We start from the raw sequence: 68,458 nt of genomic DNA, 5'->3' as shown, positions 1-68,458 counted from the left end.
GGGAGTGTGTGTGTGTGTGTGTGTGTGTGTGTGTGTGCGCGTGCGTGTAAATGGAGACAGAGATAGAATTAGGAAAAAATACAAGAAATTACATTTCAAAAACATGAACATGTGTATCATATATAAAGCACATACATATGTTACAGATTTTATGATTTTGTTTATAAGATTATACTTTAAATATGGATACACTTTTTCCACTTTAACCTAAATTAATCAGACATTTTTTGTGATCTGCATTCCTGTTGAGATCCAAGAGAACATAATTGTTTAAAAATTGGTTTTCAGCTTTTGATGATTGTAAAATTATAATATATGAGTCAGAAAACATTAAGGAATACAGCCTAATATAACTCTGTGAAACAGGCATGGAATTCAGAAGGCTAAAGTTCAATTCCTGACTTTGGTGGCCTTGAACACTGTCTCACCAGGCCTCCTTTTTCTCGTCTAAAATAACTGTTCTGGGCTAGATGAAATTCTAGCTCTATCAATCTCAGATTCAAGATATATATATATAGATAGATAGATAGATACATACATACATACATACATACATACATAGATATAGATATATCATCATGGCTACCACCAGCTTCCTTGGCCACCTGCAGCTGTGTCTGCACCCACTGATACCAGTGGTTATTTGGAAGAAAAACTTCAGGAAAAACTTCAGGCATCATAGTGAGTCCTGTATGTATATTTCTTCAGTTTACTTTCACCTGAGGGGGTTGGTAATGGAAAAGAAGGAATGAGCAGGAAGGTGGAGCAGGTTATTGGGGTCACACCCCAGAAGGCTTTCTGACATGGAAAAATCCATTCATCCATCTCTGAGAGTTGCTCAGGCCCCAGTCTTGGGGCCAAGGGGGTTTCTTCTAATTCTGGTTCAACCACTTGCTGGCTTTGTGAGCTTAGGTGATTCTTTGTCTTCTACAATCTCTGTTTCCTCATCCATAAAAAATTAGCCATGATCAAACCCACCTGGATGGCTTACTTCAGTAGCAGGATCGAATAGGGTAGTGCTCTGAGCACACACTGAACACTGACAGATGTCACATACATACACAGGTGTGAGGTAACTGATGATGTGACCTCAGGCCTCAACTGATCAACTGAATTCTTCAGATCGTTCTGTTTTTTTTGTTTTGTTTTTTGTACTGGGTGAGAACTCGGGTCCTTGTGCTTGTGCTTGTAAAGCAGGTGGTAGAACCACTGAGCTAAATCCCCAGCCCCTAGACCATTTTGAGTATCTTATAAAATGTTCAGTTAAAAACAAAACAAAACATATTTTATCTATATGATATCAAATACCTGGATTTTATTTTATAAAATAAATGAATAAAAGCCTTGTGCATTGTAACATACATAATCAATGCTCTTAACTGATTTATAACCCTTCAGCCCTCAATAACTAACTATTTCTTTTCACTTCCCAGATGAAGTGACCGGGGTTCTTAGAGCTTAAATAACTTCTCAATTATTATGAGGTGAAGCCAGCACTTTTACTCTGGGGCCTGTTATATGACATTCCAGCCAGATTTCTCAAAAGATTTGAAGGCAAGTTGACCTCAGATGCACAGACACATGCTCTGAGAAGGTAGTCTCATTGGGATGATGGTCAAAAGTCTTCACAAGATCAAAGCAGAAAATCTGGAGGATCAATTGTTAACTGGGGCGCTTCAAGAGATCTTTTGGTTTCTCTCTTTTGCTTGCTCCCAAGCTCATGAGACTAGCAGGTGGTTCTTGGAGACATCAGCAGCTGAATTTATGGTATGAACATGAGAATTTGCAGTATGGGTAGGTCTGGCAGAGAGAGGCATCGTGGTGCTCTGCGATCATAGCCTATTGGCCATGGTGCACCAATCACGTAAAATAATCTCTCCTCTTCTTATCAACTCTCCTTCTCCCTCCTCTGCTAACCTCATCTTGCCAATTACCTTTATACACTTGAATAGTTCTTCATTCAGAGTGATGAATGGATATACTTGTGTCAACTCGAACTTTTGCATTCAAAGGTACATCTAAATCACAAGAATATGGAAATTCCAGCCTTCGAAGCTTAGGTAATTAGATGCATGGTTAAACCAAAAGTCAATAAAACTAAGGGTTCAAGAAGTAGATAAATAATTGTATCTTGGGTTTTCCATAGTCTATTTTTATAGTTGCATGTGAGTGGCAGTCAGTTCATATTTTATGGTGTCTTGATCAAGTGAAAGCACTGTGCTAGATATAAGTTAAGGACTTTACCTTCTCAGGAGATATGGTCACCATCATTAAGGAGTGGTCCATCTCCACTTCTAGGACAGAGGTAAGATTAAAGGTTTTGACACGGTGATAAATTTGGAGAAGTACATATAGCTCTGAAAGTCCTGGAGTGAGAGTCAGAGTCTTGACTTCCAAAGTCCTTCAGAGAACAGCTGGTTCTAATTCCAGCTGCTCAGAGAGAAAAGCCCGAGAAATACTGGAATGCCTCAGCAGTTGGAGAAGAAGCCTGAGAAATGGCCCCTGACTCCAGTAATGTACAATGGAAATAAGATCGTGTAGTGAAATAGGACAAGAACAAAAGGGCAAGAGGTTAACAGAGTGCTGTGGGCCAGGAATTAGAAAGAGGGGCTCGGCCGCAAGTGGTTTGGGAAATTACTATAATTGATTGGTGAGTAAATGAGAAATCATTACATGCTTTCTGTTTGGCAGATATACTTTAACTTCCTTTACGAAATTTTAGGAAAGAAAGGTGAGACTGAGCACATGAGAAGAGAGTGAAGAAACGGACAGAAGAAGAACAATGAATGTATAAGAGGAAATAGCAATAACGGCTGGTACATCTCGGAAGGAAGTGAGCATGGAAACAAAAGATATTGGGAGGGGGTGAAGGGAGGGCAGGGACAAGGAGGAAAAATGAGAACCACGACCTGTCATGTAGAGGTACAGGATCCCAGTGATGAGTGTAACTGTACTGTATCCCTAAAATGGACCAATAAACTCAATAGAAGAAAAAAAAAAGGAAAGCAAAAGGATATTGGGGAACTAATTGTTCTAACTCCAGAGGCAATTGTAGTAGACAAAGAAAAATAAAATGTGGGTTAAAGAGGAAGGAGTGAAATAAAAACATTATAAGGCTGAAAAATGGGGCAGGCAAAATGGTCTTGAGCTTTCACGTCAACAAAGAGAGAGGAGAGATTATAACTTGCAGGACAGGAGGTTGAGGGCCAATGAAAAGTGTTGGAGGGGCCGGGCATTTAGCTCAGTGGTGCCTCCGCCTGCCTCACAAGTGCAAGGTCCTGAGTTTAATGCCCGGTACCAAAAAAAGGGGCGGGGGCTTGGAACATTGGTCATGGGATGCAGTAGAGGAGACAGAACTGCTGAGTGGAGGGGCTTCTCGTGGAGACAGCAGCACAGATGTGCAGCAGGCTCCCACCCTAAGAGTCTGAAAGCAGGCAGAAACAGCAAGATGGGTGATACAGGATCCCTTCCAGTCCCAGAGCCTTCTGTAGTCCCCAGGTCGGCAGTGACTTCCCAAAAACAGAAGTTTGGTAGAGCAAGTAGCAGGTGTCTGAATCACCCCAAGGAGAAAAGTAAGAAAGCAAAGGGAATTTGTCCATTTGACCACAAATAAACACACTGATAAATGGATATAACATCACTCTGCAGACTAAGGACAGTCAGAACGACTTGGAAGATTGTAAGAAACACATGATGGAAGATCTCACTGCAAACTTCTAAACCACAATCTTCATTTTAACAAGATGGAAAGTGATGGGTATGTTAGTCACCTCTCAGTCACTACCACTGAGACAGTCAAACTAATGAGAGGAAAGGCTTTATCTCACAAAACCTTTCTTACAGTCTAGAGGCTTCCTTCAGCCCTGCTGCCTTTGGCCCGTGGCAGGGCAGCACACTGTGGCAGGAGCAGGTGGTGGAGCAAAGCCACCCACCGCACAGGCAGGGTGTGAAGAAAGAGAGACGAAGGGGCGTGACATATGAGTAATCAGAGCAATGCCGCTCTCCATCAAAACCTCCTGAGCCTCTCTATCTTACGCCCCATGCTCTACTGGGTACTACGAAGACCACCATGACCGTCCCCCTTCTTTCTGCACTCGCTGGCTGTGTTCACAGAATGACTGCTGGGTGGAATATTTTGGCAATTATAGCTCAGTCCTAAAAGTCTATAAGAAGAAAATTTTCTCAACTTTTATTCTGTGAATGAGAGCTAATTCTTCTATTTCTTTTTCTCTTTTTCTTTTTTTTTTCAATTTCTTTTTTTCAGTTTTTTATTAGAACATGCTTCCATTGTGCAATGATCACATTTTCATGGGTACATGTACATAACACATCTAAGTTCTTCTTTTTCTTTTTTCCGCCCATTAAGTTTATTGGTACATTTAAAGCAAACAATACAGTTACATTCATCATTGGGATCTTGTACCTTTACATGACAGGTCTTGGTTCTCACTTTTTCCCCTTACCCCTGCCCTCCCTTCACCCCCTTCATCCTTCCCTATTTACAAAGACTGTTTCCATGTTTTCATTTTTTCACAGTTTTTCCTTTCCCTTATTTTCTATCCCCTTCCCTTCCCACTTCCCCTTTAGCCCTTTGCTTCCTATTTCACACTCTCAATTATACCATTTGAACCTTATTTACATTTTTAGTTTTTCACACCAGGGGAATTATTCGGTATTTACTCAAGTGTGTACTATTTATTTCACTTAAGGGTATAGCCTCAATGTGCATCCATTTAGCTATAAATGTTTCTAGTTTCTCAATCTTTATGGCTGAGTAGTATTCCATTTTACAGAAAACCCACATCTTCTTTATCCAGTCTCCAACTGATGGGCAAATGGGCTGTTTCCAAGTTTTAGCTATTACAGACTGTGCCACTACAAACCTGGCTGGGCGTATATCGTTGTGGTATGATTCTTTTAATTATTTTGGAAAGATACCCGGCAGAGGGATAGCTGGGTCAAATGAAACCTCTAATCCCAGCTCTTTGAGGTATCTCCATATTGATTTCCATAGTGGCTGCACCAGTCTGCACTCCCACCAACAGTGGAGAAGGGATCCTTTCTCCCCACAGCCCTGTCAGCATTTGTTATTGTGTGATTTCTTGATAGCAGCCATTCTTTGTGGGGTGAGGTGAAATCTCAGCGTTGTTTTCATCTGCATCTCTCGAATGACCAGTGATGTGGAGCATTTTTTCATATATTCATTTGCTGCTTTTACTTCTTTGTCTGAGAAATGTCTGTTCATTTCAGATGCCCATTTTTGAATCAGGTCTTCATATTTGGGAGTCTCAGTTCTTCTTTTCATCCCCTTGCCAAACTCTCCTTCTCCCACCTCCATCTCTTGTTTCCCCATTTGCAAAAGATCTATTTCCCTATTTCCTGTTACATAACTTCTATTTTGAACTTTATTTATACTTTGGTTTCTTGTATAAAAACTCATGTGATATTTAAGTTTGTATACTTGATTTATTTCACTTAATATTATGGTCTCAAGGTGCATCCATTTTCCTACAAATGACTCACTTATCTTTTTTTATGGCAAGGCATATTATGTATAAATGCATTTTCTTTAACCACTCATCTTTTGACATATGGGCTATTTCCAAGATTTAGCTATGATGAGTTGTGCTGCTGGAAATGTGGGTATACATACATTGCTGTGGTTTGATGTCTTTAACTGCTTTAGGAAGATACCTAGAAGGGAAATAGCTGGGTCAAATTGAAATTCCAGTTTTAGATTTTTGAGGGATCTCCACACTGATTTCCAGAGTAGTTATAATAGTTGACATTCTTACCAACAAAGTAAAAAGTTCCTTTTTTCGCCACAGCCTCACCAGCATCTGTTATTTGATTTCTTGTGGATGGCCCTTCTCTCTGAAATAAGATGCAATCTCAGTATTGTTTTAAACTGCATTTCTGTAATAGTCAGCAATATTGAGCATTTATTTACATATTCAGTAGCCATTTGTACTTTTTCTTCTGTGAAATGTCTACTCATTTCAATAGCCCATTTTTTGATTCAGTTTTTTATTTGGGGATGGTTTTTGATTTTGTTTTCATTTTTGTGGTTTTTAGTGCTTTATTCATTCTAGATATTAGTCTTTGTCTCAGAAATAGCTGGCAATTTTTTTCCTATTCCATAGATTCTCTTTTTACTCTGTTGGTTGCTTCTTTTGCTGTGCAGAAGCTTTTTAATTTGATGTGATCTTATTTGATATGATTTCCAGTACTATTTTCTGGGAAATTGGGATTCTGTTCAGAAAGTCCTTGCCTGAATCTCAGTATATCAACTTTTGAAAGACACATTCTAACCATAGCAATAAGTAGTAAGTATGTTATACATTATTAATATCTATTCTCCTTTTCTCGTAAGTTCCATCCATGTAACATGTCTCTCCAGTACCTAACATAAGGCAGTCAATAAATATGCTAAAAGAATAAGTGTATGAAATGTAAAATTGTCCCTGGCAACAGTTAATTGAATAAACAGTTAAACAATACTTTAAACAATTATTCACTTTTTTGTTTGTTTGTTTTGTTTTGTTTTTGAGACCAGCTACTCACTATGTACTTCAGGTTGGCCTTGAGCTCATCATATAGCCTAGGCTGGCCTTGAACTCCCAGCCGTCCTCCTACCTCAGCCTCCAGAGCACTGGGATTACAGGCATGCACCACCAGATCCAGCCGAAACCAGTTACTTCTGATTTCACTTGCTGTTTTCCCTGAGTTTTCTTTTAATGTCTGTGAATTTTTTTAAAAAGCAAAGCAGATAATTTAACAAATAATTGGGAAATATGTATACAAAGGCACAGACCAAAAGAATAATACATAATTACATGAAGTCAGAGTCATGGACATTAAAAAATGCAATGTTAGGCCCAGGATTTATCTCAGTTGTTCTGCTGCCTGCCTCGTAAGCCCAAGGTCCTGAGTTTGATCCCCAGTGCCAAAAAAAAAAAAAAAAAAAAAAAACGCAATGTTAAAATTTCTCTGCTTTAGCTGAGTGCATGCTTGTAATCCCAGTTCTGGGAGACTCAGGTAAGAAGACCATTTGAGACCACAATTTTGAGACCAGCCTGGAAAACATAGTAAGACCCTCTGAGACATGAGGAAAGTGCCTGCTGCTCTCCAGGAGGCAATTTTTTTCTTTTCTCCATAGCTGCACCAAGTAAGTGCCTGGTGTCCAGCCACCAGTACATCAGATACCCCGCAGCCACTCTGGGAGACATTTGCTTTGGCCAAGGGTCCATTCCACACGGTCTACCTGCAGCCTTTCTGGATGACTGAAGCCATCCTCAACCATCCTCATCCCTCCTCTAACTGTGCCTGATCAGAAAATCTGCCACCACACATGTCCAAGCCCATCTTTTATTTTTTAAAATCCTACACAAGCAACCTCCCCATAACCTTGTTAGGCTCAGTCTGTGCATTTTACCCCTTTAGCTGTAGCATAAGTCCTAATAAAACCAGGCTCAGAAGACATACTATTGTCTCTTCTTGATTTCTATCTCAAGATGAGCTAGTAACACCAAAGACCACTGGCACCAAAGTAGCCTGAAAGCAGGACTGATGGAGAGCAGTGGGGAATTGCCAAGAGCCACCCTTGGGAGAGCTGCCAGGACAGTGGCTGATGAGGGTCACTAACACTGAGAGCACACAGTCTCTAGCATTCAAAGCTCAGGCCCATTAACACTAAAAAAATTTACAGTTGGCAAGCATGGTGGTGCACACTTATAATCTCGGCTATTTGAGAGGGCAAGTTTAAGGTCGACCTGAACAACTTAGCAAAACCCTATCTCAGAAACTAAAATGGGCCAGGGATGTGGTAGAGGAGTTGTATATTTGCCTAGCATATTTAAAGCTATGAGTTTAATCTCTAGTATTGCTAGAAGAAAAAAAAAGAGTTACCTTTTACTTGCTTGTGATTACTATACAAACTGAACAAAAGAACCCTCAGCCAATTGGTGATATCTTGTTTGAAAAGAATAAAAATTTTTGTGCATGAAAAGAGTCAGTGAGGGAGAGACACAAAGGAGTAGAGAGCCTGTATGGAAAGCTGTGTATTTTAAACTTGTAATATGAATTTCTACACTTAAGTATCCTTGATAACTCTTGTGTATATTTAATATTAAAAAGAAGGTGAGGAGACTCAGTGATGCTTTACTTTATAGAGCACTGAGAGGGAGTGAGTTCCTGTTGAGATTTAACTTTTTACCTATAAGCACGGCAACATAGGAGAATGCCAAAACAAATCGATAGTAGGGCAGATCACTCGGACAGACATCAGTCACTGCTCACGCCTCTCCTAGAGGTCACAGCTCTGCCCTTTTGTGCTGAGAAGTGTGTTGGAGAAGTTCACACAGGACCCCTTTGAGCCAAGCGGTAGCCCTAGACTTGCATTTGTGTGTTAGATTTGAAATCAAATTGGAGACACTGACTTTTAGGCATAAATCATACCTGCTAGTTCCTTGAGTCCAAATGCTGTGTCCACTGGCACAAAATGGAAGCAATTACCCAGATAACTCAGCCTGTGGATGAAAATGTCTTTGAGTTGAACCTAAATCATGCAACCCTCTCTATGTTGATCAGACAGTAGGTACCAGTTTAGCGGGGGTTGAAGCACTGTACTGTGGTGGCTAAAACAGTAATATTTGCAGCCGGGCTCCCTTAGTTCAAATCCTCCTTTACTCTTGTGGTGAATTAAAGATGGTCTCGAATTCTCTGATGCTATTCTCATGGAGAGGTGAGATCTACGTCCCCTCCCTTCACATCTGAGATGACTCTGCGCCTACTTTGGCAAACAGAATAGGGTGAAAGCAGCCTGCTCTGGTATCCAATGCAGGCCTTAGGAAAATGGGAGCTTCCGCTTATCTCTAAAAGCCTTGGGCCACCATGGAAAAGTCCAACTATACTGCTGAAGAGGCCATGTGGAGAGCTCTGACACCACAGGGAGAGAAAAGGGCATCCAGCTGATCCAGTCTTATAGCCATCCTATCCGGGCATCCAGCACATGAGCGACACCATCTTAGACCCAGAAATGAAGGCAGCCCTTAGCTGAACGAGAGCAAATAATCCCAATCTATCTCACCTGGTGCAGAAAAATCTCCAATGGATCACTACCCATATTCCTGACCCACAAAATAATGAGATATAATAAAATGGTTACTGGATTTTTTCCCCCTTTGGGGTTTTGGCAGTATTGGAAATTGAGACCAGGGCCTTCATACTGAGCTACATTCCTAGAGCATTTTTATTTTTCATTTTGAGACAGGGTATTGCAAAGTCGCTACCCAGAGCAACACTTAGCAGTTGTTTTGATTTCCTCGTCCCTAAAATATAGGTAATAATTAACTTACCTGCCTTATAGAATTGTTCTGAAGATTAAATGAGTTATAACATGGAGCTATTAGGCAAGTGCCCAACATTCAGGAAAAGTTATGTAAACGTTGGCTCCTACCGTGAAATGGTAGATGAAAACTAGATTCTGAGAGATAGTCTAAGGGGGCTGTGTCCTCTAGCTCCTCAGGCCTGTTGATCCTTTTGGCGTCCAGCCTAACCCAGGATAGTGGCTCCTTTGGAGATTTTCATTTTGATATTTGCTGGGCACAGGGGAGTGAGTCATGCCAATGACAGTTTACTATTCCACTTAAAGAATAGCCAGTGCCTTCTCCCAGTCCAGGTATTTCCCAACCTTCTGGTTAGTGAGTTCCACCTAAGTATACGGCAGGTCCTGAGCAGGTGCTCCTGCTCCTGGGCTGTGTCACTGAACTTCCCTCCTGAACTCCCACATAAACAGACAATAGGCAACAGACCACCAAGCAGAGCACCCCAAGGAAGATTCCCAGACTCTCATACCACTTTAGTACCTCCAGTGGTCTTGGTGACCTCACTACTTCCTGAGTCCGAATATCACCAAGCCTCCCTTCCTTCCCCCATCTTCCTCTTCTGATTAGGTGTCCTACTTCCTGCTGAGGGTCTGAAGGCACAATTACTAGTTGAACAAATAACGAGTTAGTCACTATCCAAATATTTAGAATCTCAAGTGACCAGGACATTCCAGAGAAATGACTGGCATTCAGGGTTTCCCCTCCCTACACAGGACAGAAAATGCTCAGGCTTTCCATCAGCTACTCGGGTACCACATATTCAAGAGAAACCTGAGGTTGACCCACAGTATCCTTCTCTTTCTTCTGCTCATTTGGATTATACAGACAGACAACTCCAGGAGCTGGTCTGAAAAGTCTAGGACATCTGTGCAGGGTTGTGTCAACCAAATGCCATGATGGTAGTAACTTCTAGGAGAAAAATACACAGTCTCTTGATAAAGAAAAAACACTACCTGGTTCCCAAAGAGGAACTGCCTACCTCCAAGGTGGCATTTTTTGTTTAATCTTTTATATCCCTAGTGCCTTGGTTGTCTTTAATAAGATTACACCCAAGGCTCCCTGTCAAAGGCTGGTGGGTTATGAATCAGGACCATGCACCTGTAGGTTGTCAGAAAATAACCGAAAGCAAAGTGATAACAGTCCTTATCTGCTGGTAGTGGAACCCAGCTGGACCTCCCTTTTCTTCTTCCTGCTTGTTCTCATATCTGACTTTTCTACCAAAAGAAAATCACATAATATTTTGTAATAAGAACTAGGCATACTTTTACTGTTGCTCAGAAGGAAATATCTCCTATTTCTGACACAGTGTCACTCTACTGTTTATATTAAAAAGGTTATTGTTTGTTTGTTTGTTTCTACAAAGGGAAAATCTATTCGAGAGATCATAGTGTGGATATCGACAATACAGTACTGGTTTACACTGTTCGCTTATGTCCTCATATCCCTCACTGGGATGACCTCACAACACTCATCTCGCCGGGTTGGCCAGTGTCTTTGTCCGGAGAAGAGCCACGACACCTTCCACCTGCCAGCGAGTTTCACCTCTGTGCTTGGCATATTGTGTGTGCTCAACGAACACTTCTGGTTCTTTTTTCCTCTTCCGCTCTGGAGACAGCTAAGTGGATTCATAGGGCAAACAGCACACATCTCACAGACGCTTGTGAGGAACCTGTGTCCATCTGGCCTGACTCCTGAGTCCTTCCCAGCTCCTCTGTCCAACGGTCCCAGAGGCTTCAGGGCTCTGCTTCCCTGAGACAGGTCTCACCCTAATTGTATGTCACTTGCTTTTTATTTTGCAAACATTTGCTTCCCTAAAAAACTCCTACCATACATACCCCACTCCCCACAATAAATATATTCATTATGTATTGCAGACATAAACTAATAAAAAAATTTTTTTTAACTTTTTCTGTTATCTTAATTCAGACCTCTAGACTCTCTGATGGAGCTTGCGAGGCTCTGTGCTCTGCCCCTCGCCCTGCAGCTGTGGCATCACAGTCACCGCGGTACCAGGCAGGGTCTAGGCGTGGCAGAGACTTCCCTCAGTGCCACACGGCAAGTTAACAACTGAATCATGCTCCTGCCGGTTGGCAAATTTCCCAGTCAGGGTGCATTTTACTGCCTTTCACGACCTCGAACTGCTCTTCAGCTTTGTCCCCTGTGCCACCAGTGGAAACTCAGTGTCTTCCCTCTCCTCCTGTACCTGACTCTCCCCGTATTCTCTATCGACGCAGAAGATTTTACTTCTACGTGGAAGACAAAGCTGAACAAGTTGATTAGGAAAACTGTTTCTGCTAATTCCATGACATCATGTAAGGAAGAACATAGAACTCGAGTAATTGAGTAGCAAGTAAAGAAATACAGCTACCAGGCAATAAAATGAATATTTATTCTGATTTTTTTTAATCTGTAGGTCTGAGTTCAGTGTTATCCAATTAGGCCATCAAATTATTTTCATATTGAGGAAGGCAGAAGCTCCTTTTGATAATCCTGCATTCCTGGCTTTCAGCGGAAAAGAGCAAAGACGACACACGCGATAGACCATTAAGTCCTTGGAGACATGATTTAGCCAGTATGTAATCCAATTATGCAAGTGATTCATAAGGAGCCCATCGGAATATTTCTTTATTTAGACAGAGGCATTGTCAGATTAAAGGTGCAGTGGTTCCAAACTGTTTTTTCCAGCCCTCTCTTCGATCGCAACAGTGTGTCTTGTCTGGGCTGGTGGATTATTAACAGAGGTCATTGGTCTCCATGGCAAAAAGATTGAGCGATTGCACTGAATGTAATCTCATTTATGGGGGTGCAAAAAATATAAATATCCATTGCCATCAAGGGCCGCTGTAGTTGAAAGGCTAAAGCAGCTCCAAGGATACAGTTCACAGAGATCTGGATCTCAGTCCCCAAGTACTGACTGAATCAGGGACAACCACCAGCCCACTCCAGCCAAAGCCTTGAAGGGACCTGTAAGAGGGCAGCGAGGGGCTGAGTGTCATCGCCGGGCCCAGCATGTGCACTGGGAGCTGCGCCAAGTGCCTGGGGGGCACCCTCATCCCCCTGGCTCTGTTTGGCTTCCTGGCTAACGTCCTGCTGTTTTTCCCTGGAGGAAAAGTGATCGAGGACAACAGCAACCTGTCTGAAGAGGTCTGGTATTTCGGAGGAATATTAGGAAGTGGGGTCTTGGTAAGTAGGGATACTTTCAAATCCCCCTAAAGCAGATTCCCCCTTCTCTTACCCTTTAAAATCAGGCACTTGGTGATCCACAAGATATTTAGAAGCTAACAGAAGCCCAGGCATTGCATGAGGAAAAGAAATGCCTTTATTTCTCCTCTCTGACAAGAACATGTTGATTTACTAAGCAATTAATCCCCAAGCTAAGCTTGGCAGTTCCTATGGGACAGTCAGGTCCCATGAACCAGACTGAAGGCCACATAATTGCTTTATTGCATGATAATGTCAAGAGAATTTTTTAAATAAAATGTAATACTTTTTAAACCACAAAGCAACACACATGTCGGAGCAGCCCTCTCTCACTGAGCTCCAGTGATTTTGTTACTCCTTGCTGCCAGCAGAGTTGGGAACCTCTGGGGTAGAAGTGGGGGGGTCTCGGTTTTTATGATAGTTGAGGACAAGTTCCTCATTCTTGCCCTAACCCCCATCTAAATGGAAAGTCAGGTGCAGTCCTGCCTCACTGAAGCTGAGCTCACTCGGCCGCCTGGAACCCCATCTCCAAGGACACCTATCCACCCTGTGAGCCAGGCTGTGGGTCCCTGCCATCCCCTTTGAGCCCTGAGCCCGACAGGGTGGAGAAGGCTCTTCACCTGTGGGCAGGCCTGGTCCTCCCCTCCCAGCCCCTCTAAAGTGCCTCTCTCTTCCTGGCAGATGATCTTCCCTGCGCTGGTGTTCTTGGGCCTGAAAAACAACAATTGCTGCGGGTGCTGTGGCAGTGAGGGCTGTGGAAAGCGATTCGCGGTGAGTTACCCCCGGGGGAAGCCACCTGAATCACCTCAGGGCGGGTCTCCCTGTGCTGGACAGCACAGGGGTAGAGACGAGCGACCAGTCTCGGCCAGGACTCTGGGGCAGCTGGCCCAGGTAGGAAGCCCTGCTTCTTCCCAATGGCACAAAGGAGCACGGTAATAAATGTTCTGAGTGTCACAGGGGCTAGGACACAGTTTCAGGCTTTGCAGACAGGCAGGGATGTCACAGCTGGAAATCAGGAGTGGTGACGAATGCAGGTTTGGAAGGCAGAAGTGGGGCTGTAGCTCTGCCTCTGCCATAAGAGGCCTTGAGACCAAGGACAAGTGACTTCCTTCCTCTGGCCCTGCGTGGCCCTGTCCTGGGGACTTGGCACAGGACAGATGATCACTTCCTCACAACTCCCTGCATGCCCCGTCTCTACCCACAACCTCGCTACCTCAGAGGCCCAGCACATCCCTGTGTCCCCCAGACTCTGCAGTAGACTTCTGCTTCTGCTCTTGTTTCCGGTCTTGTTGCTGTCTTTGTAGCCGAGCTAGAGAGAGTTCCCTGCGGCCTCCATCTTTGTAAGTGAGGCAGCTACTTTCAGGGCCGGGGAGAAGAAAGCTGGGACACTGGGCCCCATCTTTGCAAATGGGCAAGACACCACACTGCCCTGCCCCTCTCTGCTCATGGTAAAATGAGGAAGCTGGACTGTCAGAACCCCCCAAGCAAGCTCACATGCTACACAGATGTGCTGCGTCTTCGAACACAGGATGTTATTCCCTTCTTGCTTCTCCTTCAAACCTTTTTATTCTATCAAGGACAAATATATTATTTTTTGTTTTTTGTGGTACCAGGGATCGAACTCGGGACGTTGTGCTTGTGAGGCAGGCGGCAGAATCACTGAGCTAAATCCCTGGCCCCCCCAAAATCTTATTTTGATGGAAATAAATTTTTTCTATCTCTAACCCTTCACAATCTCCCCTTCTAACAAAGAAAGAACAAGCTCAGGCTCTGGGAATTCCAGCAACATTATTTAACTGAAATTTAGTAAAATTATGTTTGTATTTGCTAAGGATTGTGGGTTTCTTTCATGATACCGGTATAAGAATAAAATAGAACATTTATTTAAAGAAACATAATAAGCATTCATGCAGCAAAAAAATAAAAATGGTAAACTGGAATTACCGGGGTCCCAAAAAAGCAACTTTTATTTTAACAAGTAAGGTTATGGTTTACACAAAGTGTAAAAGAGAACTACAATTTACTTGGCATAATTAACTTATATATGTTATATTTGATAGATACTTTCATATAATTAATTATAAAGGAAAGGAAGAAATATGACTCATTTCCCCTTGAAATATAATCCCACTCTTCCTCGTGAACCTTTGTAGAATAAGTTGGAGGTGAGAGTTTGAAAAACAAAATTACCAGCTAAGAAATATGGATGAAAAGAAAGAAGAATCGTAGCTTAGAAATCTAGCATTTCATTCTTTGTGCTGAGCAGAAGGCTGAAGACTGACTAGCATAAAACTAAGTTTTTGTTTATTTGTTTGTTTGTGTTTAGGGGCTATTTTATAATCTCAAAGAGACATGAAATAGCTTTCAACATATTATGCAAAACCTTTTTAAAATTAGATTTCAGTGAAATCCAAGAAGAAGGCAGAAAAATCATGTTTTTGCAAACACAGTTGAGCCAGTATGACCCGAAATATTTGGTCATGCTGCAGAAATCTAAGAGACTGGAGAGACTCACAGACAGAAACAGGAGGACTTTATTCAGGGTGCATACCTGGCTCAGATGGCCTAGTGTCCGGAAGCCACAGAGACAGAGAGTCCCTTATATACAGCTCCCAAAACTTCCAGGGGGCCTCTGCCTTGGAAAGAGTTGAGGACAAAACTTCCAAATGCCTGGGCAGTTCCCCTCAAAGGACCAGGTGCACCAGGCTGTAAACCAAGTCACACAGCCACAGCTGCACTGCAAGGGAGAGCCAGCACAAGAGTTCCTCAGATTTATTTTGTTTGTGTTTTGGTCAACTACCAGCTTTTACAAATTGAGAGATAGCACAAAAATTGCCCAGATGTCTTCCCCACGCCAAAAATAAAAACAAAACACTACCCTGACGTGCCTGGGCCCCATTTTGGCACAACAGTGGCCTGGCCTGAGCTGGGCATGGCTGAGCTGCTGGGACGCTTGAAGGCTGCTGCACCCGCTCCAAGTCCAGTTTGCACTCTTTGGTGCTGTGTTCCCTTCTGGTGTGGAAGCTCTGAAGCATCAAGAGAAGATATCTGTGGACATTTGATCAGATGAAAAGAAAAAGGCTACAGTATACCTTGGTTAGGACTCGAATGCTGAAGATGTAAATCATTTTGCAGGTGTTCAGGGCCTTCCCCTTCAGGGACTAAGGGACTCCAGGCTTCTTTGGAGCTCTGCTGAAGTAGGCCCTGTGGGGAGGGAAGGCTGCTTGTGAGGCAAACACCGAGGAGTTCCATATGGCCAGGCTGCGCTCTGCCACCTTCTGTGCGCCTTGCTCTTGCTCACCTCTTTCCTTGCCTGTCTCTCTCCTGGCTTTATGTCCTTCTGGAACATTCCCCAGATGTCAGTTGTACCACTGGCTTCCTCAGGTAGTAAAACCAAGATGTAGGAGATAGGAGAAACAGGATGTGGTGGCTCCAGCGATAAAATGACACAATGAGCTGAAAAGAATCTGGAGTCCACCTAATTCATAGTTTCATGGTGAACCTTAAAAGAAATGAAGACAAGCTCTTCTCTGAGGCCAGCAAGACGGAGCTCATCCCTGGGTCTGCACTCTTCCATATAAATGAGGCTAATTCAGTACCAGGGAAATAAACTCTGGGGCAAAAATAGTGAAAATGGGGTGGTGTTCAAGGAGGACTTTGAAAACTCTGACGTGGCTGTGTCCTCAGATCACAGCCTCTTCTTCCTATCCTGTGGATCGTGAGCTGGGGGTGTAGCTCCTCAGGGAGTAGCCCTGGCTCAATCTCTGGCATGGAAAGAAAAATAAAGAGCTCTCAAGGGCCCAAAGGGACAAAGGGTCAGCTAATTTTATCAACTCATTAATGTCAAAATATATGCTTTAATAATATATTTATGGAGACTTTGGACTTGACTCAAAGGGAGTGCCTTTAAGTATAGGACAAAATAGATAGATAGAGGAGATATTTTCAGGCAGGCAGGCAGACACACACGGGCAGGGCCAGGTTGTTGACGCCCCTTAGAAGTCAATGGGCTGCAGTCAGCATGTCTTCCCTGCCCAGCTCACCAGTGCCCCCTAGCGAGGGCTCTGAAGTGAGCATTTCTGGAGATTCCCTCTGAGAGGCTCTGGAGGCCAAAAACATCGACTCCCTCATCCATCCATCCATCCACTCATTCATTTTCCTTGGAAAAACAGCCAGTGTAAGGAGGGCAGAGATTTAAGAAAAAATATTTTTGAGTGTCTTACTAAGCCACTATATTTCTCAGCGGGGCTCAAACTTGTGATCCTCCAGCTTCAGCCACTGAGAGTGCAGGGGTTACAGGCTTGTCCGCTATGCCTGTATTGTAATATAAAGGCATTTTTTTTTTACAGGCTAGATTTTCTTAAAGAAGAAATTAATGCATGGGACTGTATTTCTTCACTGATTTCTAGCTGTAAAATACTCCCCTATAAAACAGGTCATGACAATGCTTTTCCTAAAGACATTGTAAGCATTGAGGAAAAGCAGTGGAGAGCATTCATGTAAAGGTAGGGGCAAGAAACACCAACTAAGTGCTAGGGGAATCGAGGACATGTAAAGTCCCGAGAAACATTTGCCAGATTAATGAGTAGTCAGGAGGAGTTTCCAGGGATTTCCATACTTTAGCAAGCTCAGTTTTCCCAGTAACCCTTTGAGCTAGGCTTTTTAATTCCTCCTTTTATAAATGGGGAAACCAAGGCTGGTGCAAATGAAGTTCCTGGGCTGCCACCCCTACTCCCCCTTTCCCAAGTCTAGCCAAGGCAGAAAATACAGGACTGTACCGTTAGAGAAAGAAAACCCGGGTACTCTCCATACATCTCTCAGAATGTTATCCATGCCCATCTGAGATCTTTGCCCAGCACATTACCACTGCCAAGTCTCCGAATACTCCTCGAGGTCACTGCCTTCCCTCCCCTTCTCAGCCTTCACTGTCTTCTCCACTTGCTTTGTCCAACATAAATACATAGGTGGCCAAAGACACGTCACAAACGTGACAGAGACGGGATCCGATGTTTTCACAGCCCCCTAGACAGGGAGGCGTGAAGACTGGGAAAGGTGAATTACAAAGCATCTGATCATTGCACTTGCTTATCTTCCATTGCAAGGGAAGCATTTACAGGAGATCTTGGAAATGTATTTCTTCAACAGTTTGAACAGTCTGTGTGTACTGAAAAGGCTTACAAGTACTAGTTGTGTATCTTCAGTTTTCTCCCCAGAGTTTTGCTCTCTGTATTGGTGGAAAGTAAAAGTCTGTGAGAACATGAAAATAAAATTATTGTAATATACTTATAATGTAATTATTATAATATAAATTATTATAATTGTTGTCGATACAATAATATAACATCGATCAAGTGCTTGTTAAGTCATGAGAAATTATTCAAACCTTGGGAATAGGGAAAAGAGATTGCTGGTGCCCAATCAGTAAAATACTGGTCATTATCCAGTAGCTCATCTCCCAAGGGGTTTTCTTGCGAGCGTACCTTTGTTCTTACTACTGATCAGGTTCCTTACATATCATCAGCTCTGTGAGACAGGCCCTCATTATTAAACTTTATTTTACAGAAGGGGGAGTAGACACAGAAGTATTAACTTGCCAAGGTCAGGCTGTCTGCCTGTAACCCATGGGCTTGACCCTCTTACCTTTCATTTTAAGTAGTAAATCACGCCTCTAACACAGAATCTATAAAGCCAGCTCGTGTCCCCGACTCCAAAGTCGGCCAGCACCACTCTGCAGAGATATCCCAGGCCTTTAACTTTTTACTTTAAATAGTATCAGTTTTGGAGTGTCAACTCTAACTCATTCAATGTGCTCTCAATAACTTTTCTTTCCACATAAAACATCTTGTATCATCAAAGCCATGATGAATCAAAGTTATTCCACAGTAGAAACTGACCATCTCTCTAAGTAGTGAATTTGACAATTTTTGAAGGCTTCCCAATGGAAAATCACTTAGGGCACAAGATGAACTCTGCTTGCTGTGGTTCTTCCATTCTGGAAAAGTTATGAGAAATCCGCGTGAGGTATTTATGCTACTTATTTTAAAGTAAGATGTTCCAACTTTGAATTTGAAAACAGAATATATCACTTATAGCTCTATGAAACTGGAGCCTAATGCCGTATTTTCTTCAGATGTCTTATGACATCTCCCTTCTTTTTGACAGTAATTAGAGTCATGAACTCAGTTGCAAACCATACCCAAACTTTTAAAATTTTTACTACCAAAATTTAATTTTTAAAATGTTCTCACTATACTATTGAGGAGGTGAAATGTGGTTGGTCCCATACTGAGGTGTGCTGCACTAGTAACATGCATACAAAATTCATACGAAAAGAAGTATGTTAAATATCTCAGCAATTTTTATACCGATTGTGTGTTAAAAAGATATTTTGGATATGTTAAGTAAAATACTCGTAAAATTAATTTATTTAACTTTTTAAAAATAGTGGTTACTAGGAAATTTTAAATTATGTGTGTGATTAACCTTATAGTTCCATTGAACGGGTCTGATCTGGAAGTGTTTACAGTAGTGACTTTTGTTTGTTGGTTTGTACCCGGGATCGAACTCAGGACCTTGTACTTTCCAGACAGGTGCAGCACAACTGAGCTACATCCCCGACCCTACAGTGGTGACTTTTTTCAGCATGTGATTTTTTTGTTGTTACATATTTACGGCAGATGATGATCACATTCATTGTGTGGAGTTGATACTCATAGATAACACATCTTAATCCTGTTTTCATCCCCTTTCCCTCCCCTTCCCCCCATCCATTTATTGACTCCTTGATAAAGGCAAAATTCATCTTCTCATCATTACTTTCTGTTAAACCAACTTTTCATGCACTCAGCTTAGCCTAAAGTGAGGGTCATTTGCATTTGTACTCACTTTTTATATTGCCAAACACGTGCCGGCTGAAATGTTTCTGGAAATCTTTTCTCAACTGACACGGCAGGACTGACACATGTCAAATTTCTCCTCTCACTATCAGCGAGCCGTTGTGGAAATCCTGGGCTGGCTCAGCTAAAGGAAACTTCTAGATTTGCCCACTCTGCCCCTCTGTTTACCACAGTGGTGCTGAAGGGGCTGAAACCTAGGTCCCTAAGAGACTAAACTGGAAATTCAATTTTCCTTTCTCATTTCAGCATGGAATGGAGCTGTTCCTTTAGCTGAAGAGTGCGGTGGTAACATTAAATGGTTTTTGAGGTTTCTCTATTATTGAAATATAATTTTAAGGTTATTTAACAATCTATTTAATGAAGCTCCTGGTTTTCAAAGGCTTTTAGCCTGTGACCCTTCCTCCACAGAATCCATTTTTCTGTGAGACATGAAAATAGCCCCATATATCCCATGCCAACAAGCGTTTACAGCTGGGTGTGGTGGTATACACCTCTCAGCACTCGGGAGGCTGCAGCAGGAGGATCATCGTGAGTTCAAGTCCTGCCTGGACTACATAGCAAGACCTTGTCTCCAAAACCAATCAACCAATGAACAAAAGAGCAAAACAAAATAAATGTTTACAGAACATTTGAAGACTTGCTCAGAAAGGGAAAGAAATTGCCCTGAGTATAAGATTGTTCTTGCTTTACTGGAATACCCTGGCCATCTCAAGAGTTAGACCAGCTATATCTAAGAGCAATTTTTTTGAAACATAGAGATGACTCAGAGACAGAAAAAGAAAGGAGCCACAGGTCACAAAGTATGTTTTTGCAGTGAGTCCCCCAAAAACCTTACAGGATGCAATGAGATTGGAAAACTCTGCAACTTGCTATAACTACTCTAATGGAAGGAAAAGCTGAATATAAAACTACCTCTTCTCTTCCCAGAAAGAAACTCTCTAGGCTGGGTAAATAGCTCTGAGGTAATTAGTAGTTATAAGGCTCCGGGTCTGATGCCCTCCTACTGAAGTGGGGTGGGGTGGGTTCTCTTAAAAATTTTTCCCAAAACACTGCTTACCTGCATCAATACATAAACTTTCAGTGACATACATACATTTTACATAACAGTCATATAAAATATAAAATAATGTTCTATACTGATTTTGAACTCTATTTCTCCCATTCATTTATTTTGAAGTATATTTGTGTTTCATTGACATAATTTTGTTGCTATTACTAAAGACCCCTTTTGAGTCATGAAGAGTTCCCAATATCACATCTTCTCTTCTTCCAAATAAGTTTGGGCATGTCATTTTTGTATCCAAGTATAATGCTGTCATTGGAATTTTTACTCTTAGCCACAAATATCAATTCCCAAAAGATAAAGGAAATGCAACATCATTCTTCTCATTCATATATATATAATCTCATAACTGTAAACAGTAAGTGCATAAGTGTATTCATTTTTAAATTTTTTTGGTAAAAGGCTTATTAACCAAAATGTTGAGAACTAGGAATGGTGATGTCAACCTTCCTAAAATAATTAACAAATATGTACCAAGAAAAAAAATGTTTTTTAATTCTGGAACCTAACATCGATTTGGCTGTTTCTGACTAATGTCTTCTCTACAAAGCAACTGTTTCAGAACAAAGTATGGAGGTCTGGAGTGCAGCTCAATGGCAGAGTCCTTGCCTAGCACGCACAAGGCCCTGGGTTCTAACCTTACTACTAAAAAGAAAGAGAATAAAAAGGGAGGAGGCAGGAAACAAAAGAAACAAAGAAAGATGGAGGGATTTGAGGAAGTACCCTATTGCCTCATAAATGAAACAAGGACTAAACTATAAGTCAATTTCCTCACTTCTGAGGGACAAATTAAGAGCTTGCAATTTTCCTTATATTCTAGCATACATAGTGTGTCACCTTCTTGGGGTTTCATATCCATTAGCACACAAATATCCTTAAAAGGGCTGGGGATTTAGCTCAGAGTTTCTGCCACCTGCCTCGCAAGTGCAAGGACCCAAGTTTGATCCCTGGTACCAAAATATGTGTGTGTGTGTGTGTGTGTACATATGTGTATATGTGTATATGTATATATGTATGCATGTATATGTATATGTATGGAATGAAACCTGTTTAACTTTACAAAATTCAGGAATTCCCCCAAATTATTCAACTCCATATTTGGTGTCTGGTTGTTTTTTTTAGGTCTTTGTTTTGTTTTGTTTTGGTACCAGGGATCAAATTTGGGACCTTGTGCTTGAGAGGCAAGTGGCGGAACCACTGAGCTAAATCCCCACCTCTTTTGGGGTTTTTTGTTTGTTTGTTTGTGTCCCTCCACACACCAGGAATTAAACAGAAGCCTATGTGCTTACTAGGCAGGTGTGGTGCTGCTGTGTTACGTACGTCCCAGCCTATGTTTTTATTTTTATTTTTGAGACAGTCTTGCTATAAAGTTCAGTCTGGCTTTAAACTCACTATGTAGTCCAGGCTGGCCTTGAACTGTGGCAATCCTCCTGCCTCAGCCTCCCAAATATTGGGATTACAGGCATGTAATCTCACACCCAGCTCTAACTACATGTTCCTTGCAAAAGCGATTGCCTGTTTTAGCATCATAAATTGACCAATTTTTGAATTTACTAACTTAGATCAAATTCACAATTCTTTTGGGCCAGGGATTTAGCTCAGTGGCATTTCGCCTGCTTCACAAGTTGCAAGGTCCTGAGTTTGAGCTCTGGTACCAAAATAACAAAAACAAAATTCACGATTCTTTTGATGGGGAGAATAGATTTAAGATACCACAAACATACAAAATGAGGGGAAAATATTTAAATGACTAATAGGAAATCTTAGTCGTTAAAACCATCCAACAAGTAGTTATCCAGTACCTTTGGATAGAGCAATGCCCTGTCATTAGATAACTCAGCGTTCGTGACTTTGAGGAAGCCGTGCTCTCTTTGAGGAAGACACGAAAAGCTATGCACTGGAGTGCTATGGGCATTGTGCTGTGCTAGAAATTTGTATAACCCAGAGCTCAGCAGGGGTGGATATGCATGGTCAGTACTACGGGAGAGTCAGCCAAGGCTTCAGAAGGCACATGAGGCTAGAACTCGGTCTTGGGAAAGCTGCATCAAGAGGCATTTAGCCGGGGATTGAGCTCAGTGGCACCGCACCTGCCTCGCGTCTACATATGACATGAAAATGAATGTTAGCTAAAGCCAAACTCTAGTATAAATTCCAACCACCAAAGCACAGTCAGGTTCTCTCCACCTCCAAGCTCCAGCTCCCAAATGCACGCCATGGTAATACTATTAATAATGCATGAAGGGGAAAAGGAAAAGTAGCTGATGTTAGGTTACTGCATCTAACTTGCATATTGGCCTTTTTTTTTTATTGAGGTTATTGGTACAATCTAGGTATACAATACAATTACATTCATCATTGGGATTCTGTACCTTTACATAAGAGGTCTTGATTCTCATTTTTCCCCTTGTCCCTGCCCTCCCTTCACCCCATCCTCCTCTCCCCATTTACAAACACTGTATTTCCATTTTTTCAGTTTCTCATATTTTTTCCTCTCCCTTATATCCTTCACCCCCTCCTGCCCTCCCCATTTACAAACACTGTATTTCCATTTTTTCAGTTTCTCATATTTTTTCCTCTCCCTTATTACCTTTCCCTCACCCTTCCCACTTTCCCTACACCTTTAGCCCTTTACTTCCTATTTCACATTATTAATTGTCTCATCAGGATCCTGTGTACTATTATAGTTTTTCACACCAAAGAAACTATTCGGTATTTCAGTTAAAGAAATCTCTGTATGAACATTAAAAATAGGGAATCCTAAAATAAAACTAAAAAGGAAAGTAAAAGAGAAAAGGCGATGATGTAGGATTTAAATAATCCTTAATTCTGGAGATGAAAATGGTCCCCAAACATTTTTAAATTGCTTCTTGCTCTTATAGTCTTATCTTATTCTTTCTTCATTATTTAGAGAATACTTTATTAGTTTCTGTAATCAAACCCATGTAGATATGACCTTACATATTTAGTACGATGTGTTACCCCTGTACACAGGGAAAAAATAAAAAATAAAAATAAAAATAAATTAACATTTCTAGACCACATATTGGCCTTTTTTGTGCCCGTTTTCAAAAACACTCTGAGGATATATTTGTTACACTCATCACACAGAGAAAAGTAGCTAAGCCAAGGTTTGAGAAAGAATCTCTTAACACATAAACCCTTGTATTTCATCTGCAAAGCAGCAGAGGTGATCACTCTTCCATCTTCATTTCCGAAATGATAAATGCTTTCATGCTACCTCTAATTAAGTTCGGAATAAAGATGGCAAAAGTTGTTAACATCTCCAGGCCTAATTTTTCTTTTTAATCTCTAAGTGGGGTCAGCCTCAGTGGACTCCAGCATTACCTGTGCTGCTCACGTTCTGTAATCCCATTTTTATGTTGCCATTGAAAACAGCAAAGATGCCAGTCTAATCAGCATCTTACTAATTAACCTCAGTCGTATAAAAATATTTAGAAAAGCTGGACTTGTTGGGATTGTTCGATCTGAAAGGAGAGGAAACTTTCAGAGGGCAGGAGAGTGGAGAGACAGCACAGTGAGCTTTTTTAAAGGTTGCTGCCACATGGAAGAAAGAGTTTACTGAACTTTTGTGGACTCAAGTGGAGATTGGCAGATGTTTACTCCTCATAAGCATAAGCAGAATCTGCCTTCCAGATAAGATACCATAGCGACAGCCTCAGTGGATAACTGGGCCAGAAATCTTTCAATATTTCTAATCTTAGAATTCTAATCAAGAATCTAACCCTAGATTATTTTATACTATAAGAGAACGGCCTTACGTTTTAGTCCTGTGAAGGAAATGTTACCCTTAATTTGTTTTTTTAAGGTGTTTCAATTATAACCCAACTTCAGTCATCAATGATTAAGTGAAAAGTATATAACGGTAGAGTGAAGGAAAAAAATAATGAGACACAAAAATTCATTCTGGAAGAGTTCACAGGCAGGTCCCACCCACCACAAAGCCTGGCTCCTTTCCTGCCAATTCCCTGCTGTCATCATGGCCAGCAGCAGGCCAGGTGGGTTTGTTGTAACCTCTACACCGTCTCAGAACATGGCCGTCTCTCTTTTCTTGCAGATGTTCACGTCCACAATATTTGCTGTGATTGGATTTGTGGGTGCTGGATACTCATTTGTCATCTCAGCCATCTCCATCAACAAGGGTCCGAAATGTTTCTTGGGCAATGACACATGGACCTACCCCTTCCAGAACGGGTGAGACTTCCCCCAGCAGTGCCACGGCTCCCCACAAGGGCACGGGCAGGTTACTCCCCAAGGCGAGACTGCACACAGTGTCTCATCGTCTTCATCACACGAGGGAGAGCTGGTGCTGTGGAGTGGAGAGAAATTACGCAGCACTCACCTCTAATTGCTCTCTCTTTCCTTTTCTTTTTATGGTATTGCGGATTGAATCCAGGGCCTTGCAAAGCTTGGCAAGCACTTTGCCGTTGCATCTCCAGCCTAATTGCCTTTTGACAGTCGGCAGGAGAAATAACCAAGAGGGCTCCTCACTTAGGAGAAGACTTGTGCCACTGCCACTTGCATCCAAATATTTATTAGCAGCAACGTGAGCCAACCAATAATATTAATACACAGAGTAGTGGCCTCTGTTACAGATCTCATAATAGAAAATGAGAATGGTTACTCACTAACTGGGCTGAAAGACTTGCGCTAACACCCAAATTGACACAATCTGTTAAGGTGCAAATTTACAGAAAATGACATTGAAAATGCTATTGGTTCTTCACGCAAGTTAATGCTATGGGACTCATTGAAATAACATTTCATATGTTCATGGTACTTTATAGGTTGTAACTAATTTTCCTTCCCTCATAAATGTATAAAACCTTATCTCCATAGCAACCCTAAGAGGTAACTGCTCTCTGCAAGGCAAGTTTAACAAGTTTAACTTTCTCAGAATCGCAGGGACAGAGGTAGGGCTCCAACTCAGGCTTCTGCATTGGAGTCACTCTTCCTGTCTTCATATTCCACATCCTTCTGCCCCACGACTGCATCATGCTGAGTGGTAGCCGGTGGTCTCTGGGGCTGTATGACTTAACTGAAATGAAATAAAGTTGCACACTGAATTCCTCAGTCAGGCTAGCAGCCTTCCAAGTACTCACGAGTCACCTGTGGCTTGTAGCAACTGCACTGAGAGTGCAGATTGAGGGCATTTCCGTCCTCACGGGGTTCTGTCCAGCACTGCTGACCTGTAGCTCTGTCCTCAACATGGCCTGGATGGTTCCCTTTGGTTCATCGTTTCTAGCCCTCTGCTTCACACAGTGACTGCTCTTCCCAGGGGCTCAGGAAGTAGGCTTGTTGAGCCTTTCCGCACAAAGCTCAAGGGTCCCCTAAAAGAATCCGGGTGCAGTTGTCCCTCAGTGTCCATGGGGGCTGCTTCTGGGAGCCCCATGGATACCAAAATCTGTAGATGCTCAGGTGGCTTTTATGAAATGGCATAGGTTTCGCACATCACCTGCCTACATCCTTCCAGATGCCTTCAGTCACGCCTAGGCTGTGTATAATATCTAATGCAATGTAAATAGCTGCTGCACTCTACTGCTTGGAGAAAATAAGGAAAAATGTGTACATGTTCAATATAGACACGATTTTTTTTAATCCAACATTGGTCGAATTCACAGATGAGCAACCTGAGGGTACAGGGGTCTAATGGTACGAATTTGAACCCTTGTTTGCTAATTGATAGTGAGATCTGTTGAGAACGGGCTTCCGACAGGGAGGTTCCGATGTGATGCAAGAGCGCCACGTCTTCACAGGTGTTCCACATGAAATCCTCATAGCTAAACAGGACAAGGCCTCTGACAGCCTCACATCCCATGCAGTGGCTCCCAGAGGGATTTACTTTACTGTGGAAAGCCCCCTTGTCCTGCAGGGACAGCTACCCCATGAGGCTGGCTTGCCTGAGCACAGGACTCAGATACCAGAAGGCTGCACCCCTGAGCCCCGCCCCACAGGTGTCTGCAGTGCTGCAGACTGTGTCTTTCTTCAAGGACGCTTTGTTTCCACCAACAGTATCAGCACAGCATTCATCCGATCTTCCTATGTTTTTTGTTATGTGAATAATAATAATAATAATAATAAATAATATTACCCTAGGTGAACTTAGCTCAAATAGAATAAATCTGTGTTCAGTACAAGGAGGGAGAAAGGAAACTAGGCAGGTGCCAAGAACCCTGCCACAGCAGGACAGTGGTCTTAGGGGTCCCCCGAGGAGCACCGCAGTCTCCCCTTCCACACCCGGCCCTGCTGGGGGGGAGGTGGCAAGTGCCCAAGGTCAGGAGGGAGACTGCTGGCGTATGGTCCCACGGGACATGCCAGTTTGAGGGGAAGACAGAAAACCACTCCTGAAAGAACTATGAGTTTGTCCTGGGGAGGTGAGCGTTCATTCACATCACACACAGCCCTGCCACACTCCGGGAGAGGTGCTTTCACCTGTGCTACTCCCCTGCTCACTGCAGCAACTATTTGACACTTTAACAGTGTCAAATAATAAAGCTTTATGAGTAAGAACAGAATAAGTAAGCCTTGGAGACTAGCAGAACATTTCAAAATTCCCCCCTCACAGGGCCAGGGATTTAGCTCAGTGGTACTGCCACGTGCCTCGAAAGCACAAGGTCCCTAGTTCGATCCCCTCTCTGCTCACTGTGATAATTATCACACGAACCAAAAGACAGAGGTGGCTGCTGTACCGTGAGCAGTGGCTGGTTCAAGTGACATGGACAGATCTTCACTTCCGTGGTTGGGCACCACCCTCCCTGCACCCCAGAGCCAGAGCTGAGTGGTGAGAGCGCTTTCACTGCAGTGTGTGTGAAATCAAAACCCAGAACTAAACCTAATGGAATGTTCTGCCCGCACTCTCCCTGAACACTGCCTGCATTTGCATTGCAAGATTACTAGTCAGCAGGGAATACCATAAACTTCCTGTGATCCTGCGCTCCGGAGCTAAAGCCACATCAGGGCAGCCCTGGATTGCAGCTTGTGTCCCCGCTTGCAGGAGGCACGAAACACTTTGCCATTGTTAGGAACCAGTTTTGACTTTGGCCAACTTAGGATGCAGTCACACCTGTGCCACATGCCGGTGATGAGATCCTGGCCAGCCGAAGAGTCCAACTCTTGGGTCCTTCTTATGTGAAACAGGTCAGAGGAAGCCGTACCTCACGGGCTCAGGTGAGAGTGAAATAACGTGATGCACGTGAAGCATTCGGTGCAGAGATTCCTGCCGCCTGCTTGATAAACACGCAGCCTTTTAATTCATTGCTGTGAATATTTGGAAAGGATTTCATTATTATGCATTAGAACTTTCGACAGTGTTTTGCTTTCAAGATGATATCGTGTCTCAATTTCAATCCTTCCAACCCCGCGGCGCAAGAAGGTTCAAGGAGAATAATCACTTCACCCTGATACACATAACCCTCAACTGACGTGCTGCTTTACATGGTGTAAATATCACAAACACATCATATCTCGAATATACGAAAGGGATATAAGTACTTACACGGAGCTTGCGTGGTGGGTAAGAGCGCTGGCGTGGGACTTAGGTCACCGCCAGCCACTCCACTTCGCAGCCTCAACGTCCTGTGTTCGGCCCCGCCGAGGATCCCCCGAAGGCGGCTGCGACGCGGTCCCTGCTCCAGGGAAGGGGCGCAACCTGGTAGTGTTGAGAAGGGTGATGCAAGGCCACCGGCCCAGTGCCCCACAGAGTGCAGCGAGCCTGCCGGAGGGCAGGAGGGGGGCCGGGAATTCTCCGGGCGGAGGGTGGGCGACCACCTGCTCTTCCTCCCTTTCCTCTCTGCGGCCTTTGCTGCAGGAAGAGGGGGCCTGGGAAGCCCAAGGGGGCGCGGTGCTGCTGCAGCCCAGGCGGAAGCACGTCTGGAACCACCGGATGTTGTAGAAGCAGTGGCACGGGTTTAACCTGCCTCGGCTCTCCCGGCCTCGCAGAACGTGGTGAGCCACCAGGTCCACGGGCAATGAAGGCCTCCGCACACTAGTGCGGGAGAGCGGGACTCGGAAGTGAAGCCGCACGCGATACAGGGTCTCTGAGGATCCTGGCACCTCAGAGTGAGAAGCAGAAAAGAAAATCCTGAGGACAGATAACAGAGGCAGTTTGTGGGGTGAGGGGCAGCCACAGAAATGGAAGGCACAGGAGTTTACCAGGAATCCAGTTTCTAAACTCCCCGCCCCCATGAGCGGTTCGCCAATCCCACCAGCAGGGGGCGCGGTAGCCCCACCACTGTACAAACTCTCCAGAGACTGATCTGCCAATTGTGTCATTTTAGGATCTTTTCTTTATACAGTGTGTCTGGGAAATATTACATTATATTGTTATGATCTTTTCCAATCACCAGGTTTTAAATTGTGAAGATAGGAAGGAGTACATGTAAAATGCAAAGCAAAGATGAGTGATGTAAAATTTAAAAAGTACTAAGAACACCACGCTCTTTTGATTAGACCAGACTGTCATTTCTTACATGAAATAATGACAGTGCTAGCACTGATTGAGCACTTTTACACGCTGGGCACTGTCCTAGCACTTTATTGATATTTACTCAGGTAACTCTCCCCATAACCCTGAGATGAGATAGGTCCAAGGTCACACAACTGACAAGTTGCTAGAAGCTGTGCACTTCTACAGAGGAAAATCGACGGTATAAAGAATGTGCTACTTCTGCGGAGAAAGATGCTGGTCGCTTCATTTCCTTTCTTTCTTCTTAGTCTATGAAACCCCAAGGCATCTTCATCATTTTGAACAGTTTCCAAAATCTTAATTTAGAATGTCTTCAAATAAGAGTGTACCGGCGCAGACAGGAATTCTTCAGAAACAGGGGTTATCAAAAGGATCTGAAAGCAATAAATGAAGATTACTTCAGTAGGAGAGTTTCCCAAAGAGGCCCTGAAAGTGGGGAACATTATAGAGAAAGAGGAAGAGACCGATTCGTAATTTTAAGCGTGTAAGCAGGACTCATAACAACCCACAGGACCTTGCCCATTTCACTGCCATTTTTGTCTCCAGGAGAGCACATTTAGCATTTCTCCTTCAAGGCGCATTGTTTTCTAATGCAGCGAACTTGTTTTATGTACATATAATAAAATAGAAACATCTTACAGTTTTTCCTCTTTAGAAAATATATGTACTAAGGCAGTAGATTTTTTTTCTTAGAAGGAAAGTTTAATCTTCTTTTGTGTGGATTGCTACATATAAACAAAAATACAGTTGAGCCAGGCTCACAATCGTGTTCAAAGTGACCCTTCCCTTTAGTTATCCTACCTGGCTTCAGCTGGCTGTGAAACTTGCCAAAGAATTTGCTGAAAATTGAAATTTTCAGGGTGAAGGCTGTTGATATCTGCAGTTTTAACGCTGTGTTCTTCATTTTTCTGCCCCATCATAGATGGTGAATTTATATATCTTCTTAGCTCACAAAAATGGGTCTGTCACCTCCTACCTGTGTGACTCGGAGCAAGTCATTTAAACTCTTTTTGCTTCACTTTCCTTATCTGTGGAATAGAAGGGAAAAAAACATAAGTTTCTGTAAAAGATGAATGAATATGTAAAAAGTGTCTAGAATATGGTCTGGTACATAAAATGTACTCAATAAAAGTTAGGTTTTGTTTTCTCATTCTACTTTGGGGTACTTTCTCATGGAACTCGTCTGGGGATGGAAAGTATTTCACAAGAAGAATAATTGCGGTGATTTTGTAGTCTGGGCACTTGCATAATTTTTATGAATGCCTCCTTTCTCCCCATCACCGACAGGGATTATCTCAGTGACCAAGCCTTGTGGAACATGTGCAAAGGGCCCCCTGATGTGGTTCCCTGGAATCTGACCCTCTTCTCCATCCTGCTGGTCATAGGAGGAATCCAGATGATTCTGTGTGCTGTCCAGGTGATCAATGGTCTCCTGGGCACCCTCTGTGGAGAATGCCAAGGAGGCTGCTGTGGGGTAAGTTAGGTCTTTGTCATTTCTGCTCATCATCAAGGAGGCTGCATCAGTCCCCATGGGTGCTTGTGGATGAGGGCGGTGAGGGTGACAGGATGCAGAAAACTCAGTCCGGCTGGAGACCACAGTCATCCCATCGGTCAGCTCAGGGAACAGGCGCTGCACGACTGTGTGTTAACGCCCAGGCTGGCACTGACCGCTGCCTGCCATCTGGCCAGGGGGCTCAGTCCCGGGGAAAGAGGACTTCACCTACATTGGTATTTCTATGAAGACCCACAGAAAATGCACATTCACCATATGGGCTCATTGCCAGGAGTAGCGCGTTCTGATCTGGCCTGCGTGGCTGCATGTCCTCAGGTGAATAAAACGTACCAAGTCAAAACCTACACTATGATTTCAGATACAGAAAGGAGAAGTGGTTCTTTTGTTTGGTACCAGGGATCGAACTCACAACCTTGTGTTTGCAAGGCAAGCGTGGTGCCACTGAGCTAAATCTCCAAGAAATGGTTCTTACAGAACAGAAAAACAGGCAGTCACTCAAGACTTAGTCTTTAAATATCATCATAAATATCAATGTCAAAACATAAAAATTAAAAATAAGCAAAGGCAGTAAGAAGGTTTGAGTATTTTGACCAATGACCAAATTATATGAGGAATTATTCACACATGCTCAAATTTACTAAAAAGCACAAAGAAGAAAAAACTGAGTAAAACTTGTTTGTTCTCTAACTGGAGATTTACGAACATAAAGATCTCTGTACTTATGCTAGTACTTTAAATGATTCAAATAATTTTTTACACTTAAGCATGACAGCTCGAATATTAATTGTGTGCATATGCATACATGTGCAGAAATAGATAAAGATATTCAATTGGAAAGTGTCCCTCCCTTCCTTTGCCTTTACCCCCGCAATTCTCTCCGCTCTTTCCACGCCTAGCTGTATGATTTCCTCTGTATCCTTCCAGAGCAGTGATGGCGAACCTTTTAGAGCTTTCAAAGGTAACGAGCAGCCCGCTGTGGCACACGTGCCATAGGTTTGCCACTCCTATCCTTGAGTATCTTTATTATTTTTTTCTTCCTATTTTCCCCTGACTTGTAATTATTTTGAAAATGTTTATGAGTTAGTGTCATTTGAAAAGAGCAGAATATAAACATTATATGTGACATAAAATTATAAAAGTAAGAAATAAAAAAGCACTATGAATAGAAAAAAGAAAAACTAAAGGAAATCCAATCAAAATGTTAAACAATGGTTGTTTCTTTGGATGAAGACTCTTTTCTTCCCTGTAGACTGTAATATACAAAAACATTTTAGTAATCAAATATTGCTCCAAAAATATAAATAAGCCTCCCAAATCCACAATGAAATGTACTTAATACAAATAGATTTTACTGCCTATGGAATTTTTATTTTATACATTTTCAACCGTATTGAAAACTTTTTTTTATCTCTATACATAATCCAAGGTGGGGAAGATTACTAGTTAGTAACCACTAAAATTATTTTTATGATGCAGTTAAGAATATGGAGCATTTCCCGGGATTTAGCCACAACTGCCTTGTCAGCGCAAGGTCCTGAGTTCAATCCCTGGTACTGCAAAAAAAAGAATATTGAAAATTTAGGGCAGGGAATATGTATAGCTCAGTGGTAGAGTGCTTGTCGAGCATGTGTGAGGCCTTGAGTTTGATCCCCCAGCACTATAGGGAAAAGAATACTGAGCCTTTAAATTTTGTAATTGTTTCAAAATGAATTAACGCTTGCTAAATTAGCTATGCAGAGTCATATGTTTTAGCTGGGTGATAAATTTTTCTTTACAAATTGATTGAAAATGTGATTGCCTTTTAAATAGATGTAAGAATTTACTAAATCTAAGGATTATCTGTCCATGTTAAAATGCACCCATATTTCAGGGATCTCAGTGAGTGGAACACTCTGTAGAAGAAAGACTGCCCAAGGGCACCAGAGAATTGCAGATGGTGAACATTTGCCACCAGAATTCCCTTCCTTTTCCTCCTCCTCTTCTCTTTCTCCTTCCTCTCCTTCTCCTCTTCCTCCTCCTCCTCCTTTTTTTTTTTCTGTTTCTTTTTTTTTGGGGGGACCGGGGATCGAACTCGTATCCTTGCACTTGCAAGGCAGGTGGCGGCATCACTGAGCCGAGTCCTCGGCCCGCTGCGCCTTCTCCCTCTCCCTCTCCCTCTCCCCCTTGCCCTGCCCGTTCTCCTGCTCCTTCTTCTCCTCTTTCCCTGTACCCACCCCAACTCTTTATTTTGAAAACTTCAAATCCACATAAAAATTGAAGGGAAAATACATGTCCCACCTGAATATTTTCCTAAATGGGAACACGCCTGAAAGTACAAGTTGGTGGCCTGGTTGGACAGCCAGCTGTGTGATCTTGGACAAGTCAGTAGTAAACTGGGTGTTACTGTCACATCCTCCAGTTACTGAGCGGCGATCACTGCATTCATTTCAACACTTAGAAGGCTCAGTAAATGCTGCTGATTGTTAGTATGAAAATCAGAACCGCGGCACAGCCTCAAGAAAAAGAGCCATCTCTGGCTCCTGGGTTCAAATACTGGATCCTCTACATACTGTATTTGTTGTGACTTTCAGCACAACACTTCTGTCTGTGTCTCTAACCAAAATTATGTTTAATAATAGATAATGCAAAAGAAAATGAAGTTTCAGTCCCATAACCTAAAGACATAAAGACAGTTGGAAACTCTTAAATGAAGTCAGGAAAGTCCAGAGAGCATTCAGTAGGTGAACCAATAAGGGTCAGGCGTAACCAGCAGCGAGAGGGGTGATGGATGGGGAGGAGAAAGAATTGAAGAAATGACATCATCATTCATTCTTCTTTTTCTCTTTCTGTTCTCTAGGCAGAAAGACCAGTCTAAACCTCTGCAGTGAGCTGCTCTAAACCTGCAACATTTGGAAAGGTGTTAGACTCAGTTTCCCTGCTTAGACTGTTCATTCTCATCTGCACCCCCACTGACAAAGCTTAGGGAAAGCGCAGCTATCCCTTCTCCTGACAGCCGGTTTATTTTCAAATAAAAAGTAGATTCAATTTTTGATTTATAAGTTTCTCAAATTAGCTCCTGTTTAGAGTTTAAGAACAAGTTCAAAGTCAATTTTCCATGTTTTTTTTTTTTCTTAAGAGTGTCAAATGTATGAAGTTACGTATCCTGCCAGACTGCTTCTTTGTATATAAAGATGTTTATATCTTTGGAAGCTTTACTAAAGTCAAGGGAGGAAAATGAATTAAAAATGAGAAACTAATTTTTTCCAGATTTATAGGAAAGGGATGATTAATGTATCATAAATGATTTTTATGTAATGCTTTTTTTTTTTTGCTAATTTGAGTTACTACTTATGAATAGCTTTTTGCTAGGCTTCCCTCATGTATATTAAATTGAAATTTGAATTCAGAGATAATGTAATAAAGATTAGATGTCATTGAAGGAGGCCCAGGAGCAAAAGGTTGAATGGATAATGCCTTTAATCATTTTAGAAATGCTTTCTTTGACCAAACGAAAATGTTTCTAAAAAGTTGATTTGAATGTTACTTTTGCAGTCTTTTTCCAGGATTAAGACAATAAGTAATATTAATTCTCGGTGTGACATTAGGACACTAACTAGTTTTATGTGTCAGAAATTAAAATGAAAACCAACCCATTTGATTGATTTTAGGCTCAAACCTAAATCCAGCTTCAGGATCCTGGAAAAATACTTTTCTCAGCCTTAGTTTCCTCATCTGTAAAACAACTGTTAAAAGACAGTGATTCAGGAAATTCCGAAGTCACCCAAGAAGGAAACAAAGACTTGGGGTACCGTAATCTTGACCTAATGAACAATCTGGAGGGTCTTGGAGAGAATCGTGTACCGGAGAGGTTCCCCTTCTGCACCCTTCGAGCTGACAGGCTGCACGCTGAAAGTGGGGATACTCGTGGTATCAATAAAACATTAGTGATCGCCTACTGCTTGCTCTCCACTGATGGCTGGGCACTGAAGACACAGAGAGCACCTCGCTATGATTTTATTCTCATTGTAATACAAAGATAAGAACTCTGTGAGATGAGAGATCACATCCGGACCTGACATTTAATAGGCAGAAGGGAGATAGACAGGCAAACAGGACTTTAAAATGTTGGTGGTAAAGTACAAATACACACAAAAAACACATACACACACGTGTGCGCACGTGGAAGTTGGTCTCGACTCTCTGAATACTTCTCACAGGAGTGGCCAACTATGTGTTGCTTAGTGAGTGTGTGACAAATTTTACTGCTCTTTGGGCTACAAGTTTGGTTTGAGGCAAGGACAGAATCCAATTCAACTCTGATTCAATTCTACTCCCCAAGGGCCTGACATGGGGCCCAATGCACCGTAGCTGAAAATCTGCTCTGTGAACACGGGGGCCGGGCTCCTCTGACTGAGGTGGTGTTCTTGGTCATAGGAAGCCTTCGGAAATGAGTAGAAAAAACAAGTAGGAAGCTTGGGTCCCTGTGACAAGCGGAAGATGGGGCGGGAGTGATCTCAGCACACTCTGTTCGTAGTGCAGTGGTCTTCGCTATAGCTGCATTTGATTGCTAACCCTGGGACACCCCTCCTTCATTTGGAGAACACAAGGCCCAGCGGCTGCTTGAATGGGGGAAGGAAGACAGGAAATGTCAGGAAGAAAAAATAAATAAAATCTAAATTATCTCAAAATATTATGTTAGCTACATACACGTAACACCCTGATGGACCTGAGCTATTAGTGGTGATAAAGGGGACAGAAAAGAAATACATTTTATTTATTTATTTATTTATTTTAATAATTGTATTTATGTATGTATTTATTTGGTACCAGGAATCGAACTCAGGACCTTGTGCTTGCAAGGCAGGCGGCGGCATCACTGAACTAAATCCCCAGCCCAAAATACATTTATATTTGATCCAAACGTATCAGGTGCACACACACACACACACACACACACACACACACACAGGGCAAACAAGCTGTTGTAATTAAGTGTCAGACAAAGTAAATACAGGCGACGTGGCTCTTCTCCCACAGCTGGAGCCCAGTGTCTGCCTAGGAACTGAGGGCAGCTCTGCACAGAACAGCTTAGGACCCTGGAGAATGTCCAGAAGGAGCACGAGACAGGTGGTCACACAGGGCGCCCGGAGACAGACACCACCATTCTTTAGTCTACAAAACCCACCCGGGGGCGCCAGCAGGAGCGAAGACTCCGGCTTATTCTCACAGAACAAAGCGAAATCCAGTTTGGTCACTGAGTCACGGAATAGCTGTCTAGGCACAACTCCTGAGACACAGGAGAAAACATTCTAGAGTAATCCACGGGGCTAATCATCCAACAGGCGGGACGGGACACACATATCAGGAAGGGAGGCTGGCAGAGACGGAGACAGAGAAGGAGGGAAGGAAAACAAAAAGAGTTAAACGAGTAGGTCCAGGACGTCGAGCAATGAGTGGGAGGACCGCTGAGACCGCACCCAGGGAGGGATACTTGCTTATCTGCAAAATGACTTCATCTTGTATTAGGAGCATTCATAGGCTGATCTTGACGTTAACCCAATGAATCAGTCAGAGCTCAGCTGTCTACCAATCACAGGCAGCCACGCACATACGTCTGCTGCAAGGGCTTGGCTGGGAACCGGCTAACTGTTGGAACTACGGAGCAGGCTCTGTGAGGCTGTTGGCTCCGTGTCTTGAGCTGGAGATTGAAATCACAGGGCGGGCAGGCAGCGGCGATCACACTTGGGTTGGAGAAAAACACCATCAAGTTGAACCTACCAGCAGGAGCTGGGGCCTATGGCGACAGGCTGAAACTCTCAGTCTGTGTCACCTCTGACCTCGATGACGGGTCCTGCAGCAGCAGACGCACCGTCTGGCCTGCAGTAAGGAGCTGAGGAAGGATCTGGGGATGGTGAGGCGGCGGGCCAGGCGCAGCCTGTGTCCCTGGTGTGATGAGTGGTCAGGGACGCTGCTGCTTGCACTGCTCTGCGGAGAACTGGAGAACCCGCTGGGCTGCCCCCCAACAAGTGCTGGGGGGCGTTGCAGACCTGCAGTGCAGCAGAGCCAAGCTAACACGTTCCAAACCCACCACACCAAACGTGGGAAGGGAAGGGCCTTTCGGTCTCCTTGCATGTGGGCACGTGTTAATCTCCGTCAGGGTTTTCAACCTCTACACCACTGACAGCCCTGCCCTGTGTGTGCTGGAGTGACTGCTCTCCTCTGGTCAGATCCCCGAAAGGCCCTTCCTTTCCTGTGGATGAGAACTCCTTGAGCTGCAGAACAGCCTCATCCGTGTTTGGGACCCAGATCTAGCACATAGAAAGTGTTCACTAAACGGGACATTATTACTGTTATGGTAATATGGATACATTGCTCCACTCAAAAGGAAAAGAAAAAACCTACTCTCGAGCATTTGGAATCAAGCAATTACGATAAAAATAACCCAAAACTTTGGTGAGTGATATACATGAGTAATTCTGCTCAATCTGCAAAACTGACCGAGGGCTCACACTTGCCCATTCCTTCCTCTCTGCTTCCTAGTTGCTATGGTTTCGACCTAGAAAGTCCCCAGAGGGTTCATGAGTTCCGAGGGGAGGCCTGGGGAAGGTGATCGGGCTGTGGGGCGCTAAACTCAGCAGCAGATCAATCCACAGAGAATCCACACTGGTGTGTTATTAGGCGGTGGGTTCGTCAGGAGAGGTGGGTCATGGAGGTGACCTGGAAGGCTCTCTGTCCCTGCTCGGCTCTTTCCTCCTCTCGCTCTGCCCCCTAGCGGCCATGGGCAGAGCAGCTGTCCTCTGGCCACACCTGCTGTGTGCTTTTTCCTGCTTTGGCATCAGCTGACCACACAACCATGAACTGCAAACATAAACTGAAATAAACTCCTGTTTTAGGTTGTGGGTATCAGATATTTTGGCCCAGCAACAAGGAAAGTGACCGAGACACTAGTCTTGACCTAACTTTAGCTAAGCTTCCTTCCTCCTCCACTCCCCTGAACTCTGCTAGCCTCCAAACCTGAGCCAAGCTTCCCATCTGCGGATCGGGAGCTGAGTGAGCCCAGTCAGCTGCATTATGTGTCAGGCCTGATCACGCCGAGCCTCCCTCTTGCTTTTAACTTCTCATTCTGGCCAAGGTCTGCTTGCTTCTCCTCCTAGAAGAAAAGCCAGCCAGGTATCGTGGTGCATGCCTATAATCCCAGCATTCTGGGAGGCTGGGGCAGGAGAATTGCAGGTTCAAGCCCAGCCTGAGCACCTGAGTGACATAGGGACTACCTATCTCAAAATAAAAATTAAAAAGGAGGTAGGGATATAACTCAGTGTAAAGGCCCTGAGTTCAATCCCTGGGACCATTGGAAAAAAGAAACAGACATCTTTTCTCTGTGTGCGTGTGTGTGTGTGTGTGTTTGACATAAGTAACTTATGAGACATACAGGATACAGACATGGATGGTCTGCACGCCCAGACCTTCTGCCACTGTGCCACACACAGTAGTGACTCTAAAAGTGTCTAGGACAGGAAGCTTTGTAATGCTGATGTCAAGTTCTTATATAGAACTGAAAATGATAAAAATGTTACCTTTAAAATGTCCTAAACTGTACTGCTCATTAGTTCACGGTTATCTAAACGAGTGAGATTGTCAATGAAAATATTATCAAAATCATTATCTTTATACAGCCCCTCGACGCACCTACCCCTAAGGTGCCACACAGCACCCTCTCCCACCCGACTGCCTGGTCGTGGGCTGTTGACCACACAGTTCTACCTTCCATGCGCAAAAAGTCCAGAATGCAGAGGCCAATTTCTAGCGCCCTCAGGGCTGCAAAGGTCGGTGCTTCAGCTCTCTGCCTGCAGGACAGGCTTACCTGCTCCCATCTTCCCCACCACCCCATCCAGAGCTGGCGCCGCTCAGTTCTTACTGTAGCGCAGACGCTGTTATTCACATGCACCGAAAGCATTTAACAGCTACACCCTCAAGAGTAGCCATGCTGCTATCACCCTTATTTGGAAACTGGGGCATGAAATACTGAGGCACGGTTGAGGTAGTTCGTGGCAGAGCAGCATTAAACTTGGGACAGCCAGGAAAGGTTAAGATTATTCTCAAAACATCTCAATTTTCACCTGAGCTCGGTGAAAATAGAAAATAGCAGCAAGCGCTGGGAATGTTGGACCTGAGAAGCTGAAAAGTCCGGAGGGGAAAGTCCTGAGAGCTGAGGCCAATGCCTTGCAGCTAAGTTGCCATGATGTGGTTACTGTTACATCCTTGTTTCTGGCCTTGTAGGCTTCTTGGGGGAGCCTGCATGTTGCTCTCAGCATGGGGCACTTCTGGGAGCAGGGAGGGAGACCTGGGAGCTGACTGTGACGCTCAATGACCAGAGAGCCTTGGAAAAGCCTCTCCCTCTGTCCAGAGGCCTCAGTTTCCTCCTGGTAAGTGAGAGCCGTGAGCTAGGCTGTTGCCAAGTTCCTCTCTGTCGCTGTCCTGCTTTGGTTTGGGGTTGTCAGAAGTACCCTGGACATTACAACTCAGGTCTACATAGTTTAGCCCCTTGGAAGAGTGGGATTTCCCACCCAGAAGCCACAGCTGGATGGACACTCAGGCTGGCAAGAGGATAAACATGTTGGTCAAAATCCAGCTAAGCAAAATCCAATGTCCATTCCACGCCCCACCTCAAAGGCACGCATTTAACAGGGAGAAGCCCAGGCATCAGGGTGGTTTTGTTGCTGATGCTGTTTTTGCTTTGCTTTGATTTTCTTTTCCTTGCTTTGTTTAACTCACGCAGGCAGGTTTTCAAACTGCTCTGAAATGTTCTCAAACTTGAGTCCTGGATGACTTGCTAAAATAGTGTTGGTTCTCACCCCAAAGTTTCTGATTGTGTAGGCTTGGAGGTGAGTATTTCTAGGAAGTTCCCTACAAATGTCAATGCCGTTAGCCCTGAGTCCAAACTTTGAGAACTTCAGAAATGTTTCACCCACCAAAGTGGTATCTATGGTCAGATGAGTAATTTGTCCTTGCCCTGGGGAGAAAGTTCACTCAATCCTTATTGTAGTGAATATTTATGAACCCATAATGAGGCTGCAGTCAGGCTAGGAGATCCGTCACACGTGTTCACACCTAGAACATCAGAGATCTCCTGGGGTTTTGTTACTTTATTTTCTATCTCTCTTAGAACAGTGGAAGGAGAAGCAAACATAGGGTGGTTTTTAAAATTAAATGGATAGAAGGGAATGACTCCCTCAACTTAATTTCTCATTTTACTACTTTGAAAGTGTTTCTCAGCAAGGTTTCATGGGAGATGGTCTTGCAGCTGGTTCAGCCTTGCAGCCATCAGCTGCCCTCCAGTCTCAAGGATGTACCTGCATGTGAGTGAGTGAGTGAGTGAGTGTGTGTGTGTGTGTGTGTGTGTGTGTGTGTATGTGTGTGCTTGCTCAAGCACTTGGGCATTTGCTGGGCTCTCTGGTGCCAACACCTGCACAGCAGACCTTCAGTTCCCCACTCAGAAATTGCACCAGGAGCATCAGGTGGGTGGAGAGGCTGCCTATGACAATCAGCTTTCCGTCACTGTAACAAATACTTGAGACAGTCAACTTAGAAAAGCAGTATTGGGCACACAGTTGGGAGGTTTCCCTTCATGATTGGCCCATTGTTTTTGAGTCTCTGGTGAGGCAGCACGTTAACAGACCTTCAGTTCCCCACTCAGAAATTGCACCAGGAGCATCAGGTGGGTGGAGAGGCTGCCTATGACAATCAGCTTTCCGTCACTGTAACAAATACTTGAGACAGTCAACTTAGAAAAGCAGTATTGGGCACACAGTTGGGAGGTTTCCCTTCATGATTGGCCCATTGTTTTTGAGTCTCTGGTGAGGCAGCACGTTAAGGCAAAAGTGCAAGTGTACAGTGGCGCTAAACCACACACTTTGTTGCAGACAGCTAAGTTAGTTAGAAATTGTTATAAGGCAGTTAGACAAAGCCAGGCCCTCCGCGGAGAAAAACAGTTGAGGCGCATTCACTGGCTAGCATTAGAAAGGCAGAAAAGGCACTGTACCAACTACTTGCCCTGGGGGTAAATAGCAGTGACTGATGCTCTAAATAGGCATCAACCTCCCCAACCCATTTCCTTTCCAGAAATTACTTGTCCAGTCTATGTATGCTTGCCCTGTGAGTAGCTTCCCTATTTGATCCCAGTTAATCAGTATTCCCTGGGTGACTGCACTTGTAATCTTACTGACTAGTCATAGTTTGTCCCACCTCATGCCCACCTTGTAACTTCCCACTAGATCTTATTAGCTGACTGTGGTTTTGTCCCACCTCGAACCTGCCTCACCTGGTGGCTTTGCTCTATTAAGCACTTTGAAAAGTGAGGTGGGCAGGCAAAGCACTTTCTTGTCCCCCTTTTGTCTCTCTTAGACAGAAGCTATCTTTCACTCAAGAAATGTTTCCCGTTCTTAACCTCAGCTGTTCCTAGAATTCATTCTTTGATTTTTAGAAAATTTGAACTGGTGTCTCAGATATCTAGCAGGCTGGGAGTTATAACATTTCCCTTGTTTGGATTATTGCTTATTTGGATACCATGTCTTGATTACTTGGTGCCCTATGTCAACTTCATAGCTGGGAAGGGAGAGAGAGGAAGAGGAAGGAGCTGCTGTCCCACGGTCCCCTTCCAGAGCACAGGATCAATGACCTGCAACCTCCTCCGGTGCACCCAGCTCCTAAAGTTCCCAGTTTTCCCAGGGTGCCACACTAGCAACCAAACCTTCACCATGTGGGCCTTCGGGAGTCACTCATAATCCCAGCACTCTGGGAGGCCGAGGCAGGAGGATCACAAGTTTGAGGCCAGCCTGGGAAATGTATCAACCTAGCGAACCCTGTCTTCACAAAAAAATGAGAATCAAGACTTGCCATGTAAAGGTACATGATCCCAACAATGAATGTAACTGTACTGTATCCCTAAATGTACCAATAAACTCAATAAAAAAAAAAAAAAGTAAAGGATTGGAGATGTAGCTCGGTGCAAAAAAAATCCAAACTACAGTAGTAAATATGACAACATTCCCAAGCATCAAATGTGAATATTGTGAGCTGGGAGAAAAATAGGAAGAGGAAAAACTTCCTAGTAACATTATTGAAACAGAAATGAAGCCACTACAGATAACCATGTTGCCCACAAAGCCTAGGGTAGTTGGGGCCCCAAACTTGGAGGAATGAATCACCCCAAAGATTCACTGAATCACGCTTAATCAGTATTAACTATAATCATCTTCTCATCCAAAAAGGGGCATGGGAATCTAAAATTTGTATGTGATGAAAGTTTTGTAATCAACAAAATACACCAGAAAAGTCATATATCTATGGTGTTTATCAGTTAAAAATAAGGAAGCAAACATCCAGACAGTAGATCTCCATGATAAGAAAACAAAAACAAAACAAAAAACCCAAAACTTTTGGGCCGGAGATTTAGCTCAGTGGTTCCACAGCCTGCCTCCGAAGCACAAGGTCCCGAGTTTGATTCCCCAGTACAAAACAAAACGGTTGAAAGACTTTCCTTCAGACACAGTGATTCTTGAACTTGCTAGAGCCCCTGATCGCCTGCAGATTCCCAATTCCCATTCAGAAAGTCGGGGAGAGCCTCATTTCACACTAACAACTTAGGATATCCTACAGCGGGTGGGACATTTCCCCTGCTTTGAACCCTGCTCTGAGATTAACTTTTTATTTTGTATTTAACATCTTTATTCACACTCAAAAGTCATAGATCTCCTCACCAAAGGATGTATAGATGAATGTGAAAAAAATTTAAAGGGAAACAAAAATTCCTGTCACCTGCCCGTCCATGCCCCTCTCGACCTGACCCTGTGGCTCTCAGCTGGGCCTGGTTACTTCCTCCAGCTGCTCTCTAACGGCAACTCCGCTCTGCCACTAGGGGGCAGCAGACAACAGCTCATCCGGCAGACAACTTCTTGGCAAGCGGAACTGGCCATTTTTCTAAAGAATCCGGTTTTTCTCCAATACTTTCCATCAAGGAAAGGTTTCCAGAGACCTCAAAACCACAAAGCGTGGAAGCGAGAGCAAACAGGTCAATCAAAGATGGGAAGGTGTCGATGTGAGGCACTCTTCATACTGCTACCAGGTAGTGGGGCGTACAGTGGACAAATTACCTCTTAGGTTAGGGGGTGGCTGAGTTTGCAAAACACGGCCTAGGAGAGAGGGGGAAAGATCACAAAAAAGAAAGGGATGGATATTTATTGGCCACCTACAAATTACCGGGGTTTTGCATAAGTCGCTTCTCACCCCACAGTCTCTCATTGTTCCCCCTTTTTATTTTTATTGTGACAATTTTACACGCAGAGAAACTGAACTTCCAAGACTTTCGGACACTTGGCCTGGCCCACAGTGATAATTAAAAACAACTGCATGGCACCGAGCGTCTTCACTGGTGGTAGGAACGAAGCCCAGGGCAGCTGCGTGGAGGAGATGCCCTCCCACACCACCGCGGTGGGGCTCTGTGCTCGGCTTGGAATGTGCCTCCCCCACTAATGGTGCAGCCCTCTTCTGATCCTCTGAACCTCTTGTTTTACCTTTTGCTAAGCTCACAGATTCAATCTCATTCTAGAGTGCACGGGGTTAATTAATAACTATTCCTTTTTTTTTTTTTGTACCGGGGATCGAACTCGGAATCTTGCGCTCTCGAGGCAGGCGCAGGGCTACCGAGCTAAATCCCGGGCCCCAATAATATGCATTTTTACTAATCCTACAAATTAATTTTCTCTATCTATTACCCAGCTTCTCCATCTATAGATGTTTCTATGAAAGCTTTTACCAAACTCAGTTCCTAATCTAAAGAGCAGAAATGTGGGGTCTTCTGGTTGGGCAGTAAGGAAAATGCTTTGCAATTTGGTTTGCTAAAATTGTATCATTTATGGGAATTAGAGTTACTATAAAATCAGTTTCTCAGTCTCCCGGCTGTCACAGCTCACAGACTCTCAAAAAATGCCACATGAAAAGCAGTTTGTGTCTGCGTAGGTGACACAAGCCCATCTATCCCCTCAACAAAGACAGTTCACACACTAAGGAGGAGAGTGATACAGAGGATTTTCGTGGGCCAGGGATTTAGCTCAGCGGTTCCACGCTGCCTGCCTCACAAGCGCAAGGTCCTGAGTTCAATCTCTGGTACCAAAAAAAGGGCGGAAAAAAGAGGATTTTAGTGCCACCTGAAAATGAGTGCTGCATTGGCAAGCAGAATCAGGAATGAGAGCCAAAGAGGTGAAGGGGGTTTCTGGAGGAGACGAGTGTGCCTGTCATTTCTGCTACCGCTGGCCTTGGTCCCCGACTTCCAACACTGGTGTTTTGGGGGTTTGTTTGTTTAGCTTTTCTTCTTCACATCTTAATCTTTGATGATGTTAAAAAAAAAGTGATTGAATTGGGTAAAAAGACAGTGCTATGACTCAGCTGCCTGAATGACTCTGAAAGCACCATACTATTCCAATGAAAGTACGTGTTCACACTCATATCCGCACACAGGAACTGAAGACGCCTATTCACTGGGACACGGTAGCTGCACAGTTTCCTTCCTTTTCTGCATGCATGTGTGTGTGTGTGTGTGTGTGTGTGTGTGTGTGTGTGTGTGTGTGTTTGTACCGGGGATCGAACTCAGGACCTTGTGCTTGCAAGGCAGGTGCAGTACTACTAAGCTAAATCCCCAGCCCTTCCTTCCTTTTCTGTCTCTACACTCTTCTTTGCCAGGTCCCCATTCCCGGGCCCTCTGCTTGCTCTCCCCTTTCCTCACTGTCAAGTCTCTCTCTCTCTCCCTCTGTCTCCGTCTCTCTCTCTCTCTCTCTGTATATCTACTTGGTGCTAAGTGCATAATAGCATAGTCACACTTCCATATTGACATCCCTCTAATGGCAAAATACTGAAAGAAAGGGTCAGGGATTTAGCTTAGTGGTGCCGCCACCTGCCTTGCAAGTGCGAAAGAGTGAGGACCTGAGTTTGATTCCCAATACCAAAAACAAAAAACTTAAAAAGAAGACACAGACTTTGATCACTGTCTCCTAAACAAGACAGCATAACAACTATTGGCATAGCATTGATGTTGCTTTAGGTATTATTAGTAATCTGGAGCTGATTTAAAGTACCTGGGAGGATGTAAGGAGATGATGTGTGAATATTGTACCAATTTGTAGAAGGGACTTGAGTATCTGAAAAGTTTGGTGTCTGCACGGGGTCCTAGCACCAATCTCACATCTACTGAATGATGCCTGGATGGACGGAAGTCCTGGAGAAAGAGTCCGTCCATGGCTTCCATGTTGTCCTGCATTTTACCACCAAATAGATCTTTGTGTGTGAACAAGGCCACCAATGTCTCTTCATTTTGGTTTATCTTTACTTTTCAATTTGTTTCCTTTAAGTCATTCAACTATTCCATGCCTTCTATTTTTGTATAGGATAAACAAGAAGTCTGGAGTAGAACATATGAGTCCCTTGGAGAGTTACTCTCCCTCTGTTTTATTTAGATTGATCTCTTACCTCGGTGCTCCACACACTGCTCCCCCGAGGCCAGGGAACCTTCTTGTTACTCCTCTCAAAATCCTGTGCTTTTGTGTGTGCTGTTTCCATTGTCTGAAATGCCTGGGAGACTCCTTGGCGAAGTCCCTGACACCATGGCCTGTCTGACATTGCTCATGCCCATCTGTTTCTACTCTGAGCTGCTGTCACTCTGTCCCCTAATGCACGGCCCTGAATAGACTGTGATCTTTTCTAAAGGAGGGTTTGCGTTTTCTTCCTCCTTGTGGTTGGTGAGTGCTTCAGACACACCAAGGGCTCCCACCTCTATTTACTTATAAGGAACGAAGGGCTGAGTTCAATGTACGCATTCACAATTGATTGATACTGGCGACACTCGGAATACTGAGAGAGGTCAAGGGCATGTTCTAAATATTCGTTTTGCTCCACTATTCTCGGGGGAAACCAAATCTGGCTTAGGACCAGGGACCTCAGGCCCATTCAATTTTCTCCATCCATCTCGTGGAAACACGGCTGGCTGACAGTTTGGTGAGAAGTGATTTGAGGATAAAATGTTAATTCCCTGGTGTAACACTTGTAATTATTTCTTTTTTATGAAGCTCTTTATTCAGCCTATTTTTTGGGGGGGGATCAGTGCTGGGGATGGAACCCGGGACCTTGCATGTGCTAGGCAAGTAAGTGCTCTTCTACCACTGAGCAACATGCTTAGCCCTCTTTCGTGTTCTTACAGAGAGACACATCAGCATTTAACTCTCAAGCTTTGCGTAATTCATAGTCCATCAACAGGAACCAATGACCAGGACTGGCTTCATGAACTCTCTCCCAAGGGTTGCACAGGTATCCACTGTCAGAAGAACCTCATACAGAATTTCCTACCACTGAGTTCATCTTGAGTAGGTCTGAGTACAATGGTCTGAAGCCAGATTTGGTTTCTCCTGAGGACAATGATGAATACAGGCTGGATCTTGGGATGTTCTCTGACATCTCCTAACACTCTCAGAGCCATTAGTATCAATCAGAGAGCAAATATATATGTTGGACTCAACCATTCATTCATTTATGCATCAATAATAAATAACCCCTGGTTTGTCAAAGGCACTGAAATATAATGTTGAAAAAATTCAGCCCCTTCTCTACAGAGCTTATAGTTCAATCAGGGTCATGCTTTGTAGGACACAGTTATTTTAGTGAATTATGAGCATCTGGAATTCAATATAAGTGCAAGTGCATGTGCACGTGTGCGTGTGTGCATGTGTGTGTGTACCTTACTGTGAACAGCATTTAAACCTGATAATCAGGTTCCCAGAGCCTTCAAAGACTGAAAAGTAAAAGGCACTGGTCGATTGTTTGTTGGGTGTTGAAATTTCATATACAGCAGAGAAAGCGCTAATGTCTCACATGAAGTTCTGCTTTGAGGACCAGGCCCTCGGGGCTGTCCCTGGAACAAACCCACTGTTTTAGGGGCAGACTTCACGGACTCATCTTTTTACAGTGACCAGAAACACAATTGTTCTGGGCAGGAAATCGGCTTCACCAATTTTAATTGGAACCTACAAGATCATTTTATAGGTGCTCCCGTGGACACTAAACAAATGACGATATATGCAGGAGCTATAATGTCCATATAATACTTAATTATAATGTACAAGATCTGGTGCCCCATGAAAAACACCTCCACGTAAGGGGCCATAATTATCTTTCCCACTGGAAATGCTAACTCTTGAATTTTGCATACATTATAATCCAGAAAGAATTGAAAGGAGGAAAAAAGAAAGGAACAAAGGAAGGGAAGGAAAGAAGAGGAAAGGAAAAGAAAGGAAAGGAGAAACAGCCCTATAGACCAGTGGTAGGGAACCTATGGCATATACATTATTTGTTTTTATTTGAAGACAAAAGATGCTAACGTAGGAGTTATTTTTTGTCTTTTCCTAAACTAAAGCCTTAGTGTCCAGGTTTCAGTGCAGTGTTAGCTCTCGGTAATAAATAAGTGGGTTTTGGTTTACAGTTTTGGAAAATGTCTCTGGAAGATTTTCCATCACTGCTCCTGATGCACAAATCTCAGCTCTGAGCCGGTTTGGCTGCAGCACAGGTTTGCTTGATGTGTAGATTACTCCATGTGACTGGCAGTAGGGCTTCACATCCTACTGTTTGGAGACAGATTCATCTGGTCAACTAAATTTTCTGAAAAGTTATTTTTCCCATTTTACAACCCAACTTTGTGTTTTCTTTGCAGCTACTTGCTTCCTGGGGAATATGATGTATCAAAAACTTATTTCATTCAATAAATATTCACTGGGCATTCACTATGCCCTGGGCAAACACTGTATGCCCAAAGGACTGACTGTGGTCCATAAAACAGACCGAGCAGAGGCTGTCAAGTATCTGTTTTCATTTATGCTACCGAAAACGGTGTGTATTAGTTGTTCCCACTTCCCTGTATCCCTGCCAGCACTTGGTGTTACCAGGCCTTTTAATTTTGAAGCTTGCTAGAAGTGAAATGGTGAATCATCATCTAAATTTCTACTCAGTGAGGTTGAAAGTTAGCTGCCACTCACCCTCATCTTCTTCATGTTTTCTATATATATTGTTGGCCTATATGTCTATCGAGCTGTTTTACTTACCGATTTGTAAGAGTTTGTCATACATTCTGGGTTATTTTAGGTCTGGTTTCTAGAAGTAAGCCCTTGTATCAGTACTACAATTAAAACAACAAAGAATTTAGGAGCTCGGGATTTAGCTCAGTGGTTCTCCCACCTGCCTCACAAGTGCAAGGTCCAAGTTAAATCACCAGTACCAACAAGAAAAAAAAAAAAAGATTTAAAAAGGATTTATAATGGAAGTGTATATTTATAGGAGAAATGTGAGAGAGTATGAAAGAAATAGGAAAAGGGAAGAAACAAAGCAAGAGTGTACTTCCAAAGTGTCACAGAGCTGGTCTGTGCCTGACCCCCAGGGATCTCTGTGGGGGACTCATTTGTCACTGACCAAGAGCTGTGCTAGAGAATGTACACTCCTTGTGTTTCTAGCTCTCTATATACATATGAGGCCAAAAAGACCTTGGTTATATTTTTAAGAGCTAGAGGTGCTGACTTTTGGAAATAAAGACACTCTGGGATCAAGGAATGGAATACACAAAAATGGTGAGGAGGAAAACTGGGTATGGTAGCACATGCCTGCAATCCCAGGACTCAGGAGGCTGAGGCAGAAGGATTGCCACAAGTTTGAGTCAACCTCGAGCTACACAGCGAGTTCAAGGCCAACCTGGACAACATAGCAAGACCTCATCTCATAAAACAAAGCCAAGCAAAAATAGTAAAGAGGGGGAAAAAATAGTAAGGAAGAGTCTAAGGTAGGCTGGAAAACTGGTAGCATCCACTAAAGCCACTGCACTATAAAAAAATAACTCAAATTCCGTATTAGTTCAAGGAATACAATCTGTCTTAGTCACTGGGACAAAATACCTAACACCTGCAACTTAAAGGAGGAAAAGAGGTTTATCTTGGCTCACATTTTCTGTTTGTGGCAGTGGGGATACGAGGGGTTGAACCCAAAGCCTCTCTCTGAGCTACATCCCCAACCCTTTTATTTTGAGACATCTCACTGAATTGCCCAGGCTGGGCTTGCACTTATGGGCATCCTGCCTCAGTTTCCCAGAGTGCCACCACACCCAGCCTGGCTCATGTTTTCAGTCCATGGTCAGCTGGCTCAAAGGCAGAAACAGGACAGCAGAGGGGTATAGAGGAGGAAAAGCTGCTCACATCACGGGGGCCAGAAAGCACAGAGCAAGAAAGGAGCTAGGAGAGAGACACCCTTCCTGGTCACGCCCCTAGCTTTTCCCATCAGTCCCCAAGTCCCAACAACACATCCGGGGTCCAGTAAGTGTCGTGTGATCCAGTCGCCTGCCAAACTCGAGACTTCTGAGGCAATCTTAGATATAAAGCACCACACCATCTACAACAGTAAGATCCCTTCCACCTATCATATTCGCAAAGATTTAAGAGATAAGCATCTACCCATACGATAGCAGTAATGAGAGGAGCTGCATACATTGCTGTTGGAAACATAAATTGGCTCAAGTCCTTTCTGGGGAAAATATTTGATAGAAGCTATCAAATTTTAAAATCCCATATTGCTGGATGCAGTAGGTCCTTTCCTAGGAATTTATCTTCTAGCCACAGTCACTCAAAGCAGATTATGTGTAGAGTACAGAACTTTAACTCTTTAACTTAATATGTGTTGGAACTTAACGCTTCAACAACGAGCACTTATCTCCTTAAAATTGATCATGAAACAAAATTTTTTTAAAAGATGCATAAGACTTCTGGGTGTGGTGGCACACACCTGTAACGCCGGCACTCTGGGAGGCTGAGGCAGGAAGATCACAAGTTTGAGTCTAGCCTAGGCAAATTAGCAACTTAATGAGACCTTGAATCAAAAACAAACAAACAAACAAATAAATAACAGGATGGGGATGTGACTCAGAGAAAAGGTTCTGGGTTCAATTCCTAGTACCACCACCAAACAAAAAGGCTCAACTGTTTCTAGGAGCCCAGCACCTCTTTCCTCTTTCAATGGAAGGCTTCTGCTAAGAGTATTTCCATTTCCACAGTGGGGGTAAAGGTATCAGGACAGAGAACCAACAGACTCAACAGAGAAAATAAATGGTCACAAGATGGGCGTGGTGGTGCATGCCTGTAGTCCAGCACTCAGGAGGCTGAGGCAGGAGGATTGCTTTGAGTTCGAGACCAGCCTGGGCTACATAGTGACTTCCAGGTCAGTTTCAACTACAGAGTGAGACCCTGTCTCAAAAAAAAAAAAAAAAGTGGTCACAGCTCAAACCCAGAATGCACAGCAACCTGTTGTGGATTTAGTTTTGAGAACAAAAGATACGACATTATACTGTTAACAACAGAGGTGAGGGTAAGAATCCTACAATTGTGATGTAGCGTTAAATCTGTCAGGGTGTCGGTAAGGGATACCTACCTTTAAAAATCTCAGTGGGCTACTTCAAATAAAGTAGAAAGCAGAATTCTGCAGACATTTAGAATGTTGAAGGCCAGGATGTGAGCCAAACAATTGTTTGCCTACAGAATTTTCTTTCTTTCATTGTCTGCCAGGAGGTTACATAAGCCTCTCTCCAGTTCCACCCAAACCCTCAGTCAGAAGAACATACACAAATAATGAGAAAGAGGCGGCTCGGAGTGGAAACTCAATTGTATTTATTTTTCTTATACAGAATCAGAGAAATAAAAACCAGTACCAAACTCCAGGTAAAACAGTTTGATCTGATTGATTTGGTTGCATACTTTCTGTACGTACAACATTCAAAATTAAAAATAAACACGCATATGTCATATTACAAAATGTAGAAGTAAATTCTTTAAAAAGTTAAAAGTACTAGCACAGAAAGGATGTAGTGTTAGGGTCTCTGTCAATCATCCATTTTCCCGCTCAAATGGATTTACAATTTCCTTTTTTAAAAACAGCTTATTAAAAACAAATACACATTGTACTTTCAGAAGTTACTAACTGTGCGATGAGAATGGCGCCAGTCACAAGCACAGTCCCCCACTGCAGCACACCCTTCTCCTCCTGCACCGCTGTTCTTCCAGGGCCGAAAGCACCACGGTACACTAAGGTGTCTGCAGCGTCCACGTTTCCCATGTCCTTTGTCATCAGTGAAAGAAAAGGCACTTCACATCCCAGATACTACAGTGACATGTGGGCTAACTGTGACTGAGCTGTAACAAAATCACCAAAAGGTTTGGACAATTGATTTGGGACAAGAAAATGTATTTCACCAGGAAAAAACAAAAAACAAGAAAACATCTTGAATAAAAGATCTCTGAAATTCCTTTTCAACACCACTTCTTCAAATATGCTTCTCGCACAGTGAAATTTCGGGGGGAGACGGTAAAACGGACTGGTGTAGGACTACAAAGACTAGGCATCTTGCAGTTGTCTTACAATAGGATATATAGTATAAATAGCACCTTATCATGAATTCTGAGGGGTTTAACACTCACAATGATAGGAAACGGTCATTTAGAAGTTGCTCTTGAGATCTGGGGCGTAGCTCTGTGAAAGAATGCTTGCCTAGCACGTGCCCTAGGTTGTTCAACCCCCAGCACTGAGAAAAACAAAACAAAACAAAAAGCTCTTACTTTAGATTTCAGGCTTGAATGCTGGTTAACAAAAGCCGTATTTTATGGCCTTAAAAATGACAAAAAATTACCTGCCTTTATCTATTATTGAACAAATAGGTTCCATATTTTATTCTGGAAAAAATATTTATTATATTCATTAATAAATGTTCCAACTAATTTCACTAAACAATTACTCTAGAATTTTCTAACGCCATGAGCTTACTAGAAAATAACTTCTAAAAGTTGGTGATATAAATCATCAATGATTTAACTGCTTAAAAGGGGGGGGTAATCCCTTTCTCTTACATTTAATTACCTAAAAATGCATCTATAAAAATATTTTTTAAAAATACAGTAACACTGCTGAGTTTTGTTAGGTCCCTTTCTTTTCCTTAGAATGTACAACTCTTTTTGCAATTTTTGCTTACAAAAAAAAAAAATGCTCCCTTTCAATTTAGTAGCAATATAAACATCTACCTTCACCCTCTCAGAGTGCTTGAGAGAGCAAAAGGAATTAGTGGAACATAAACCGTGTGTCCTTCGGGAGAGAGAAATCACTTGGGCATGCTGGAAACAACAGCAGGTCCTGCTCTTGTCTGCTTGTTGTTCAGCTACGGTGTGGACAGGCTACCACAGCCCCGCCCTTGCCTCTTCTCCCACGTGAAGCGTACCAAAGCCCTGTTTCCTTCTACAAGAGTCATTTGCTATGACAGTTGCAGTAGAAAACTGTTGCTTTGCTCTTTCAGGGTCACCTCTCACTCCTCCTGCTTGTCTTGCTATTGGGGTGCTACTACCCCTTGTCTGGTTCCATTTCACAACTAGTATCCCTCCCATTATATCCCATAACGTCACTACTTCACCTCTGACCTTTTCACGTGCCTTCTTTTCAATAAGATCAAATGTAGTCTGTACATCTATATTCTGATAAATCAAAAGGATCTTCGTTAAGGTCATCAGCAACCCCCACCCCATGGGAATTGAATGGTTCCTCTCAGAGACCTGGATTATTAAAGTTTTTTTTAATGTTAAATTCATAGATTATAAATAATGTCATTCAAAATATTAAACAGTTGAGGACTTCATGGGCAATGCAGGTAGACTGCATGCCAGGGGAACAGCATGTTCTCTCAGTCCTTAAAGCTAGTAATGTTTTTGGTTACATAAGAGGTATTGAATACATAGCTCATGCCTTTTTTATTTATTTTTATTTTTAAAAATTTATTGGTACTGGAGATCGAACTTGAGACCTTGCACTTGCAAGGCAGGTGGTGGCACCACTGAACTATCCCCAGCCCAACTCATGTCTTTATATACCGACTGTAGAAAACATGGTTAGGGTAATATACTTAGGAATCAATTTTACTGCGTTCAGAAACACGTCTCCACCATAGGCCCTCAGAGGGCATTTTTGTTACAAGCCAGTCAGAGATCAGCTTCATCCTTCAGTTTCACAGATAGGCTCATTTTAAACACTGGAAATCTTGAAAGCGAAATTGACAGGGCTTCAGAATTTGAAAAGCAACAGCTTATTGCATGTGCCATCGGGCTGAAGTCCCAAAGTCTTTAGAATAGTTTCAAAAGACACAGATACAGTTGCCACTGATTTATCAAAAACATTTGGCTGTCCTTTGTCAGCACCTATAAAAATAACAGTGTTTTCTAAATAAACATCAAACCCTAAGTTGCATTGTTAACAAATCCGTGTTGCAATTCAAAAAAAGTTTTGTTCCGTAAATATTCATCATTAGTACAAACTGGTCTCTTTCACAAGATCGCTAGGTAAGAATTCTACTGCTGCTGCTACTCTCCCGCTGGAAGGACTAAGTTGTCTAGAGGCTATGCAGTAAAACAATGAAAAATAAACTACAAGAGAACTGTCTGTGCCTTTGTAAATACAGAGTATAAGAGCCATCAGAGCTAGCATGGATTCCGAACTACAATGTATTCCGTACAGCAGAATGTTACTATCCATACAATGATTTTTAAAGCTCAAGTTAAATAGGTTTTAAAGCATTGGGTACTACTGTCATCAATACAGTTTTGAAAATGTAAATCAGGTCTGATTTTGTGCACATTTCCTGCACCAAGCTGTGCATCCAGATTTACTACCCATGGTCAGCTTTTTATGGTTCACAATATATTGCTGTATAAATGTCAACTAACACCCACAATAAAGCTTAGCCATGGGGCAGCAGAGAGAAAAAAGTAATTCTGTAGACCCGATTCTGCATCATCTTATTGTGGGAATGCAGGACTGCGGAAAATGAAGACAGAATATTTTATGTGTAACTTAAGTTGCTGTCAATCAAAACCAGGCAAAGACTAAACTGGCCACATGGAAAAGAGGGCGCATGCGTCACGGAGGCAGGAAGTGATGCACCTGCAGACCTTCTCTGCTCCGTCACTTTTTTCAAGAGGCCCAGGAAATGTCAGGTCATGGCTGCTCCCCACTTACAATGGCAGTGACTACAGCCAGGTCTGAAAGGGCTCACTTTTGTTCAGAGCAGACTCTACATCGTTGAAGAGGGGGATCAGATCTTCAGATTCCAAAGTTCCTAGGTCAACGTTCGTTCCCGGAAGACAGTCAAGGAAATCAGGGAAGCGGGTCTGCTGATGGTTGATGTTCATTGGTGTCTGACCTGCATTTTCTCCTAGAGCAAAATGAGAGGAGAGGCATTTTAATTCCTTCTCGTAAGTCCTTGAGAGAGAGTTCAACTGTTAATATAACATCCTCTCCTCTTCAGACATCTTACTAATGGTCCCCTCTTGTAAGAGGTGCTGAGATGCTGGAGGAATCTGGAATAGTCTGTGGTGGACTCTCCCAGAACATGAAAGTACAGGGTGAGAAAGGAGCACACAAAAGGCACTGCAGGTCAGACCTGCGCTCTGTGCCTTTCCGTCACAGAAGCACGAAGAGCTGCTCTGACAGGAGAGAGGACTTGCCGGTATTGAACACCTTACTGCAGAACTATACTCTGTGAGTCTAACTGTAGCTGCCTTACCCACATCATTCTTTATTTGCATGGATAGGAGCATCAAGTTTCTTTTAACCATGGTATTGAAAAGCTATTTCTATTGATGGCTTTAGGCCTTGTTTAAACAGCAGACTTTGCAGGCCTCTTCCTCCCTCCACGATGCACACACCCACGAATCTCCACCTTTCTCACAGCACATGAGTCATAACGCACAAGAGTGTGTCGAGGTTCTGAGTCTTACAGTAAAGAAATCCACTTTATTTTGTTTAAGCCACTATTTCCTAAACTCATTTAATTACTTAATCCTATTTTGGCAGAATGTCTATCCTAGTAAAAGTACACAGTTGAGAAAATGCTAGAAAGTTAAGGGTCTGGAAAATGAGATAAAGAATATGTGTTCTTGCCGGGCTTGGTGGCTCATGCCTGTAATCCCAGCCCTCGGGAGGCCGAGGCAGGAGGATCGCTGTGAGTTTGAGACCAGCCTGGGCTACACGGTGAGACCATGTCTCAAAAAGCAAAACAACATAAAACAAAAAAAGAATATGTGTTCTTGAGCTGGGGACTTAGCTCAGTGGCACTGTGTCTGTCTCACAAGAGCAAGGTACTGAGTTCGATCCCCAGAACAACAACAACAAAAAGTATGTGTTCTTTCCATGTCACAGTACTGGAGAAAACGCACAGAGATCTTGTATCATTAGAATGATCTTTTTATCTGTGCAACCTCACTTTCCTTGTCTGGTTCTCAGTTTACCTATCTAGAAATTGAGATCACAGTATCGTCTTTCCAAGTTGGAATAAAAAGCCATATGGTATTTACCACACAACCAAGGCTCTAGGGGTCATACATATAAAATTATACACACACAAATATAATACATATCTTTGCCCCTGGAACCGGGGATTGAACTCAGACCTTGCACTTGCCAGGCAGGCAGCAGATAATACATATTTTTGATTGTGCTGAAAGAAAGAAAATCCAGGAACTCAACTATTACTCATTACTTAATAATAGAGCAAGTTAATTCAAACAGCCCAAAGGAACAAAATCTTTCTCAAAGACTGAGGAGCACTGGAATCTGAAGCCAGCTTTCACAATAGCAATATTGAAGAAAACTTTGTATGAGCTTTTACTTTCTGCCCCGCCCCATCAGAGATTTAACTCAGAACCTCACACTTGCCAGGCAGGTGAGGTGCCACTGAGCCACATCCCTGGTCTCTTGTATTAGCTTTTATGTCTTGTAAGTAAGTGCACTGGCTCTCCTGAAAACTACATCCATAAATTTTACTATTCCAGGAAAAATTGCAGAAAATTTATTTCATTCGAACATTGTTGCATTTTGATGGTGGCAAAGCACAATGGTTTTGCTAGAAGTCACAAAATATCAGTGACTCTTAGGCAATGTCTTACACAATTTTTAAAGGATAGTAATTAGAAAAATGAAATCAAATTCAGTAACAGACCTCAGTATAATGTTATAGATCATGAAAAATACTTCCTTCTACTCATTAGACTTTAACAGATGGAAATAAGGTTTTAAAATTTACTTGATCTAAAAAACTATCTAATTTAAAGGCCTGGATTTTTTTTTCATCTTGAACTGAAGTCATCATTGTCTTTTTTTTTGGTACCGGGGATTGAACTCGGGTCCTCGTGCTTGCAAGGCAGGCCACCGAACCGCTGAGCTAAATCTCCAGCCTGAAGTCATCATTCTCTTTTATTACTCAAAAATACAAACTTTAGCTAAACAAAATCACATAACTTGAAGAATTCTTCCTCTTCCTTCTCCTCAAACAGGATAAGTATGAGACAAGTTAGGCATCCTCACTAGGGCTAAAAATCTTAAAATACATCTTTGTAGAAAACAATAACTCTGCAATACTTACTTACTTATTTATGGGAGGGGGGGGTTACCAGGGATCAAACTCAGGACCTGGACCTTGCAAGGCAGGCGGCGGAACCACTGAGCTAAATCCCTGGCCCTACAATCTTACAGTGATCCTTTTGGTCTTTGTACTTTTGTCCACTTAAAAGTGGATGAAGCTGGATGTGGTGGTGCTTGCTTGTATTCCCAGCACTTGGGAGGCTAAGGTAGGAGGATCGCTACAAACCAAGGATAGCCTGGGCTACACAGTGAATTCAAGGCCAGGAGTAACTACATAAGAGACCCTGTCTCAAACAAACAAAAAAGTGGATGTGACCAATAAATAGGCAATTTCTGCAGAGGTCCGGAATATTCTCGAAGGACGGATGGCTGCCCAGCCTTGGCTCATGCCAGTCCCCGTGCTTCAACTGTCACACAAAGCCCAGCTCTTATTTCTGAGTGCGGACTGATCCCAGAGTGTGGTCCGTGACCCTAACACGCCATTTCTGGCTAAGCTTGAGCTCCGGCTATCCCAGCTTCTCCTTGGGTTGTTACTGGCTAATTACATCTCACAGAGGTAACCCTAATCCCTGAACTCCATGAGTCGACTCTCACTTAACCGGGTTAACCTGGAACTCCGACATTTATCCAGCCCATTTTGTACATTACCTCGGCCTTCTCAGGAGAGGCCGAGAACTCTGTGCTAAGCTCTGTGATCTCATGAGTCCCCACAGTCCTCTGTGCAGCGAGTCACATAATGAAGCCAAAATCACTACCAGGAAGTAGAGAAGAAAGCATTCACTCATGTTGCCAGTCTGCAAAGAGTGTGCTCTTTTTAGGAAACCGCTTAATTCTACATTATGGTTTCAAAATGCTCTCCACTTACCCACCTGAGGTCATTTCAAAAAGACATAAAAAAGAATCCTCCACCTCTTTTCCCCCCCTTTTTTTTTAGATCCCCTAAGATTCCTTTTTCTTATTTAACTTCATTTCTTTTTTTATCCTTGCTGGCCTCCCAGTGTTTAAAAGATATAAGTAAACAGCTATTAAGCATAGGAAGAAGCCACTTAGTAAGGCTGTTGGCAAGGGAACAAATAAATCTCACACCAACAAACAGAGATGAATGGGGTGGGGAAGGGGAAACTGCAGGAATAAACTGAAGAACAGCAAAACAAACAGTTAAACTATTCTTGTATGACTCCTCCAAAGACAGGCTATACAATGCTCTAAACACACGAATGGCAGCTTCAAGAAGACCCTGGAGAAGCTGCTCCAGCGTTCCATGCTTCTAAAATGATAGCTACTAGGTCACTCCTGGGCTCACCAACAATTTAGACACAGCACAAAGAGACGACATCTAGGAGGATAGTGTAACCACAGGCACAAGGGACGAATACATTAGAAAAGTAATTTTTTATTTTCATCATAGGACAAGGAAGTTTCTATCATCACAGATGGTACAGAAAGAACTTGCAGGAATACCTCCCAAGAGTGGACACCTCAGCGCTTCTGAGTCTAGAATCCATTTTTGAGAGTTTCTGATTTTCATAATTAAGTCTAGATTAAACTAATAAAGATAAGCCAGGGATTTAGCTTAGTGGTACCGCGCCTGCCTTGCAAGCACAAGGTCCTGAGTTTGATCCCTGGTACCCAGAAAAAACAAAACAAAACAAAACAAAAAAAACCCCACAACTCTACATTTAAACTAATAAAGATAAATTTGATGCCACACTCCTTGAGTATAGAAGAAAATGAGAGATGAGCAGGAAGGCTGCTGAGCCTTGGCCTAAAGGAAGCACAGTTTGGAGACCAGGAAAAGTCACCTTGGTCCCTTCTGTGTGATCCCAAAGGGAGGACCTTACTACCGTGCAGAAACGTGGAGCTGACCATTTAGAACCCCTCTACTTGCTTAACTTTCTAAATGCTCATTTCCAATTGCTTCCCAGGTGCAATGAATGACATGAAAATTCTTGCATGTTGGTGAAACTGTAAATAGCACCCTTTTCTGGAGAAAAAGTGGTCCGTACATTGCAACTAAAAATCAAGAGCCGCACAAAGATCTCACTGTGAAAGACAGGCAGAACAGACAAGGTTCTCCTAGCACAACTGTGAGGAGCAGGCCAAGTGAAGGAAGGTGAGTTTTTAAAAAATAGAAGTTAAAATCCTGCACCCCTATGTAAAACTGTATTTGTATAAACCCTGGAAAGGGGACTAGAGTTTATTTAGAGTGGCTTCTCAGTTGTCATTTTGTGTTGTTGAGATTCTTGAGGTTTTTGGCTAAATTTTAGAACCAAGATGACCAGAAGGACAATCTAAAAATAAACACATGCAAGTACTTGAAGGCTGTGCTCTTACCTGTATCCATCTCATCCACATTGCTGAGGAAGTCCTCCGGAGTTGTGGGGACACTGTAGCACCCCAAGCCCAGGCCACTGTCCGTGCTCTGTTCCCTTGAATGGTAGGGCCCTCTGAGGAGCAAAAGATGGAGACGTCTGTGTGAGGCCACTAAATAAAATCCACAGTGAAAACAGTCACAGAAACTCTGTACTAGCCCAAGTCTACCCTTCTGCTCCATTTCCCAGGGAGTAAAGGGGAGAAGACTCTGTATTTCCCTTTGATTTTGAAAAATACAATCCAATATTAATGAAATTAATAAATTATAAGCAAATAAAACTGACTAATGCTGGGGATTTGGCTCAGCGGGTCCGCCACCTGCCTCATAAGCGCAAGGTCCAGAGTTCAATCCCTGACACAAAAAACAAAAACCAAAAACAAAAACTGACTATTCACAGTACAGTGACACTGATTTCCTCTTCATTTCCAAATAACCATGTGGACACAGCTCTACATTTGAGTACGATGCTATTTATATGAAAATTTTTAAAAGAAAGCAAAGTTGAATACTGCACATGGATACACACACAAATGGCAGTGAGAAATGTGTGTGCAAGAGACACATCAGTTTCTGCACAGTGGTCACCACTAGGGAGTGAAGAGACAGAAATGAGGTGCCATGGTGGTGGAATGGATTTAATATTTTATTTGCGAAATAAGACTGGGTAGAAATAAAGCAAAGGTGGGGAGTTGGTTACATGAGGTAACTCCTACATTATTCTTCATATTTTTTAAATACAAATCAACTTAAAAATGTTTCACCATTATTTTGATTGCTGTTCATTTTCACCTCTCTATCTTTAATTGTCCTTTCTAGTTTCCCAGAAACTTCTTCAAAGGCCAAAAAACCCACAGGAAATAGAGTATTCCCTGTTGCTGGAATTTAAAAGGCTACATTTAGGGTTGACTACTTCTACTCATGCAGATATTTGCGATTAAATTATCTTTTCACTCTGCTCCAATGTTTTCTTTTTTCAAAACATCTCTTTGTTCTAATTAATTTTTAAATTGTGAAATAATTTTAGACTCAAAAGATGCAGAAACGGGTACTGAGTCCCTGTGTGGGCCTCCAGTGATAACATCTTACACAACCCACAAGAGAATTATCCAAACCAGGAAACTGACATTGTGTACTTTTATCTAAACTATAGGTCTATAGTTTAGATAGTTTTCACATTTCACTATAAACATCATCTCTTAATTGTTTTGTTCTCAATTTGCAATGGACACATTTTTATCCTTTTGTTGATTATATAACCCATGAGATTCTTCCAAGTATAATTATTAGACAATACCATCTTGTTTAAATTAGAAGTTCATCCCATACTCAAATTATTGACTAAGGTTTACTCCACATCATATCACTCATTTTTTTAATCCGAGGATTTTATAAAAGTAAACGACTTCCTCTGCTTTCCTTTTTGGTGACAGCTCCCCACAATTCCTCCCTTCACCCGCATCCTCAACCCTCCTGCTTTTCCCAAGGTAAACGGAGACCCCTTACAGCCTAGACCACATTATAAAGACAACAAAAATTAATGGCCCCGACTTACCCGTTGAGGAAAGGGTCTGAGCTATTATTGGTGATGGATCTCATGTCTGGGGTCATGGTGGGCGGGTTGACAGCAGCCTGGACGGTGGCCATGGTCTCTGCTTCCATGGGGAGCTGTCTGCAGAGGGCAGCTTCCTATTAGGAAGACAATCAGAGGGAGCAGGGAGTGAGTCCCTGTCACAGGATGGGAACAGAGTGTGTGTCATCAGAAGCTGAAAACTGCTCACCATATCAAAGCACTTCATATATATATATATATATATTCCCAGTTAGTCATTAGTGGTCTCCCGCTGAAGAAAGTCTTAGTGATACGCTGCTTTCCTACATTCACAAAGCTAAGGGGAAGCTCAGCCAACAGCTGGCCTCAGGGTACTTACTTCAAAATTGCCTCACCCACCCATGCAATTGTTTAAGCGCTCAAAGAGCAAAACGGCCTCTCAGCCACTTCCTCAGAGACAAGCGCATTTCTGTTCCAGCTTCTCAGACCCTGTCTAACTCAGTCAGTGACTGGATTCCTGTGGACTAGCAGGCACATTCATTCTAGTCTTTGTCACTCACGCACAAGTCAGTGAAGCGGTGGGATGATAGAGTTTGGACTCTACGTGAAACTACCTCTGGCAGTTTATGTTTAATAACCAGAACAGTGAAACCAGGAAAAAGTTTTTTAACGAAGTCTATGCATTTCTCTATTTGATATATTGTTGACTAAGTAAATTATATATGTATCTGATGAGCAAAAATATATAATGCAAGCTTTATTTTTAAAGCAAGTATGTCTTTGCTAAAGGTTATGAATTTATTGAGTATAGTACTTTCTCTGGGTATCACCAGCAAAAGCCTCGCCCATTTTGACAACCATGACCAGGCACCAAATTTGCTGCTGTTTCCAGAGAATAATACTTTTGTGTGCTTGTACTTGCACCCAACACCAACGTTAGGCCCTTCCCCAAACATATGCCTATCAGTTTTCCACTTTCCATGCTGAAGACACTGGTCTCAACTTCCCGCAGGCCTCAGAACCATGGCTACAATGGCAAACAACTTGTAGGCCATTTGAGCTACAGTATCTGTTAGATCTCTTCCAGCCCTAACATGCTATGACTTTATAGGGTAACTGCTGTCTAGACAAGTCCCAGTGAAGTCATCAGCTATAAAAACTAGAGTTCACTGTGCTGTTACTAGGAGTTAGGGAAGCCTGACTCACAAACCGTGAGGGACCTGACCGATAAGAAACTGCATTGTTAACTCATATGAAAATTAAACACTGGCTAGAAAGGACCTCTGGTTCACTTCTGTTCACCCAGATTGCAAAGGCACAGAACATTTAACCAATTTTTTGTTTGTTTGTTTTATCTTGGTTTGGTTTTTGGTACTGGGTATTGCACTTGGGTCCTTGTGCTTGTGAGGCAGGCAGTAGAACCACTGAGATAAAAACCCAGCCCCATTCAACCAATTTTATGCAGTAGCCAGTAAAAAGGAAAATTTTAAACACAGTTTTTTAAAAGATGATTTTAGTCCATTATCTAAATCCCAGAAGCAGCTTCTGTACAAATCTAGAAGAGTTAAATTATATTCTGAGAGTTGTTTCTACATGGCAGATAGCGCATCCTAGAAAGTTTATTATCCAACAAAGCCTTTCTGAAGTTTTACTAGAGCAGAACAACAGGGATTGAATTGGTATGAGGAGCCTGGAGCCTAAAGCCCCAACCAACCAGTCAGGGACGCTTGCACATCCTGAGGCTCAATGTGATGTAATTCCAGTTCTTTCAGTTTTGGAGATTGAAGCCAGGAGCCTCTGCGCTAAGATACATTCCCAGCCCCACCCCCACCCCTGCGTTCTCTCCAGGCAGGTCTCGCTAAGACATTAGGGCACCCAGGCTGGGCTCAAACTCACCATCCTCCTACCTGAGCCTCCCAGAGTGCAGGGATTACAGATGTGTGCCATCATGCCTGGGGTAATTTTTAGTTCTTTATAAACTGTACGGGCAAGAATCCTTTGACTAATAACCTTCATTATCCCCCCCGCAAAAAAAGAGATCAGCTTTCTCCCAAATATTCTATTCATCAACCATTCTGAATAAATGGGAAGCTTACTTCTACACTGATACCCTCTGAAACGCAGAAGTTGACGAAGATGGCTGCATGGTTTTATAGTTCACAAAGTTTTATCACCATGTATTTTTAAAGTACAGGTTCAACACAAAATTTCGAAGAGCTCTGAATTTAAATATAATAATCACAACTAGAACTTCATGGAATTAATAATAACAGAGTACACAAATTATTCATTATCTATAATGACATGAAAATCAAATTTAAATCATAAGAAAATGTAACAACTAGATATAAAATACATAGTTCTAGACCTTCTCTTTCATTTAAATTACTGAGCATAATTCAAATAGATACAACATAAAATTATGCTTGTATATGGCCAAATATATAAATAATAATATTCGAATGGCTTACATAATAATGAAAGCTGCAAGTCTGCACAGTATGCTGGGGAAAATGTTTCACTGTTGCACTTCATAATCACACCATACATTTATTGACTGCTTTCTGTTTGTTTGAGACAGAGTCTCGCCACATCATTCAGGCTGGTCTTGACCTCACTGGGTAGCCCAGGCTGGCCTCAAACTTGCAGTGATCTTCCTGCCTCAGCCTCCTGAGTGCTGGGATTACAGATGTGCACCACCTTGCCCCAGCCTCCTCTGCTTTAGAGTCAAGAAAACTGAAGCTCATTCTTTGTTATTGATGCTGTTCCTAACTACTGTGAAGAACTGACCACAAAGTCACCAGAGGAGGAAACGCTACCTTCTACCTGGAGGGGGTGCGCAGTATCGTTTTCTACCCTCAAATGACTGAGAAATAAGAGCACCGCCTGGATAACGACTTTGAAAAATAAATTAGGCATTCTACAATTACAATTACAATTACAATTACAATACAACACCCCCTCTAAGCCCGGTCCAAGATCACTCTGGGGTCACAGGTCATTCCACACAGCAGCCAGCGACAACCATGTGCCCCCTGCTGCCTGTACCCCTGAATGGAGACTGGGACAGGCCACTGCTGAGGGCTCTGCCCTCTCCCGTCCAGGCTCCCATCCTTGCTGTCCCTCCCACAGCTGCCACTGCACCGACCGCTCCCTCAGCTTGCAGCACACCTCCTCAGATCTTCCCAAAGCCCATCTCCTTACCCCCACCCGATGAATGTCACCTCTTCGGAGAAGCTCCTTCCTGGCCCTTGTTGAAAACAGCCTCACCTCTGTTATTTTCTCTCTTCACCTCTATCATTTTTTTCACTGCACTTAGGCATGTCTTCGCTGTCTGTGTTACAGGAACTTAAGCTCCACGAGAGAAGGGGCCTCATCTGCCATGTTCACGCCTATATTCCTACCACCTCCAGCCATGCCAGGCAAATGGCAGGTATTCAATAAAGATTTACTCAATGACGGCCGGGGATTTGGCTCAGTGGTTCCACCACCCGCCTGGCAAGCAGAGGGCCCGAGTTCAATCCCCGGTACCAAAAAAAAAAAAAAAATTACTCAATGAATACATAAGTGGTTCCCACCCCCCTGGCAAGCAGAGGGCCCGAGTTCAACCCCCGGTACCAAAAAAAAAAAAAAAATTACTCAATGAATACATGACAGCTGGATTCAAATGGAATTGTTTGAAATCCTGATCAGTAGTAAAAGAAAAAAATACACTAAGAACACTCAGTGGCACCTTGAACCATGGACACAATTGAAACAGTAGCTTACTGAATCCACCCTAACCAGCCAGATGCACTCTCTCCTCAGGTAACGGCCTGGCTGCACCTCCTCTCTGTCTAACTCAGGATGAGCACGGTATCAGGAGCAAGGACCCTGCAGCAAATTCTTAGATATAACCCTGGCCCTGCCCTCTTCTAGCAACTTATTTAACCTCTCTAGTCCTCATCTGTTAAGTGTGAATAATACGAGCACCCCGCCCCACAGGGCTGCTATGATGTTAAAAATGCTTAGAACAGTGCCTACCTACCTCCCAAGATCACTTACCAAGTGCTTAACTAAGGACTATTCTTATCTCACGTGCTATATTCCAATCTCAAAAACAATAAAAATAAAAACAAACACTTAGAGTTGGGAGGTAGCTCAGTGGTAACCTATTGCCTAGTGTGTGTGTGTGTGTGTGTGTGTGTGTGTGTGTGTGTGTGTGTGTGTGTGTGAGAGAGAGACACCCTGGGTTTGATCCCCAGTATCACAAAAAATTAATTAATTGATTAAGCAACTTTAAAGTCACATGACTACATGAAACTGCTCCATTTTGAGGTAGGATATTTCTTCCTGGTCAACTTTCACCCTAGTGAGATTAAGCCAAAGCATAAAATTCCTCACAAGGCTAAGAAAACATTTTTTTTAAAACAATAAGTTTATAAACTGTTCATATAACAAAATTAGCTTTGAGCCAGGCGCGGTGATAGACACCTATAATTCTTGTACTTTTGAGGCCAGTCTATGCTACATAGTGAGTTCAAGTCCAGCCCACTGAACTACATACTGTAGCAAGATGCTGTCTTGAAAACCTATTAAGAAAACAACAAAACAAAACCTATTTAGACTAGTAGTAAGCAACAGTTACTACTTTGGCAGCAATAACCGATGACACAGAGACTTGTCCTCGCGGAAGATTCTACAAGGGAGAACGACCACTGCAGAATGAAGGGCAAGGCCCAAGCCCGTGGTCGCCACGTCCCCAGCACCACCATGCTCCAAACTCCCCATCTCAAGTAGCAGCGGCCATTGCTTCTCTAGGTATCTGAGCAACCTCTCCACCTCTTCAACCTTCATGTGGCAGGCAGGAGGCAGGTTTCTGTTAACACTTTACCAAGTGTGACCAGAGAAGAACTCTCATGACTGTGAGGAGTTGGGATAGTACATCCTACGACAAAGCAAGGTACTGCTTAACCACAGCTGACTCAAGGGACACACCATGGCCCTCAAACTACAAGGGACTGTCACCTGAGAGAAGAAAGAGCCTTTGAAAGGGGGGTTTTTGTGCCCTTTTGGGTGTCCCTTCCCAATTAGGCCACACACGCACCGAGAGGTCCGGCAGGAGATCTTTATTGTAGGGAGGCGAGCAGGAGGCAGGAAGGCAGAGAGAGAGAGAGAGAGAGAGAGAGAGACAGAGACAGAGACAGAGAGAGGAGGAGGAAGAAGCAGAAGGAGAGAGAAGAACAAAGAAAGGAAGGTCCTTTTATCAGTTTGGGGGTGGGCTATTGCTTATTTATGAGGAGTGAGTTACTTTTAACCTATCACAGGCCAGATTGCTTTTATGGGCCCAGTTCTGCAGACACAGGTTTCAACTTTCCTGCAACACTGTGGCCTTGGGGGGGTAGGGAAACCAGAGATAGGGGCATGAGGTCATTTTAGGAGCCAAGATGTACCAGGAGAATGCAGCCTGTGAGGCGGCGTCACAGCATACTTTAACATGATCAATTCCCTAACAGCCTTTCCATCCTAGCTTTGCGGCAGATAGGATGAAAAACTTTGTAATAGTCAGTGTAGTTGGGGAAGTGGCTGCTTCTCAATTCTTTGAGATATTGGCCACTGCAATTCACGAAGAGTAGTTCAAGGTTTAATGCTATTAGACATGACCTATGCTTAGCACAAAAAGGCAGCCTGGCCTAGAGGAAAAACTGTCTTCGGAATCAGAGAAACTGGAGTTCAAATGCTAGTCAGGGGCCTGGGATTTAGCTCAGTGGTTCTGCCACCTGCCTTGTAAGTGCAAGGTCCCGAGTTGGATCGCTGGTATGAAAAAAAAAAAAACAAAAACTGCTACTTCAGTTATGATATAGCTATGACATCTTGGACTAAATTTTTAACTTTTCTTCATAGTTCGCACCTCAAAAACATATGGTTCATAATACCTATTTTGTTGAGCTGTTACAAAGCCTAGAATCATAGAAGAATGAACAGGAGGTGTTGTTCAGTGGTCTGGGAGGCAGAGAGAGCAGCTTGTACTGGTGTTGAGCTCTGTCCCCAGCACCCTGACTACACATGGGTCTTCAGTTTACAGATGAGGAAATTGAGGCACTGAGAGGGTAAAAACTTTCCCAAGATCCTACAGCTAATAACACATGGAGGAAGATCTAAATCCAGTCTGTCTAGCTTCTGAGTCCATTCTAGTCCACTACAGACAGCATGGCAGAGGAGAGCTGAGGGGTGAGTCGGCAGGCCTCAAATTTTGGGCTCTTTCACCTACTGGCTATGAGACTTGGGCAAGTTACTTTACTTCTTTGGGTTTGTGTTGTGTCCCCAACTATAAAATGGAAACGCCAACTGTTTTACCTCAGACAGCAGCAAAAATGTAATGTAGTGGCCTGTTTCACAGTGTGGGACAGTTTTCCTCCCTGAATTGGGAAACAGCGAACTGGACGTCCTCTTTGATGCTGTTCAATGTACGGGTGGAGCCAGTGTGCTGGGAATTCAAGTTGAGTTGTAAATTCAGATTTTAAAGGCTAGCATCAGAAAGATCTGGAAAGCATCCTTTGGTAGTCCCACTCCAACCCTTTCCCTCCCCAACCACTTTTATTTTTTTCTTTATGTCTTAGCTGGGGTTGGAAAGATTGTCACAAAATAAGGGCTTGAGAATCTCTTTGTGGTCATGCATTTGGCATCCTAGGGAGAAGATTGTATGTGGGTTAAAACACACCCTCTCCTTGCCTTGGGTGGTGGCACACACCTGTAACTCCAGAACTTGGGATGCTGAGGCAGGAGGATTGCCACAAGTTTGAGGCCAGCCTGTGCTACATAGTGAGTTCGAGGCCAGCATGAACTACATAATGAGACCCTCAAACGAAAAAAACAAACAGAAACATCCTCTCCTAGCATACAGGGTGGGGTGGGAGAGATGGAGAGGTGTGTAAAATAGCTGAGGAATAGAGGATGTGAAAAGGCAAATAAATGCTCTTTGTGAGTTGAAGATATCCCTGGAAGCAAACCTCAGGCCTCCCTGCCTCCAAATCCCCAACTAGCTTACAGTCATCTGCAGAATGAATCAACAGCAGAGGTGAGAAGAGTGTCCTGCAGCCCTAGGTCCCAGACAGAGGGATACTCCCTCTAGTCTGCTCCTCCAGGGCTAGAGGGTACTTCAAAGAGAAAGGAATGACACTGACCTCTTCAGAGGGAGCTCTGCTTGATTTAAGAGTGTGTGGCCAGGGATTACACCAAAATGGAAGACTGGATTGTTTTAATTATAAAGGGTGGGGTGAGTAGAAACAAATGAAAAGAAAAAAAAAATAAAGACAATGTTTTGAAATGTTAACATTAAAATAGTTATTCTGGTACAAAGGACGTAGTTCTCTCTCTGCCAAAACCCTGAGGGACTTCAGAGGCAGAAAGTTGAATTATTTACCTTCTTTGGGGGTGGGGAGAGAACATTCCTGATGTAAATCTCTTTTTAACTCTGTGCCAACAGATTCTAGAAATTCACTGTCACATTTCCTGGAGCCTCCCTTTTTTGAAATATCTCATCAAACATGCTCAGCTGCCAGGCTGTTCCTATAAAAGAACAGAGTTGAAACTCTGATACTTTTGGGAAAACATTTGTTGAGTCCGTAATTATTATCCAGGGTCTGTTTGCTGCTCTTTGAGTTTGGGATGTATATAACAATCTCACATTCCACAATCTATTTCTGTTGTTCCTTTGAGTCACATTAAGAAGACAATATAATTTACATATTCTCTCTTCACTTAAAAAAGGTGGTGGTGGGGTGTGAATGAATTTTGAAATGGAATATTTCCTCACACTTCAGTGATCTTAGGAAAATCAAAAAGGAGAAGTTGCTTTTCCTTTGCACAGAACAAGTCTCCATTTTGAAAATTATGTTCAACTTAGAATGTTTTTCAAAGGGATCATTTTTTCTCATTACTTACTGGTTCATTTTAGTTGACAAAAGTTGTATCCATGTATCAGGTACAGCAGGTTGGTTTGAGAACAGGGAGTACTTTTTTAAAGACTTACATTGGTATTATCGCTCAGCGGGGGATCAGCAAATGGACTCCTTCTGGGACTTGGAGTCAAGGATTAACATTTGACAGAAGCTGAGGTGGAGACTCCTGAAGTTTAGGGGCTGATTCTGTTCATTTACGTACTCTGAGGGCCTAACAACATTTGCTGAACCCATGAATGAGTAAGTGAGCTTATTAAACAGCCAGACTACTACAGAGGGATTTAGCATTACTAAATGTTGGAAGACATGACCTCTGACTCCCAGTCCACTCAGAAACCTACTTCTATGAAGTAGAGTCCTGCAGTCTGAAGAAGCAGCCACCATGTTGCCTGATCTGCCACGATGTGACATTTTTTAACCTCTGTAAATAGTCATTCTTCTCCTGACAGAAAGCAGACCTCAGAACCTTCTTCCCCAGACCAGGGCTGCTTACAGCTGGGTGTGTCTCTCCCCAGAGTCCAGGGTCAGGAACGGCTGTATGAGGACGGCCAGCTGGC

The 68,458-nt window shown here is 43.0% G+C and overlaps 2 protein-coding genes and 1 long non-coding RNA gene across 4 annotated transcripts in view; 1 reads left to right on the top strand and 2 right to left on the bottom strand.

The window, feature by feature from the left end:
• Nucleotides 1-12,314: 12,314 nt before the first annotated feature.
• On the top strand, nt 12,315-34,475 carry Tm4sf4 (transmembrane 4 L six family member 4). The gene is made up of 5 exons (XM_010625293.3): nt 12,315-12,569; nt 13,269-13,358; nt 24,622-24,758; nt 30,316-30,502; nt 33,378-34,475. Exons 1-5 carry the CDS (start codon nt 12,396-12,398, stop codon nt 33,393-33,395), a joined length of 606 nt encoding a protein of 201 aa, XP_010623595.1. The 5' UTR covers nt 12,315-12,395; the 3' UTR covers nt 33,396-34,475.
• Nucleotides 14,536-28,318, bottom strand: LOC117284459. Of its 2 annotated transcripts, none has more exons than XR_004515555.1 (3): nt 28,060-28,318; nt 27,628-27,821; nt 14,536-17,834 (listed from the first exon to the last, which is right to left on the bottom strand). It is a non-coding gene; the product is annotated as an uncharacterized LOC117284459 (long non-coding RNA). The 2 variants fall into 2 exon arrangements; XR_004515556.1 differs by lacking the exon at nt 27,628-27,821 and adding an exon at nt 18,482-18,579.
• A 15,762-nt stretch (nt 34,476-50,237) lies between the features above and the next one.
• The window catches only part of Wwtr1 (WW domain containing transcription regulator 1), a 186,991-nt gene continuing 168,770 nt past the window's right edge, over nt 50,238-68,458 (bottom strand). The window contains exons 7-9 of the mRNA XM_019207639.2: nt 59,965-60,098; nt 58,373-58,485; nt 50,238-53,831 (exon numbers count right to left, since the gene is read on the bottom strand). Of these exons, the coding sequence (XP_019063184.2) occupies nt 53,647-53,831; nt 58,373-58,485; nt 59,965-60,098 (432 nt within the window). The 3' untranslated portion in view covers nt 50,238-53,646. The remainder of the gene's footprint in view (nt 53,832-58,372; nt 58,486-59,964; nt 60,099-68,458) is intronic.

This window comes from Fukomys damarensis, unplaced genomic scaffold (genome assembly GCF_012274545.1).
Source record: "Fukomys damarensis isolate Sample0158 unplaced genomic scaffold, DMR_v1.0_HiC HiC_scaffold_37, whole genome shotgun sequence".
NCBI lineage: Eukaryota > Metazoa > Chordata > Mammalia > Rodentia > Bathyergidae > Fukomys > Fukomys damarensis.
The sequence above is the reverse complement of the archived record's forward strand: the minus strand, read 5'-3'. Positions and strand labels throughout refer to the sequence as shown.

Excerpts from the sequence above, each read along its gene's own strand:
- Tm4sf4 (XM_010625293.3), top strand. The coding sequence starts at position 12,396 with ATGTGCACTGGGAGCTGCGCCAAGTGCCTGGGGGGCACCCTCATCCCC. Across the intron at positions 12,570-13,268 it reads TATTAGGAAGTGGGGTCTTG|ATGATCTTCCCTGCGCTGGT; the intron begins GTAAGTAGGGAT and ends TCTTCCTGGCAG. Across the intron at positions 24,759-30,315 it reads ACCTACCCCTTCCAGAACGG|GGATTATCTCAGTGACCAAG; the intron begins GTGAGACTTCCC and ends CATCACCGACAG.